Consider the following 65,880-nt stretch of genomic DNA (forward strand, 5'->3'; position numbering starts at 1 on the left):
TGCAGTAACTCTGATGTCATCTGGACATGGGGAAAAGGATACGCCAGGATCTGTCTTTATGGAACGTGGAGGACATGCTTATGCCTGACCCCCATTCTATGAAGTATCAAGGCCAACACCTTTAAATAGTTACAACATCAAATGTGTCTTACTTCGGGAACAAGATGGTGGGATGCTTGCTGTTTCCTTTTGCTCTTGCACCTTCATTCCAACCTAAAAAAAACCATTAGAATATGTGTCTGGCTTGGGTAAGAACGCTGATGAAATTCACTGCTATTAAGGATGAAGTGCTTTAACTCCAAAGCCAGACGCACTCTCGACAATACACTACACCACTTATTACAGACACTCTCTCTAGATCCTTTCGCCAAAGACTACTGTGACCTGACAGGCTGGCTTGAGACTGTTGCCTGATCATAAAAGTGTACATATGCCTTAGAGTACAAACTACAGGAGATGATCCCTTACCGTGAAACAAGATATGAACTTCAATCAGTCAGTGCTGAAGTCTGCACATCAAGGAAGGCCGAAATGCAAACCTAGCAAACACAAAACCATAATACAGTTGCCCCGGGCTTGTTCTTGCATGGACAGAGAATCATAATGGTCATCCACTATGAGAGATCAAATACTTTGTAGATTTTTGGAAGGGCCCCTCAAATGCTGGAAACAGATCAGAAACATGAGCTGTTGGTCTGGATTGTCAAGAGCAGTAAAGGGCCGAGGAAATCTGTGCATACAATGTCAAATACACCAACCAGCACATAATAAATAATCACTGATGCTGGTCACGTTCCTCTTGAAGCCATGGTCATATATTAGTGCAGATCTTTGTAAAGCTGATGGTCAGGAGGATTTGGTGGTTGTAGATTTTTGTCATTTCTTAAGATAGCACACTTACTTATCAGAACTGGGAAGCTGAAAGGTATGTTTGGTCATTGTGGAATGGTACACATGATTTGGAAGCTGAAAAGTATATTTAGTCATTTTGGAATGGCATAGATATTTGGCTTCAGATAAAGCCAGGCAGTTCACATCAACAGAATTTAGTGTTTGCCAAAGAATCTGACTTTAACCATTTGACCTTCAGGACTCCTCCAGGCAAGTGGGAAAGCAGAGACAGTTGTTGAGCTGTCAAACATAGCCCTTGCGATGATCAATTCTTTGGCAGTTATGGTTACAGGTTCTAGCCCATAGGACTAGGTCAGACATGGATTGAATACACATGACACTCCCAACCCTGTCAAGTAAAGACAACAAAGCTGAACAATCCTATGGCAACTACTTCAGCTGCCAGAGGGCCGGACCTCTCTCACAACTCCAAACTGGTTATGTAATGGATGTGAATTTGGACAAAGTGAAAGGAAGGCCTACAACAGCAATGGTGAGGAGTCAGGCTAAACAGTCCAGATCTTACATATAGGATCTGCAGAGGGGAGACTTTCAGAGGAACAGGTTGTGGGCTTTAGTCTAACATCTCAACATCAGCTCCATTATTTATGACTGAAACTCAAGCAGAACAAGCACTAAGCCTAATGCATAGAGTTGAACCAATCCAAGATGGAAACTCATCACAGACCCCAGCAGGTTCTTCTAAAATGCGATCATAGGCTCAAAAGGATTCTGCTAGTCTGCAAGGAGAATAATTTAATGCTCATTGAGGTTAAGAGGGAGAGAGTACAGGTTATCTACCAATTAGACAGGGTTCAGTGGTTGCTGGAATTACAGAAATCTTTTTCAAAGAACATTGTGAGTGTAAAAGACAAGAGCCCTTTTGAAGATTTGCCAGTCTTGGGAACTGAACATTCCAATTTGGGGTTCATAGGGGTAAAATCCCAGAAAAGCTTTAAAAAAAACAACAACCTGATGTTATAGATCTACCTTAAATTATGGGTAAACTATTGCCACAGTGTGGCAAATTGGTTGTAAAAAGTCCGGATTGACCATGAAAATAAAGGAAAAGTGGAAAAGGTTCAGGGCCTTTTAGTTGTGATGAACCTAATAAAAGTTTGCTGTCATGAATACAATAAAAATTTGCAGTTAAGTGCTGTTGTGTCAGTTTGGTCTGACATGGGCAATGTGATGGCCCATCAAGCGGCTTCAGAAAAGTGTAGGGAGGCTCTCTGTCAGCGTTAGCTGCAGAGTCTGTGTGTTTGGTTCCGGCCAGAGGATTCCAGAATAAAGTCACTTCAGGCTTTGCATCTTTAGCTGAAGGCTTGTAGTCAGACAAATGAGTAGTACTAAGAAAAGCCTTTGTGTTCTCAGTTTGTATCTGGGTCCAGGAGGGTCTTCGCTTAGCTCTTAGTGCTGGGAGCATCATTGTCGAAAGATTAATAGTTCTGGGCGGCTGGGCCACGAGCAGTTGAGGAGTTTGGGATTATTGAATTTTGAATGTAGTCTCAGTGCGCTCTATCTTGTTCCCCTTTCACATGGTTGTTACTGCTGCTAGCAGTTGATATGAAGTTACTAAATAATCTTAAATCAAGCAATAAATCAATGCCACAACAATACGTGTTACAGGAGCATATCAAAAATCAATAACACATTTTGTTAACTGTTTGTTTGTTTACACTGGCATGGTGATATACCCTGTGACTAAGTGCACTGTAGATCCATTGTAGTGCTATGTATATCCCTGAATTTCAGGCCACTATCAGGATAACAGTATCAAACCATATATCAGTATGCACTGAGTGCTATGCCTCTTGCTTTGCGGAGGATGGAGGAGGTTGACCTGGGTCGGGGGTGGGGGGCTCAGACTCACACAGAGGTGAACTAGCCTCAGGTCTGGTTTGTATTAACATTGACAATATGGTGTGTTTTGGGCCATATCCAGATTGAGAGATTTGGGAATACAGGTATGCTTTTTAAATGTCCCAGCTGTGTTCACAGTATAGGGATTCATAGCAATGAAAAAAATGGACACTCAAGCTAAGCAGACTCTTGTATGATCAAATGTAAAGGTTTTTATTAAGTAGTTCAGAGATTAAAGATCTGATCAAGTTATTTATACAGAGAAAATGGCAAGAAATGTGAGATATGGGGTACAGGCATCAACAAAGGATACTGAATGTTGTTGGACTAGAAAGGAGAGGCATGGAGGCAGGGGTCAGGAGGTCATACTTATATGTTCCTGATTAGATCTTATTGGATTACACCACTCATTATATTTGACTGGGAAACACGACACAAGACTGCAAGCATTCTTGGGGGTATTCTAAGTACGTGGTTTAGTGACTAACCCAGATAAGTTAACTCAGAGTAAGTAGTAAACCTCCTAATATAAGAGCCCTGTGGTTTTGTTTCAATAGGAGAATGAAGCCATAGGGCTCTACTATTAGGAGGTTTACTACTTTCTCTGAGTTAACTTATCCGGGTTAGTCACTAAACTACGTACTTGGAATGCCCCCCTGGACACTCAGTAACTGTTAAATGTTCTGAAATGTAAAGCTTATGACAGAGTCAAATGCATATTCAAGTTACATCAAAGATCAAAGGAACAGGTCTTTGGAGGGTTTATTAGGGTTAAGGTGCACATTCAAATTAGGCTCAGCTTCAAAAGAGCTGTTTGAAATATTTTATGAAAATACGTAAAACGACATAATGACATGGTTTTAGTGACTGATTTAAGTGATGCCCACATCACTGTGTCCCTTTGTTTTGACTGTATTTTTGTTCTTGTGTTTGTGTTGTCACGCAGTGACTTTTGTTGCACTAGCCCTTGTTCTTTTTATTATTTTTGTTTATTTGTGATGAAAGCAACCTACTGTTCATTGACTTGTGTTTGTTAATAAAGAAACCCAAACCGTGTTAATGTGTTGCTTTCATAAGCTATTTTGAAGAGCGCCCTTTTATAAATTCATATGCTCGGCACAGTTTCCTTCGTTACCGTTCGGCACGGGGACAGACAATCCTCATCTGTCGCCACTGCACACTCCAATTCAGTAGGTGGCGGTAATGCACGTAACAATGGTTACGGCCACCATACAACACGTAGAACAAGAAGAAGCGGAAGAATGCGTACTGTATGTTATCCCATGGAGAAATTGTCAGGGCAATATTTTCTCTCACCTCTGACTGAGTCAGCTTGTTGAATAAGTGGCCAAATTACAACTCTGATGCGCATGGAGTGGAAGTTTTATATGTGTTCATTGAATTTATTAAATGTTATCCCAGGCCGCGTTTAATGGACAGATGTTCAAAGTCACAACTGGCACGATCCACTGTCAGCGCTTATTTACATTTGTTAAACGCCGATAAATAACCGTATTCCTACGACACCTTGCGGCATGGCACATCCCAGCCAGATTTCAGATGAATTGGAGAAGTACATCCTGAAAAATGTGAGTTTCTTTCGCGTCCGAGCTGTTTTCAGGTCTCTTTAGTATATAAATATGCTTAGATTATTAAAGTATATTGTATCCACAGCTGTTCGTTACAATAATTATGATATTTTAAAATAAGCTATGTGTATTTTTGTCCTTCTGCCAATAGGCACCACCTACTGTATACTACATACCTGACTTCATAACTGAGACGGAAGAGGAATATCTTTTACAACAGGTAGAAATCATAGACAACATAAATGAATTGCCAGGATATAAACGATAAACTGAGGCCAAAACTGCCGAAATATTTTTATTTTTTTATAAATGGAATGCTACAGCAATTTAAATTTTGCTCTGGTGTGGTAGAGCAGTTGAGTGGTTCCATTCTGAATAACATCTTTGTTATTGTCCATTTTAATTAAACGGTTCAGTCACTGGAACCTTATAGTTGCTATTACTTACCATGCAAATCACTGGTCATGGTATTATTCTGGCCCTTTCCACCAACCTGTCCATGTTCTAGGTGTACAATGCCCCAAAACCAAAGTGGACACAGTTGTCTAGGAGGAGACTACAAAACTGGGGTCTGTGTTTTTGATGTTTGTACAAATTTGTGCATGACATTATTTTAATGATTTATTTTATGGTCTGAAGGATACTTCTAAAAAACTTGTGAAAAGTTGCAAATCTGTGTTTTGCCATAGACAGATAGGTGAACAGAATGCTTTGTCGCTATACAGGTGGATTGCCCCATCAGAAGGGAATGTTTGCAGAGAAGCTTCCTGATTGGTTGCTCAAATACACAGAGAAAATATCAGCCCTCGGTGCATTTGCTGGGAAGACAGCAAATCATGTGTTGGTGAATGAGTACAAACCAGGGGAAGGTATTATGGTAAATATGTTTTATGGTAAAATGCATGAACGAAATCTTAATGTACAGAGAGAACAAGGAGTGCTATAAGGATTAAGAACCAATTTTGCTTTCACTTTCTCTTTCTCTCTCACACCCCACATCTCTTTTCACTTTCATTATTTTCCACCCTCCATCTTACTGTCCTTTTCCAACCCCCACCTCTCTCCATCTCTCTCTCTCTCTCTCCCTCTCCATCTCTCAGCCTCATGAGGATGGGCCAATGTATCACCCCACAGTGACCACCATTAGCTTGGGCTCACACACATTACTGGACTTCTACAGACCTATCAGTCAAACAGAGGTACAGTGTGAAAACCCATCCCGACTTCACTGAAAGCAAACCTCACTATTCTCATGTTATTATTCATGCAGATAAATCTTTTTTTTTTTAAACAAAACTCTTCCTAAAGGTAATAGCATAATTAATAAAAGTTTATAATGGAAGCAAATAATACCACACTTCTTAGTGAATACATCTGATAAACACATCTCATGTTCAAATCCTACATTCTCTGGAGCTCCATAAGATAAACATTACTCACTCCGTTATTAGTGTCTTGGAAATGAGTGACCATGCTTGCCAGGTAAAAAGAAATGACCACTTTAAAATGTTTAAATTTGGCAGTTAGCTTAGCATTCCTGTCTTGCTTTGGAGTTTTAGTGTACAAACTTCAGTGTGGCCTATTTGGTAACTGCATGAAACAAGAGTTTAGGAATAAGATGAGGCTGTCCAAATTGTGGTGTAGAAGTAATTGTTTCCATCCTTTCTTCCTACTCCTCTCTCTCTCTCTCTTTTTCTGTCTCTATCCCTCACAGTTGGAAGTCCCTCAGACAGAGGAGAGTCGCTATGTGCTGTCATTGTTGCTACAGCAACGAAGTCTGCTGATCTTACAGGGTGATATGTATGAGCGTTACCTCCATGGCATCCGCGAGGTCATCACAGATACCCTGACGGACAGTGTAGCTAACCTCTCCTGTGCAGGCGGTCACGCGGGGGATGTTTTACCCCGGGGCACAAGAGTGTCCCTCACCATTCGACACGTCCCCAAAGTTATCCGAGCACCTCTGATGCTTGGCAGGAAGTGACACTCACACAGACTCATGTCCCATCAATAAAAGAGAAAGAATCCTAGGATATTCTCACTCTTCATTGTCTGTGTCATTACTCTTTTTCTCTGCATCTTGTTTTTCTGGTATCCACACTCCCACTCACATTGTCCAGATCTATTAGTCATAACACTTAAAGAGGTGATTAGAACTGAAGAGTCTGTATAAATGTTTGGTTTTTTTTCCTGAGGAAGTGTGCTGCTTTATGGTAATTGGTATAGTTTACTGTATTTATGCTAATAAACATGTATAGTTAATCTAAAAATTCAATGGGGGATGTATCTCAGTGATCATACTGGATTTGGTTCTCCTCTTAGACTAAAGACAGAGCTGTTTTTCATGGCTGCTCTCTCTTTCTTTACACTTAAATTTCTAAGATCTGATCTAACTGGTTTTACCAGTCAGGTTCTAACTTCTACAAACTTCAATCATATTGTTTTTAAATGTGGTTTCACACACAGTCTGCAGTGAATCACATTTCTGATGATAACCTTTACTCCTGCTAACTCCTGCCATCGAAGAATCACCTGTGCATATTCAGATTGCCATGGAAACCAGTGTAAGGAAGGTACCCCACAACAATTTGATGAAACTGCTGTTCAAATTCTGAGTGGTATCGTGCAAATATGATTTGGCCCGCCTCACGCCTGGCCGACTGACGCTAGAACCAAGCAGATGTTTTTGTCTCCAAGTTGTCTCACCAATGATTTTTTTTGTCTTAGACATGTCTTTTTTGCCTTGTGTATTTTATGATGTGCCGTCTTCCACAGTTTGCAGAACATTCTCTGTTTTCTGTTCACCGCAGATTAAAACGAGCGTGCGAAAAAAGGATTAATGATTTAAAGTCGTTTAACATGTATTACAAGAGTTTGCGGGTAATTTGCCGTAGCTTCCTAGTGCCTGACTTGGGGAGCATGCTCCATAGGATGGTCCCTCCCAGCGTTGCAAGCGAGGTTACGCAGTTCCACCTTGCTTGTTTATGACGGCATTCTTTTTCCTTGTAGGCTGAGTCGCGTACTATCCCTGTCTAATTGCCAACGTTTGTAAGTATTTTTGATTTTTCAATACAGTTCTTTCAACTCATGGTCAAACGTTAACTATAATGCAACTTTTACGAATGCTACCGATAATTAAATTGTAATTTTTACAGTGGTAAATTAGCAGAACCCCGCAAGCTAGCCGAACAGGCCAATTAGCTTAGCATTCCTGTCTTGTCTCGTCTAAAGGCTTTAGTTTACAAACTTGAGTGGCTGCACTTCGTTTGAAACCTCACATCAAAATAAAAAGTAGACAGCTGTCGAAATTCTTCGAAACCTCCACTTCGTCAAGTTCGTTGACAAAAGCCCGCATGTTACCCCATAACTCGCGTTGGACTAGAGTGAAAGTAAGATGGTAACGTTAGCAGATGCAGCTGTTATTCGTCTCAGAGTATGTCGCTGTTTTTGGAACTTTGGGCAAAAAAACCTAGCAGAACTAGCGGCTGTAGCAGTTGTCCTGAGTGCTACTTAAAGTTTGAATAAAAGGCTATGCAAATATCTCTCTCTCGTTTGTCTGGTTCGCATTATGTTTAGGGATGAAGGAAATGTCTGGAGTGGGTGTGGCAGTTTTTACTAGCCAACGCCTATGAACTTGTTAGGCTTGAGTAGTTCTAGGAATCCGCATACTTGGAATATCTTGTTTTATACAGAAACTTTGTAACGACGAGGACAGACGGAGGTATTTCTCGAGACAGCAGTAAGAACTGACAGATAACGCTTGCGGTCAATTTGCAAATATTCTCTACGCGTAGAGGCAATGCAAAACCAGTTCAGTGTAGGATGCAGTACATAACTTCGTTTTTCTATTTCTCTTGCAGTAATTTGATCAGCTCAGTCCAACCAAAATGTTTCTGGCCAAGAAACTCATCGGAGGCATTATTGATGTGGTCAGGTGAGTGAGTGTTTAAGAGTCGGTCGGTCTGTTTTTTGGTATGGGAATGGTTGTCAGCGTTATTTCTGACAGCATTGTGTGTGTTCCTCCTCTTCTAATTTTTTTTACAATTATAAAAGTGTAATATCTTTAAGGTTCCGAGACGGTCCCTAATCTGTAACTGGATTACATCATCATGAATGTTTCAGCAATTTATGTGCTAACATAGGTGTTTGGTCACCAAAGGACTTTGGGATGAATTAATCCATGATTTGTTTTGTGTGCGAGTCAATGTCTGTGTTTACACACCTGAATTCTAATGGGTCTGGAAAGGGAGTGCAGGTTGTACGCCGTGTGTATTTATGCATGCATAAATGTGGATGTGTGGCAGTATTGGTGGAGAAAATATCCTAGGTTGTAGTACTCAGTTCTGCCCTCAGGAAGAACCCACACATATGATTCTAATTTGCTCATGGTCTTCGTACTTTACAATGTCATTGATTTTTTTTTGACTTACCACCTCCTGTTTCCACAGTAACATCGACCCAGGCCAGTTTGTACCCTCTGATCCTGTGAGTGACAGCTACCTCATTATGTTATGCACTAGTGCACCAGTCTTAATTGCACTAAATTTATTTAACCTTACAGTTTAAAAGCTTTCTTAACAGACAGCGTGTCTCAACTCACCCAAAGCTCAGCACAAACACTTAAAAAACATTACAACTGTGCTTCACAAAAGTCTACCCACAGTAGGAGGTTTCTGTTTGCTCGAGTTAGCACAAGTATCAAAGTATAGGTTGAGTTCTTCATAGATTGTTTTGATATGAAAGTGTTACTGTATTTGATATGAAAGTATAATTGTGGTATTGTGGTGTATTGTTCCCCATAGCCTCCTCCACGCAGGCCACTTGCCTATGCCGAAGCACACGAGAGTGATGAAGAGCGGCAATTCCGTAAAGTCTTTCAGCAGCTTGCCGGAGACGTGAGTCCAGCTTTACGCTCATGTTTCTCAGATAGGTCTCAGTGATATCTCAAATGTTTCTCCTGGAGATTTCAGTTTGAAATTCCAACGCTGTTCAGATCAACATTTTCTGTGAACTTCAAATGCCAGTTAAAGATCTGAATCTGCGATTCTTGTCCTTGAGTCTGTTGATCAACTCGTATTACCGGAATTAAAAAAAGAAAAAAAAAAGAACCTCAGCACAAATATTGCTACAGTAGCCTCCCTGCTGGCATACATACAGAGCCGTAACACACACCAGTTTTCTGGCAGCACCGCTGCTCATTGCCAAGACCCGGCTAAGATGTTCCAGTATGCTGCATCACATTCTGTTTTACAGCGGTCTATAAGTTGTCTAAACATTGGAATATCTCAGCTATGTCAAATATGACCAGACATGCGGTTCAGTGTTATACTCTCTCTTGATCTGTCATTTGCATGGAAAAGCTACATGTCCTGTCATGTTTACTAGTTGTGCTAGCATGGTCTTGCAGAGTCTACAAATGATTTTGGTTTTTATGCTACTGACTGAAGTCGGCACACAGCCCTGGTGCTGTAGAAACTCTGTTGTTTAATGTGTTATAATCGGAGCACTGATGTATTTCTGTGTACCAGGATATGGAGGTGAGCGCGAATGAACTCATGAACATCCTCAACAGAATCCTTGGCAAACGTAAGCCTCTGAGCCTCCGAATGTGTGCTCACTTTGTGTTTGTGTGTGTGTGTGTGTGTGTGTGTGTACATGGTCATCTATGTTTACTTGCCTGGAGACGTGTTTGTGTGGGTATGGGAGTGGATCTGGGTCAATGTGTGTCTGCTTACATATTTTGATATATATATATATATATGATATGCATGTGTGTTTGTGGTTTTGTGTTAACTTGCTGTAGTTCCTTTATATCATGTAATAAATACTTAATTTGTTGTAGATTCTGATCTGAAGACAGACGGCTTCACCATTGAGTCCTGCAGAAGCATGGTTGCTGTTATGGATGTATCCTTTTCTCACAGCCTCCTGCACTGGACACATTTAAGAGGAAGAGACTGTACAACACAAGATACCACAAGAGATGCATTGCCTTATGCTTACCCTCCTGTTAAACATAAACGTCATTCAAAATCAACATGATTTTGTCTGCTGAAAGACTTCTTTCTCTCTCAGGCATGGGAGACACCGTGCTAATCTCAGTTTGGGGCTTTGCCTACGTTGACTGTTTAATCTGTAGCTAGATGAAGTACCGCCCTGCCTTCTGATACGATTTGTTAATGGTAAACAGCACTGTTTGATCACATCTCCCCACAGCACCCCCAGAGATAATGAAGTGTAGCATTATAAGAGTCAGACATTAAGAATTGTGCCTAAAGTATGTATCATACTGGGATCTGTATCTATGCGTGTACTTTCCTCATAACTCTGTAACTGCTAACAATTGCTGGAAGGAAGGACTAGGAAATGAGATGTGGAAATGTGTTTATCTTGAATTGTTGTAAACAACAGTAATACACCCCTCCACTTCCCCCACCACCACTGTTTTTTCTTTGCTTTTTCTATCAGTCTTTCCCCTCGTTCCCTGGAAATGAACTAACTCAGTCTGTGAAAGTGGTTGAACTTAATTCTTTTCCTCTCAGAGCGACAGCACAGGCAAACTGGGCTTCCACGAGTTTAAACATCTGTGGAACAACATCAAGAAATGGCAGGTGAGTCCAGACGCCACTCTTGGCCCTTTTTTCCTCCGGGACTTAAAGCAGTGTCTGTCAGCTTAAGACAGGACATCTCGACTGGACCCCACCTGTTTCAACTTATCTACTCTTCCCTAGGCCCTCTGCATTTTGGGTCTTGGCATTAGCCAAAATGTGCAAATGTGCAAACTTCAAGTCCCTTTTAAATCATCATAACCATGCAAAACTTAATCAAGATCTTAAGATGGATCCTCCCTGTATTGTTTATCTGTTTATGTGAGTGCGTTTGTTCCATGTTGCAGGGTGTGAAGAAATCTGCTCTCTGTGTCAAATTCTCTGCTTAAATCTCTCTGTCTCTGTCTCTCTCTGCTGTAGGGTGTGTATAAAACTTACGACACAGACCATTCGGGTGTGATCGGAGCAGATGAATTGCCCAACGCTTTTAGAGCTGCAGGTACCCACCCATGTCACTTAATCTTCTGACCTCAGCCAAAACTCTGACATGAAGTCGGTCATCACACATCTGTTTGTTCTCCCTTTATCCGTTGATAGTATGTGCTCGTCATGCGGGAGCACACAAACAAAATCCATTTCTCGGTGAACTTGGTAATCATGTTACATATATTTATAAGTCACTTCATCCTTTTTAAAAGACTGCTTTGCCCTCATTGGATGTCATGTGTATCTGTATTTGCATTGGCTGCCGTGGCCTAGCTTTGTACTCATTTGTTCTGTTATCCTGTGTTCTGTTAAACTGTATGTCAATGTTTGGAAGTGGGGCCGTGTACCTTTGCTCCCTGTGTTCTGACTGGGTCTAATGTTTTATCATCCAGGTTTCCCACTGAATGACCAGCTCTTCCAGATGATCATCCGCAGATATAGCGATGAGGACGGAAACATGGACTTCGATAACTACATCGGCTGTCTTGTGAGATTGGACGCAATGTGTCGTGAGTACATAGTCTTTTTTTGTGAAGTTCCACACCACGTGGTTTCCACACTAAGCAGGAAACAGAATACCAGGGATTCACTAGCCCCATTCCCAGATGGTAAAATGTTCTCCGTACATCCCCTTTCTTCCTGAAAATTGCTTCCAATATAGATTTGGGTGACTGAAGGCAACTGTCAAGACGTCTCGTTTCCATCTGGTCTTGGTAAAGATCTGCACAAGACAGGAATGGAGTGGTTGTTTAGAATGTAACACTAATTCACTTGCTTTCATGCCTTTCAGTCAAGCTCTGCTTTGGTTCTCATCTTGAAGGACTGGATAGGTGGTTGTTCCACAAATAGATATAGAGGAGTTTGTTTTTTCACTTGTCAGAGTTCTGAGAGAGGGTTTGGAATGGAATGGAATAACTTGTGTGTGTGTGTGTGTGTGTGTGTGTGAGTGTGAGAGTGAGTAACTCATGAGTCATTTAGTCAAAACAAAAGAAATTTCACTTGGTCTTGTGATGTAAAATAAAAGCGCTCATCTAGTCAAACCCACTATTCCAGGTGCCTTCAAAACCCTGGACAAGGACAGCAATGGCACCATCAGAGTCAACATCCAGGAGGTATGACTTTGACAGATTTATGTTACAGATTTAGAGGTTACATGCACCATTTACATTTAGCTTTCATAAACAGTTCTCTGTAACTACATCATTCTGTTAAGTAACGTTGGGTAACATAACCTCCTCTCTCTGCAGTGGCTCCAGCTAACAATGTACTCGTGAGCAACAGAACGTCCGCACTGATGCCAAGACCATCAAGCCAATGCATTTTTGCAACCCAATCAAAACTCTTGCACGTCTCTGGCAGAAACATTGTTTTTTATAATGTTAGCTTCTTCATGTTACATTTTTAGTGCCATAAGGACTTGCTTTTGTTACCTTTTGGTGTTTTTTTTTGCTTTCTTTCTTTTTTTTTTTTAATGACACAGCAACTTTTAAGGTAGCGAAATACCTACCATGAGTAACAGCTAGACTCTCTCACTCGAGCCCCCCCAGATAATCACAGCAGGGTACACAGCACAAAGTAATAATTACTAAAACAAATGTCATCGCTACGTCAAGCCATCGGTGCCCAGCAGTGGGCAGCAACTACGTCGAGGTTGCTATGAAAAAAAAAAATACAGTTACTGTCTGTGGAATGCTCACTGTTATATTTTTACTGAATAAATGAAAGAGTCATAACCTGTAATTTGTCTGTCATTTATACTCAACGTATGTCTATATATGGACTTAAAATTGAAGATTTGTAAGTCTTGTAATATTCAGCTGTTCCCTGGTTAACCATTTTATACATGTTACAGATTTACAGACTACTAAATAATATATATGATGTAGATTGAAGCTTTTAAAATATTTGTAAAATTAATCTTAAGCTCATAACTACCGGTTGCTTTAAGAAGTCTCTCTCAGACCGAAGCAGCAAGAACTAGCTAAACTCGTGGCTGCTGTTACACTCATGAGGTTAGGTATGCAACAGCGCCATAGCTCATCTGTTGTGGTCAGTGTCGGTACTGCACCCAGTCTGTGCCATGGAGAGCTTAGAGGGTGGGAGACATACGGAGCCTGCGCAGCGCATGCTGCTGCGTACGAAATATCTGGGTTTATATCCGCAACGCAGATGGTCACAGTTGTTCTACTTCAAGGTAAATTTAAAAGGTGACTGTTGTTTATGGGGGTTAAATGACTTTGGGCTCATTAAGGTGTGGCTGGAGTTATGGAACTAGCAAGCAGAGTATGTGCTCTTATGGCAGTATATAGTGACTCTTTCCTAAATAGCTAGTTAGTTAGCCAGACAAGACAACTTATTGTTGAAATTAAAACAACGTAGCCATGGTGCAAAATAATCAGCGGAATTGTTGAACTCTTTCATGCTCCGTCACAACGTATGGTTCAGCGTGAAACATTTTAACACATAGTGTTGACAGTATATGTGCATGCCTCGATTTGTTCATGTTGTGTTTTATTGTAGCCAGCTAACGTTAGCTAGTTTTGTGTAGCTAGTCCAAACCAACTATAATGGCGCTCTGTCGCGCGAGGCTGCATGCTTACAACTGCCCTCGCGTGAGGTGAGGTGCAACGTAGTTACACAAAGACACAGTAGAACTTGGACGTCGGGAGAAAACGAACGAATGAATGAGTTTTGCTGTTAATGCTAAAACTCACCAGCTACACAGTGCATCTTCGGATTTGAATGATGTCCCGTTCCCTGGCTTTTGAAGCTTTAATCATGGTGTTAAATTGAGATATACTGTATAAGAAACAGTATGAAGAGGTTCCCGAGAGCATTGTACAGCTAAACTTGAGCGATTCAACTTACTGAACAAAGATATTTCAAAAGAGCATAATTTTAAAGGCAGATAAACATACTTGTCGTATGAAAAGGAGTTCTAGGTCAGATGTTGTCCGTTCGTCCTTTTTTTCTTTGTGTGTGTGAGAGAGAGAGAGAGCAAACCACAGTATACTAACTGTAACCACTTTAATATTCAGCCTAACAAAATGTGACTTGACAGTCTTAATTCTCTCTGATGAATTTTGCATGTAACGTGTATCCATGAAGGCAACCACGCTATTTGACAGAGGGAGGGAGGGCGACATCCCATGAAGAGGATGTCGGCTTCTTTCCACTACAGTAAGGATAGCGTCTCGCGCTTCAAGAAGAGGAAAGCGCGCTTCACCTTCAGCGAGGTGCACATCCTGCTGGATGAAGTCCGCAAGAACCGGCACATAGTGGTGGGTGAGTATTTTATTTTAGCAGTGTTTACCCGAATGGTCTAAACTCAGAACCTAACCCAGTGAGTCCCATGGAACAATCTCTGGGATTGACAGGTGTCGTTACAGTTTAGTAACTAATACATTTATTTCAAATTAAGAACGCACTTGGTATGTTAATGCATGGGGTGATGAAAAATGTCTAATCCTGTCCGGGTCTGGAATCTGTTGATGTGGATTTAAATAGGAAGCTCACTATATTTCTTCGTATTTTGCTGTGTTGTAACACATAACTTCTCATAATAGATTTCTCAGGGTGATTCAATAGAGCAGTGGTTACTAACTTTTTGAAGTTTTCTTTCCATGAAGTTTAATGAAGTTATTTGAATATGTTATTGCATGACTCCAGCTGGCTGACCAAACAAAAATAGCTTTGCATTTTGCCTTAAGGACTAATAGTAAAGGGAGTAATATGAATTGGATTACACTCATAAGAAATAGTTCTGATTCTTTACACATTTGACATTTGAAAAAATGAAATTCAAGACATCTACTACTCCTAATGACAGTCACTGTACTCGGTGTGGTTTAGGTCGTTTGAGGAAAATGTGTCTTGTTTTGTTTGTTTGTGGAAAAGCACCTGAAAAGAATTCAGATGTATGATGGAAAAGCCTGGTGAGTTACTGAGAACTTTTGAGGTTAGATTTGCAATGGTCCCTGTGACTTATATTGCCATAGTAATGGTTTCATTTGTTATCTTTGTGACTTCACTCTTCTCCCCCAGAATCATCTTCTGTGAAGGCAACACTCAGCTGTTCACTTTCATTGTCTACTAATACTCCGCATTTCTAAACCAAACCATACAGATCTTACTCATTGTGGGTTTTTTTTAATGCTGACTTAAACATACAGCACTTCTTCAGTTTTCTGCTCTCTTTACAGCATTTGTAATATTCCGTTAAGGCAAAAATAAGTATTAATTTTCATCTTGTTATGAATTATGACTTTGTGCCTGACTAACATTATTGGAGAATTAACCCTGCGTGCCCAAAGAGCAGAGAAGAAAAGTAAAATGTTTTTTTCCGTCTTTCTGGTTGTTTTGGGATCATTGTTTGTGTGTGTGTCTTTTTACCCTCAGGGAAGTTTAACCACGGGGTTCCGGGTGAGCTGAAGAAACGAACATGGGCTGAAATCACTGCTCGTGTCAATGAGATCGGCGAGTGTGAGAGAGAGGTCATTGAGGTCATCAAGAAATGGTCTGACCTCAAATGCGACACCAAGCGAAAGGTCGCCGCCCTGCGATCCAAAGGTTTACTGCAACGGCACGCGCGCCTGACCACTGAGCTCTCGCCCACAGAGAACATCGTCCATCAGATCCTGGAACCGGATCCCAAGCAGGGCCCAGAGCACTGGTCTGCCAGTGTGGGTGTGGTCGTGGAGGATGAGGAGGACGACAACGATGAAGAGGACTTGGGAATCATGGGATTGGGATCCATTCACAGCTCACCGGGGGGAGGGGTTGATGTGCCAGGAATCATGCCACCACCTCCTGCTGGCACCCTGGGTGTACCAGGCTCAATACCAGCCCAGGGAACAGCAAATGTGCTGGAGAACATGGTACCCAGTGTCGGCTCCAGTAAGTGGATACGCTCTTCGACTGCCTTTTTCACTGGCCCTCTTGTGTCTTGCAGCAAGCAGGTCAAACGTTGAATTAGAAGAAGAAGTGCTGACAGCTGCATCTCCAGGAGGGTTTGAAGGACATTGACATAATGTTTAAGAGTCATATCTCCCAATCTTTACAATACAGCAATGTTACAGCCATGAAAAAATGCCAATGGGGTTGTCATAGTGTCAGCCCACTAATATCTCACTTGTTTTATTGCAGGAGATTCGTCCCAGTCATCATATGACACACAGTATGAAGTACCCACTAATGACGGTAAACACACATTTGTATACAGACACACTCTCAGCATTTTTCTCAAGGGGCTGTTGAGCTGTTTGATGACAGTTTGACGGAGTGTTACGAATGTTGTTAGTTTAACCACTTTTAAGTGACTTAACTGATTTTGCCTCAGTTAAACGCTTATTTTTATGTTTTGAGATTGTAATGTCCTCAGCTGCCCACTTAATGACTGAATGACCGACACTAGAGGCACATGGTGCTTTTTTTTTTCTTTTTTTTTTTTTTTAAAAACATGATATCGTGACAGTTTAGCAATGTGAAAGATTGTAGAAACACTGTAGGGTCCGTGTGCAGGTTTTCTTTAGCAAATGAGTTGAGAACATTATTTGTCTATACTGGTGTCAGTTGTATACATGTCAGACTGTTCTGTGTGTTTTATATGCATGGTCAGCTGTGTACTTGAATGTTCATTGACAGAGGCTCATGCCAGAGACGGTTTACACACTGGAATACTAGAGTGACATCATGTACATGTTTTTAAATGAACCGCTTGATAACGCCTTTATTGCCAAAGAGTAATACATGATGAATAAATATCATAAGGTTGCATATTTACACAAATCGAAAAGTCCTTGCATTCGTACTTTATGGCTCAGTTGACGTTTATTGCTGTTTTGGAGCAAATTTGACTAATTTGTTCATGGTTATTATTCTTGTATTCATTCTAAAGGTGATAAACTTACAGTACACAGAACTTGCCAACATTTGCATATGTAGTATTTAATAGTCATACAAAGCTGTACAGAACTGTTTTTTTTTTTTTTTTTGTAAATGCGGCTTTCATACAAATCTGTTCTTGTGTTCATGTTTAGTTATTCTAACCTCTAATCCCATCTTATCCCAGACCCTGATTCCCACCTAATGGACTCTGACGAGGATCACTATGACAACGTACTCCCATCATCCTCTCTGGCGACCCCTACTAACTCTGTTGCTCACGATGACGGACCAGTAATTAGTGCTGTTAAGGGGTGTGTGTCTTTGCCGCCTGGCCACGCCCGCGTTCCTGTAACCCCGCCCCACGACCGACCTACGGAGCTGAGCGGTTCTCGTGAGCACCTTTTGCGGAGTGCGACTCTGAGTGTGCAGGAGCAGCACACGACCAACGCTCTGCTGGAGACGGTGTCCCGTTCTCTGGAACTGCTGGCCGAGTCTGTGCAGCAGCTGGCCGAGACACAGCAGGAGTTTGTGCGGGAGTCCTTACAGCTGCAGAGGGACACGCTGCAGGTCCTCAGGGAGTTTGCCACGGGGGCGCTCACCATCATGCACGACAAAGTGAACGGGCGACCCACATTATAGCGGGCCGAACCATGCCACCCCCCCCCCCCCCGTGTCGATATTACTGTCGGAAAACGGTTACTCTGAGCAACACAGTGGTAGCTGAAGTGTGCTGCTTTAGCAACCAGACAACCATTTTTTTTCTTTCAATTTATGTAAGTTTTTTTTTCCCAATAACCTGCACAAAGACAGGACGTTATTGGACTGTGGAGGAGTTGCACAGTTCTTTATGAAACCTTGAAGAATTGCCATTCAGTCAATGTGTTGTAATGTGTTGAACAGTATCAGTGATTTGGTTGCTGTTGATATGGGCTTTTTTTCCCCCCATGACCAACAGGTGAGCTGTACACCCAGCCAAATTTTATAATGTGTTACAAATCAAAGAGGACATTTGATCATAGGAGTCAAGAGAAACTTGTTTTATATGAACCATATGAACAAATAGTGTTAATGAGTATGTGTGTGTGTGTGTGTGTGTGTGTGTGAGAGAGAGAGAGAAAGAGAGGGTGCTCCCCAGCTCTGTTATTTTATTTTCTTCCTAATACTCCAGCAGATCATAGTCTAATGTAATATCCATTTGGCTCACTGTTATAAGCTTCCTCATTGGGGCTGTGTTAAAAAGAAAGAAAGCCATGCAGATGAAAAGCAAAAGATATCATTCTGAAAAGAAACAAGAACCCAGGCTGTGTCCAGACTCTATTATCAGCAAGCAGACACTTGCGCGCGCGCACACAGAAAAGACGCAGAGCAGTGGTTTACAATGTTCACTAATCACGTTTTAGTTAGCTGCAGGCTTCAGCAAATGCTTTATATGTTAGAGCCAGCACAGGATGAAGTCATGCTTCTGTTATGAGCTGTTTAAGAACACCATATCAAACTGTACCTCATGCTCAGTGGGACTAGACATACAGAACAGCTCACATTGGCACAACTGATTTTTGACTTGTTTTTGATCATGAAAAAGGGAGAGGATTGATGGATTAAAAAATGTGGGATAAATATGTTTTCCCTCATGTGGCACATTTTTGTTAACTGGGAAGTTACACCAGAGAAGACAGGGGCCCATTATGACTACTGCCTCTTTGTTTTGAAATCACTGATAAAAAAAAAAAGTTAGATGTGTAGTTACAGAAAACAAGGCTTTTTCATGAAAAAGAGGCCCCCCTAAAATTTCAAGCATTTGGTTTGAAAAACCGTCTTGGACGCTAGCTAACAGAGAGGTATGTGTTGAGGTGACACCACAACACAAAAAGGGTAAACTTCCCCTGGATTGGAAGTCATAGGAAAACATGTAAATAAAGTGTCTTATTCATAAATGTTGCCGTCTTCAAGTGGTTCTTTTGTTGAAGTTACTCTAAACTGAAACAGCTTACTGTTTAATGCACATCATTTGACTTGGGAGAGTCTGTGATGTTGTAAAGGAATCTTAAAAAAAAGTTGCAGTAGACCCCAGAGAATATTCCGGTTAATTAAAGTCTTACTGCAGTCATTAATAAAACAACAAGGTGCTGCCTGGTAGAGTCATGTGTTTGTAATGAATTGACCTGAGCTGTTTTTGTACATCCATTTCCCGAGCGTTTACTGTGAGTTGATCTTATGGATTGATTTTGTCATAGATTTATTGTTGCCTCACACCTTCACGTTTGGTATTTAAGAGTGGCCCTCGGTTTGTACCTGAAAAATGCAGGGTACAGGTGTTATTACACACTCTCAAGTTGTTGATAATCACCTTCATTACACTCAAATGGTATTGTTTTCCTGCTTCTAAATGAATGAAAAGTTTATGATAATGTATTGGGTCTTGTTCCTAAGCATTGAGGTTTGAGTTGAGCACTGATACAGTTGTTGAGGATCCTAAGAAAGAAATGAGAGAGAATACTGTAAAAATAATTCACATAGATGCACTTTGCTGCCAGATGTGATTGATGTTTTGTGTCTGTAAGATAAAGATGAAGTCAAATCTCCCCACTTGAAGATCTCTCCTCAGCATCCTCAAAGGTTTAAGTGCACTCACTAAAGCTTGAGAAGTTGTTCTTACTTTATTTGCCACTAGGGGGCATAATTGTATCTGTGTGGTCTAAGTAAATCAGCTACCACAATAACATCTGTCACATCATGCCAGTGACAGTCATAATGTAGCAAGATGAAGCTGCGGTTTCAGGAAAAAGTGTTGACGTTTAGATGACAATGGTTCTCTCCTCAAAGCAGTTCGGTTGAAATAAAGAAATCTGTATTTTTGCCATTTGTGAGCTCAGTCAGAATGGGGTGGTTAAAATCGGTCAGCACATCTGTTTCCTTCACGCTTTCATTCCAACATACAAAAGTGTTGTGTGTCTTTGGCTCTGTGCTTCAGACTAATACTCTATATGTCTGTGTCAGTGAAGTATCTGGTTATCTTATTACCATGCTGCATCTCCACAGAGAAAAAATATATGATTAATACTCTGTATGTCTGTGTCAGTGATGTATCTGGTTATCTCATTACCACGATGCTTCTCCACAGAGAAGAAAAAAGCTGTCCATAACCCAGAGTGATATCATTTCTGGGTGTTGTCTATCTCTGGCTGCATGTTTTTTTTTTTAAATCAGCATTTTGTGATAGATACAGAAATCGATATATCCACAAAATGTCAGTGTGAAAATTTTCTTCAGTGGCCTGTATTATGATTTTTGTGTCTTGGGATTAGGGATACTGCTCTGAATTTTTAAGTACTGTTTAGATTAACTGTGGTACAAAATTCCTTAAACATAATTATTGTGAACTAGAAGTTTCATTCAGTTATAAATTGAACCTTTTGTTGTGACAGGTGTTAGATCAGATAAATGATTCAGAAATGTTGTAGCATACCTTTTGGTGTGGCTTTGATGATACTGGAAGTGAATGGAAAGACTAAATTTGAAATAAACTTTGTCCAAAATCTTTCATCACTTCAGAGGAATCTGAAGTGAAATCTTAAACCAAAGGAATCTTGAACCAAAAACGGTCAGAGTCAGTTCTCAACACCACTGGTATATGGAGTTCCCCGACATCCAGCCAGAAACACCAGCACAGCAATAAATCTTACAGTGCCCTGTGGATTTTTTTTCAAAGATGTTTGCTTTTCAGCAACAAAAACAACTATAAAATCACCATTCTTCCAAGAAGCTGACAAGAACCGTGTGCACTGGTGGCAGAATATCAGAGATGCATGTGGAGAATTATTTTTGTCTTGTACTTTGGGTGTTTTTTATGATCTCTGACAAAGGTCTTTTGTTTGGTTGGTTTTCTGTAGCTGAACAGAAGCTCCTGCATTCACAGGATCACTTCTGTAATATGGTCATTTACATTTTACAACAGTTGTGCAATTTGCATTTGAACCTTGAATCAGTTGCAACTTAGTGTTCTTTGGAATAAAAATTATTTTGAGGACAAATTGATGAAAAAAACCCCAAATAAACAAACAAAAAAACATCTTTCATAAAAACTTTAATCTAACCCAGCCTCCACACGCTTCACAACCCACAATCTCATCCACAGCCATCTCTGACAGAAGATCCTAATTTACAATGTCACTTGTTGGTACTTGGGTGCACCTCACAAACCAGCTTTCCTCCTCCCATGAGTATATATTTGGGTTTCTTTGTCCATTGGCCTGATGTGTTGTCGTCTGTTCTGAGGAACCTGCCGCCCCCTGCCTCACCCTCAGCTGCCATCTGGAACAAAAAAGCGAGGGATTTAGGATGGACGAGAGAAAAAGAAGCAGATAAATTTATCGATCTGTCCTTTCCAAGTACAAGTTGGATGTCCTCCCTCCCCTCTGTCGCTCTGTTGACCTTTCGACCTCCTTTTTTCTTCATCTCTCTCTCTCTCTGTTCCTGCTGTTTCCCTGACTCTCTCTTTCATCTTCCATCTGTCACTCTGGCCTCAATCAGGGGCCAACATTACCTCCACCAAGAGGCCCATATCAGCTCCACTGTGAGGCCCACTTTAGCTCCACTGTGAAACTCAGCTCAGCTCCATCAGGGGGCCCATGTGACTAATGTTGCTTGATTGGAGTTTTGAGTCCAAATTGTAAGCTTAATCTGGATGCTGGATTGTTTTGTAACTTTTTAAACTGACAAATGCATTTTTAATTGAATAAAAAACCCCAAAAACATATACTGTAAATATGGACCAGGGCACTTTGGGACTAACAAATATTTCCCCAGTACATCAACATTTTCTACAATCTTTTCCAGAGCTTGATTAAATAAAGTTGAAGAGCAATTTATTACACTCGAGGAGGGTTTCTGTGCCATAACCAACTGTAGTCTAGTGCTCACTCTCAGACTGTCTTTGGTCAGCTGCCTCTTGACTCCTTTCTTTCATGCCGTTACCCTCTTTCACCTGGAATCTCATTCGCAGCAGCTGCAAAACTGGACTATGTTGGACACAGCTACACACACACACACACACACACACACACACACACACACACAAAGTCTCTTGTGTCTGAGTGGGTTGATTAGAGACACAGGGCTGGTATTATTTCCCCTGAGGAAGCAGGTTGTATGTGTGCTGTAGTGGGAGGTGTATGTGTGTGTCAAAGAGCTGGTCTCTCTGTCCTATGGGATCTGGACTGATTTGGGCTTAAGGTCAGGCAGATGCTATGTGTGTGTGTGTGTGTGTGTGTGTGTGTGTGTGTGTATGTGTGCGTGAGTGAGTGAGGGAGTGTATGCAATTGCGCGTGTCCCAAGGGTGCTGATCTGGTCTGTGTTCCTTCGATATAGGCAGATGCCATGACTTCTGTGTGTATGGATGTGTGTGTGTGTGTGCGTGTGTGTGTGGTGCAAGCAGATGCCATGACTTCTGGGTGTGCGTTCGTGTGTGTGTGTGTGGAGATTTTGGGTCATAAGTGGAGTCATGTCTGAAATAGAAATGAGTTAGCATGGAGATTTGCTTGCACATGTGCGTGCTGGAGGTTTGTATATGTGTATATACAATGTGTAGCTGACAGAGTATATACCCTACATGAGTTTTCTCATGTGTGAGAACTGAATTGAAAAAGAAGTTAGAGCAAACTGAAGACAGGAGTATTTGTAATGGTGTCAGTGAGTTGGGGATTAAGCATCAGTGTAAGGATGTTTGTATTGTTTTGTAGGGACATTTAGAATAATGAATGTACATGAGCAGTTTGGGATAAATAGATGAAAATGTAAGATCATCTGTGTGTGTGTGTGTGTGTGTGTGTGTGTGTGTGTCCTTCAGTTCCCATGCTCCTCGACACACTTGTGTCACACCCCTAGGGACCAACCATTCCATCCTCTCCTCCTGACACAGGGGTAGACACCAGAGTCACAGCCCATCTGCTGCTTACAAACAATGAGACACACACACACACACACACATACACACAAATGCATCCCATTTTTGAAACTGATAAACTCAATTCATACATTTATATACAACCCACTCTTATACTCACAGCTGAAAATGCAGCTTTGCTGCGTCTATGTCTGATAACTTCCCTTTGTCTGAATATAAACTGCTAGACATTCCCTCATCTTTTATCTTCTTTACTGCTGAGCTACCATACAAACAGGTTTCCAAAGCCGTTTTACCCACATAAACATTCTCAAGACTCCTCACCACAATAACCAGTAAAAAAACTGGAAAAGTAATAGTAAGAAACAGTAATCTAATCCCGTGGAAGGTTGTTTTTTTCCTTTTTTTTTTTAGCTTGAAACAGCTGCCAGGTGTCATAGGAAACCCGCTAGGGTGTGACAGACTTAGAACTTTTTTGGATTAATGACAGATTTTTGTATATCAGACAGCTCGGTAGACAGACAGACAGACAGACAGACAGATAGACAGATAGACAGATAGATAGAAATAAAAAAATATGTTTAAATTGAAGTAACATTCTACGTTACATAGTCTCATTGTAGAAGGTATAAGAATGCATGTACAATACAGACAGGCTAAAACTGGGGAATGGGGAACGCGACATGAGAATGGGGTTTTTCAAGTCAAAAAGGGTAGTGGAGTTTACAGGGGTGATATAGCCTCAAAGGAAACTTAAACATCTTATTTTAAGAATAATAAATCTTTAACTGGACCACTCAGTAAAAGGAACCATAGGAGATGCCTGCAGAAAAATGACACTCACTGAGGTGTGTACTAAACTTCCCAAGTGAGTACGAATGTTTTGTTTTGTTTTGTCTGTGTTATTTGTGGGGTAGCACACTCCAGTCTCTGTTCTCTCATACATTATTAAGGTTTATTTATTCTTTTATGAGGATCGCTGACAAAAGTGTGTCACGGTGTTACGGCAGATTGAAGAACTGTTCAGCGGCACACTTCACTCATTATAATAACAATACACCCAAGACTATACCAGGGCAGTAACCCCCCCCCCCCCACCCCACACACACACACAAACACACAAACCCCCCGACCTCGTCTCTAAAGAGAGCATAACGTAAGCCATCTTTGATTCGTTGAGAGTGAAAGTAACTTGTTTGGCTGTACGCACAAAATTTCAGAGGATTATTTGAATTGTGTTTTACATAGACATTTTATTAAAATAATATAACCTATATATAAGTTTTATAAGAAATTTCAGTCACTAAAATGTTCAGGACACAGCTGTAATCTCTTAATTTTGAGGTAAAAATCACCCACGGTAAATTACCAATCTCTTTTTATCATAAGGCACTCGAGTGACTACAGTACTCTTCGCAGATCTAAAATACGCAATATCAGATTACTCAATAAATATATTTCATATCAGATCATTTCCATAAAAAAATATATTTAATAGATAAATGACAGCTTTTAGTGTGATGAATGTGGCATTGATTTCAGCTCTTCGGCCGCTGTAGCAGATGCTGGGGCATCCATGGCCGCGCCTTGGAGCGCAGTTAGTCCTGGCGGTTTGAGACGGACAATAGCTGACCATGTGCCGACTATTACCATACAGCTGTTCCTACGAGTCTACACAAAACCAGTTACCATGATATCCCCCATGTCCTCCCTCCTAACCGCGAGCCCTGTCTGCCCCTCTCGCCCCTGAGCGACAATAGACAGTCTCAAACACAGCCCAACCCCCCAATTCTTAGTTCCTAAACACACACACAGAGGGAGAGAGAGAGAGAGAGAGAGAGAGACGTCAGACATAAAAGACGTTATAGCTATAAAACCTATACGCGTTGCAGAGGCCGCACGCGCCAGGGTAATTACCGGACCTGAAGTGAATGGAAAGGGGGGAAGGCAAGGGACCCCTCCTTCCTCCTTTTCTCATCCGATATTTTATCGATCCTTTGGCTAGCCCTGCTGTAGAAAGGATTAGAGCCAAGACAATACAACAGAACACGCAGAAGTTTTAAGTGTATGAATAGCGGGGTATAACTGATGAACACAAGAAAACAGACTCATTCTTGTGCTCATCAGTTCTGTCCCGCTATTCATGCTGTACCCTAACTGAAACGAAAAGGGGAATTTAAAAAAGAGAAAAGATACACGACAAGAAGCATATCTGGTAACCTTGATAGATGATGCTGACATGAAGATATCTTATGGTCAAATTTCATGAAAAAATAAAACAATTGTAAGACAACCCCATTTTGTTACATTCAGTAAAGAACTGAACACTAAATGTACCAGTTAATCGTTGAAAATGATTTTGATGTTTAAGTTTTTAACTTTTCATGTACATGTCAGTATCTCAAACTTTTCCTGTCGTGGATGTTTCTAATCCCCTTCCGCCTCTTTTTTTGTACAACGGTCTCATTACAACTGTGTAAACCAAGCTTTCCCCACAGTTTCTTTGCCTGGCTCAAAAAGAATTACACAAGTAGATTACAGGGAGCCAGTGGGAACCGAAAAGGCCTTACAATGTGTATTCTACTGACAGATAAAGATAAACGCCTGTTAAACTCCAGCAGAAGTAACGTTTATCACTTAAAACGTGAGATGTCAGAGACTGTGCCCACTTGGATCATTTCGCTTACTAATTATAACCTTAAACTGCAATAATATAATTTCACAAACGAAATTCCTTTATCCGCAGAAACGAAAAACAGAATGTATACTAATTTTGAGCTCTGTCCATATGCATTGTCCATATGGCCAAACCATGCCTTTAATTAAAATAGCCTAATGTGTTGACGGCACCAGACTCAGCGCAATCCCCAAAACGATAACCTTATGAATAATGCTGTCGCACTCTACAGTCAAATTTAATCAGGCCAATATTTCCCCCAGCTGTCCCCTCTCACCCTCTCTCCCTGCCTCGCGGGCTGTGACGTTTCATTGGAGGGGGCCGGTAGTATAAAAACACTGTCCCATTCATTACATTCGCGAGACACTTAGCAACACGTTAGATAGAGGTAGGTCAACGACGCAAGGGGTGTTTGGACTCGGCCAGCAACCCTGGTGGAATTACATGGATGTGCGGAACTGCTTCTTTTAAACGACTGCAATTTTGGGATTACACTCTTGTTTGCTGGAATTCTTCTCTTTGCGTTGGAAGAAACGAATGACTACATACAACAGATACTGTTAAATCGTAGACCAGAGCACCTGCAAGGATGGCCCATCTACCTCTACACTGCCTGCTAATTTTGATGTTATTTCAGTTGGTAAGTTTGAAACTTTTTGTTTGAGTCTGTAAAGAATTATTGTTATTGCAGTAAACCGACAATGAAATTTCTTCTTCACTTGAGTTTTGACAGTGTATTTTTGTTCAAACAGGTGGCCTCATCTGGAGTGTTTGAGTTGAAAGTGCATTCTTTCAGTACCACTCGCCGTTTCTGTAGGAGGTCCAGAGACTGCAACATATTTTTTCGGATTTGCCTTAAACATTCGGAGGATGTTATCTCGGCTGAACCGCCTTGCACTTTTGGCACGGGACATACCAACGTTTTCCGCGCTGACCAGAGCTCCATCTCAAACAGTGCGCCTATTAGAGTGCCTTTCCATTTTAAGTGGCCGGTAACTACCACTTACTTTCGTTTGATGTGTTATTTTAGTTTTCTAAAAACTGAATTACTTTGGTGAAAAAAAACAAAAAACATTTAATGTAATGTGTTTTTTTCACCCACTCTGTCAAATTTTAGGGAACCTTTTCTCTCATTATTGAAGCATGGAACGCTGAATCGCCCAAAGAGCACACCGATTACACAGGTAAATAATTAAAAGGTTGGGCTACATTTTACTACGTAACATACAAGACTACAATTGAATTATCGCTGTCGCTTTCAATCTGTGATCATGATTATCGGAATCTTCCTTCACAGAAAACCAAAACAATCTCATTAGTCGCTTAGCGACAAGGAGACGTCTTGCCATCGGTGAAGACTGGTCTCAGGATGTTCATTTTGGGGAGCAGAGCGAGTTGCGGTACTCTTATCACGTATTCTGTGATGAATATTACTACGGCGAAGCCTGTTCTGATTACTGCAGGCCGCGGGACGATACTCTGGGTCACTACACATGCGACGAGAACGGAAACCGGGACTGTCTCGAGGGTTGGCAGGGAGACTACTGTTCGGACCGTTAGTATCTCGCCCGCGTGTGTGTGCGTGCGCATCTGTGCGTATGTGTGCATGCATGCGTGCGTGCGTGTGTGCGTGTGTGCGCGCGTGTGTATGTATGTCAGATGTTCAGGCGTCTAGATGCTCCCCAGAGACATGTCTGGCCTGGTGTGTGTGTGTGTGTGTTTGTGTGTGTTAGAGAGAGAGAGAGAGAGAGAGAGAGAGAGAGAGAGAGAGAGAGAGAGAGAGAGAGGGAGAGTTAAATTTCATAGACAAAAAGTTCCACACAGATCATTACAGGTTAATTATCATATTATGTTATTACGTGTTAATTTATGCTAATACACTGGAGAAAAAATTGCTTGTGTTTTCATAAGAAAATATCATAAACTGCTCAGAAATAATTTAATTGTTATTTTGTTTGAGGGCATTTGGGTTTTTACTTACTAGTGAAGGTCTTACTTTCTACAAGAAATTAATTGTCCTACAATTACACTGGAAGCACATAGACTGTGTTTACATAGTTGTTAGTTGTGTGTGTCTGTGTGCGTATGTGTATGTGTGTATGTATGTGTGTGAGAGAGAGAGAGAGAAAGAGGAGGAAATGATTTTATGTGTGGTGGAAGCTCATTCGTTTCGTGTGTGTGTGTGTGTGTGTGTGTTTGTGTGTGATGGAAGCTGAGAGGCACTGCTTGTGCCTGTCCAGTTCTTTTGTTCTTAAGAACAATAGGAATACAGAGCTTGACTCATCAGACACATGTCAGAGAGCTACTCTGTGTGTATGTATATATCTGTGTGTGTGTGTGTGTGTGTGTGTGTGAGAGAGAGAGAAGAGAGAGAGCGTGTGTGTGTCCAATCACCCAGGCACAAAAGACCACATTACCTTCCTCTTTCAGCTCACCAGCTGCTGGCCTTAGCACTTAACACACCCATTCATTCACCCAAAGAGCTGTGTATTCGTGTGTGTGTGTGTGTGTGTGTGTGTTAGAAAGAGAGGGAGGGACGCGGGCCAGTCGGCTCTATTGTAATCTCTCCTCCTTTTCTCTCTCCTCCTCAGCCATCTGCTCCTCTGACTGCAGCGAGAGGCACGGCTACTGCGAGTCCCCTGGGGAGTGTAAGTGTCGGCTCGGGTGGCAGGGGCCGTCCTGCAGCGAGTGTGTGCGTTACCCCGGCTGCCTGCACGGCACCTGCGCTCAGCCCTGGCAATGTGTGTGTAAGGAAGGCTGGGGTGGACTCTTCTGTAACCAGGACCTGAACTACTGCACCAACCACCGACCCTGTGCCAACGGTGCCACCTGTACAAACACAGGACAGGGCAGCTACACGTGCACCTGTAAACCTGGCTACGGAGGAACCAACTGTGAACTGGAGATTAATGAGTGTGACTGTAACCCCTGCAAGAATGGAGGCAGCTGCAATGTGAGTCTTAAAGGACACCCTCTAACCTACAAATGGACCTAGAACTTCAGATACATCAATGAGATGTTGGACAGCCAGGCTTTTTGGCATGAATGTGTCACTAAAGGAAATTAAAAAAAAAAATTCTGGAAACTATAATGCCAATTAGTTACCTCTATCTATTTTCAGGACAGATCTGTTCTCTGATCATATTTTGTACCTAAGTCAAACTTCAGTCACCCATCTTTTGCCTTTGTTATTACAATTAATTTCTCCCATGCAAATTATGCTGTCATAAAATTAACATACAATGACTGTTATCAGCTGATATGATATAGAGACTAAGTGTGAAGACTAAAAGGCCCCTGTGTCTCTCTCCTGTTGGCAGGATCTGGAGAACGATTACTCCTGCACGTGTCCGCAGGGCTTTTACGGGAAAAACTGTGAAATCATCGCGATGACCTGCGCGGATGACCCATGCTTTAACGGAGGCACCTGCGTCGAGCGGATCACAGGGGGCTACTCCTGTCGCTGCCCGCCTGCTTACACTGGTTCCAACTGTGAGAAGAGGCTGGATCGCTGCAGTCACAAGCCTTGTGCTAATGGTGAGACAAGCTCAGCAAGGGGCTGACATCTTTATGACTGTTTGACAGACAGTGATGGCGAGTGCTGAAAGAAATGCTCTAAGCAACTTTTTAAAACAAGGATTTGAAGTTCATTCTCAAAACGTAACTCAGACATATGCAAATGCATTTAGTGTTAAAATCTCTCCAACAGCGACATCTAGTGGACAAAATATGTAATGGTATCTTGAGGTATTTAAAGTATGTTGTTTGTTTGTTTGTTCTTTCTGTAGGTGGCGAATGTGTAGATCTGGGTCAGAGTTTTCTATGCCGCTGTCGTCCAGGTTTCGCCGGGCCTCAGTGCCACACCAACATCGACGACTGCGCTGCTTCTCCCTGTCAGAACGCAGGTACGTGTGTGGACGGCGTGAACGACTACATGTGCACGTGCACACTCGGCTACACTGGCAAGAACTGCAGCGTGCGTTCTGACGCCTGCCTCACACACCCGTGTTTGAACGGGGGCACATGCTACACACACTTCAGCGGACCTGTTTGTCAGTGCCCGCCGAGCTTCATGGGACCAAGCTGTGAGTTTCCAGTGCAGCCCGGTTTTGAGAGGGCCTCCTCACGTGGGTCTAGGCCGTCCGGGTCGGCAGTGGCAGGCTCTTGTGTTCTGGCTCTGGTAACGCTGGTTCTGATGGTGTGTGTGGTTCTGGTGGTCCGCCGTCGGAGGCAGAGGATCAGGAGACAGCAGCTGTGTGGATCTGTGTTCAACGACCTGGAGACGGTGAATAACTTGAGCTCACACTTCCCCTATGAGAGAGACGCATTCTTAGGCCGGTCCACTTCCACACATGGGAAACCCAGCAACACAGATGGCAGGCTCAGCCTTTCATTGGCCACTGAGGAGAGAGGAGGATATGGGATGACAGGAAGTCGTGCATTACCTGTGGGCCCAGACTTCCTGTGGGGCAGTGGAGGTCCAGGAGTGGGACTGAGATGAGCACAAACAAACAAAACACACGCGCACACACACGCACACACACACACACACACACACACACACACGCACACACACACACACACAATGTAGTGTGTGTGTGTCTGTGTGGAGTCCAGAAGTGGGACTGAGGTGAGCACAAACAAACAAAACACAGACACAACAGACACACACACACACACACACACACTCAGTCTCATGTGAACACTGGCATACAAGCACGCATACACTAGTAAGGAGGACAAGAATTTGAAACAAGCACTTCTCTTTCTCTCCTGTTATTTTTCAATGAGTGAATCAATAAATTAATGAAGGAAGAAACAAACGAATGAATGAATGAATGAATGAATGAAAGAATGAATGAATGAAGGGTTGAAACGTATCTGCGAAAGTTGTCCTTTGGCAGGACAACACGGATATATAGTCTGCTGATAAATCTGTTGTTAGGAGTGCAAAGTCATAAAACCAAAAAACAAACAAACAAAAGCAATAAGGAGACTCTGAGCCATTTGATCATGTGACAGACATCCTCTTCAGAACGTAAACTGCTTTGTTTGTGGAGAGGGAAACCTCGAATGAGGCTGCACATGACCACCACAAACGACCCGGCTCAATAGCAGGTTTAGATTACGCTCTTTAATCTGTTAACATAAGTGTTACTCATCTCTTTGTTTTGTTCCAGGGTCCCTCAGTACAGTGAAACACAAAGAGTTTTTCTTTCTCTCTTAAAGCTAATGATTCTTTTTTTAATCTTTATTTCTGAATGTCTAAACCATATCATTCTTGCCGGCCATCGATTGTAAATCTTGTTTCATTTTCAGTCTCCTAATCGGTGACGTTTGAACTTGATCAAAGATTTTTTTCATCTTGAAATGGGACACTGTTCCCTACACTACACGTTCTGTAAAGGCAATGTTTCTTATATTCAGAAACGGAGTTTGTTGTCACTGATGCTACAAAGTTAGAAATATTTTTATATTTTTCTGAAACAGAATGGATACATTTTTATCCCCAATTTGTATTGCTCACTTAGCAAGCTTTACCTTTTTCATGAGGTGGTGAGTAGATTTTCATTCTTTGTATTCCGTTTTCTGATTTGAAACATGATTTTTTTTCCATTTGTTTACATCCTTATGAATTTGAATACCTAAGTTTCCATTTTTGCGTTTTTGTACTTTTGCTTTCAATCATTATTTTGTAAAGAATTTATGTTAATTTATATATTATTTGTATGTGTTTGTGATATGAGAATAAAAAGGTCATCTGATGTCAGCACTTTGAGACCAGTCATTGGTTAAACTGTATGTCAATCAATCACAGTTTATGTACTATGCTTCGTTGCATGTAACACATATGTTTTAGACATTAGTTAACTGGAGGAGAGAGAGAGAGAGAGAGAGATGGCAGGGGTAGCTGTATCCTTCCACGACTGTGTTGTCAACTGCATTCAGCAGTCGGACCGGTTTTCGGCACGTAATGCTTGCCCTTCGTGCCTGTTCATTGGAATTTAACTGTCTGACCGGTTTAGTGAGCTACACCTTAAACATATCGTTAATAGTGATATGACAGCACAAGAACAGTAAATTGAGGCATTTCCAGGAAAATGGTCCTAAACGTGAGTAAAGTACATATTGAAAAGAGGGTAATATGAACACTCAGCCCGCTGAGGGAAATTTCTACATATACTATTATTTTAAAGACAAATTTTCCAGTTGTGGCAAACAAACTGACCTTTACCCCCGACCTACAATTTTTTCCTCTCAAACAGACATCTATCTATCTATCTATCTATCTATCTATCTATCTATCTATCTATCTATCTATCTATCTATCCTCACTTGATCCCTACCCCAAAAAACACGTTGTAACTAGGACCCTCTGCAGGTCTAAGTTTCTTGATGTCTGTCCAAATTGTGCTCTGCGTGGTCAGTGGCGCGCGGCGCTAGCGATCAGCCTTTACATAAGCGCGCTACTCTTCTGTCGCGCACTCTAAAGTCTGCGTCAGTTTCACACAAATACACCATGGCAGCAGAACAGCCCAGGAGACGATGTGAGGGTTACGGCCATTCTCCGAGGTTACCGAGGAGACAGGCTCGGGTGACTGTTAAGTATAATCGGAAGGAACTGCAGAAACGACTGGATGTAGAAACTTGGATCCAAGATAGCCTGGACCAGCTCTACGATGGCATGGTGAGTCCCCGGTCATCCTCCAAACCGAAAACAGGTGTAAAGAACTGACAGGCACTTTTGTTAGTTCTGTAATGGAAATATTTAAATAACTTTGAGAATCATACGGTTACGCAACTAAAATGTGGTCTAAGAATATGTATTCTTAGCCCACATTTCAGTTGTGTAGCCATATCGTAAACCTGACAGTCTTGACAGATATCACAGCAGGAGTGGTATTAATCAGGAGATTGGTTAACTTCAGGGAACTAGATGAACATTCGCAAACATACTCATTCCAGTAATAATAGCTAGATAACCTCTCTCTCTCTCTTTCTCCCTCTGATAAGAATAGTGCATAATTTTAGCGAAAGAAGCTTTGAGGGCTAGTTTATCATAAACCATGCAACATATGCCTTGTTCATCCCGAACAAGACCATCTAACTTCTCTGCGTCCTCACTTGGTGCTTATACGTGTTTCAACAGCACTTAGACACAGCAAACCCAGTTCTGTGCGAGATGCTACTATCTCCATCACTCATACAGATATGACATAAATCGCTCTAGACACCTGATTTTGTGTGGGCTATGGATGGATTGGGAATAGATTACTCCTCTCGCAGAACTAAAGAGTCTCGTATGTCCCCATCTTGTGTGTTTTTCCTCTTTAATGTAGTTTTCTTTTTACTATTTTGTCTCTCATTTTCAAATATATGGACAAAAAGGAAGTAATTTGTACGTTTTTCATTGGTTGTATTACCCAGTTGTAACTTTATCTTGAATGACTGGTTCGTATGATAACAGTGCTGTTTTGTTTGTTCATTTTTGTTTTTCACTTTTCTAAATCAAAGTGAGTCTTTAGAGAAGTGATATTTCCCAAAAGCGACTAAAAAAAGACACTTTGTTGTTTACATTTTAGTCCTCATTCAGCACCAGAGTTAGAGGGGAACATGTTAATCATTGTGGTTCTGTATTTCAGAACACATAATACTTCTTAGGAAATGATGTCGGTCATCCAAACACACACACACACACACACACACACGCACACACGCACACACACACAGATATGTATGGTGCAGATGTCTCCAGTGCAGTGGCCATAAAAGGAGTACATAGGGGACATGAAGGGCTATTCTGCTCTCTGTCTCTCCCAGCCACAAAGAACGTGAACCCAAAAACTGCCTTACATGGGCACTGCCTGCAAATTCCATGGATAAACAGGAAGAAAACAGTGTGTATGTGTGCTTGTCCTGGGGGACGACAATGCAGCTGTATGTGATTGAGTTCACTACTGGGGGAGCGCGGGGCTCGGTGTGACCGACCAGCCTCAGAGAAGGGATGAGGCGGTTTCCCGTAGGAGAACAGACATGGAGGTTCTTTCGACTATTTCCTGTTGATCTCAACATGATGATAAGTTGTGCAGAGTTTATGTGCAGTATTTATATTTGAATATTTTCCCAACCATTTTTTTCTTCCAGAGAACAACTATAACAACGCTCATCTACAGAAGCTCTCCAAGGTTTATCAGTGTGTTTCTACCTGTGGACATACCGTTAAAAAAACAAAAAAATCCTGATTTTATGAGTCCTCTTTTACAGCATGAGTTGTGTCATAAACATTTTGTTCTGTTCCTCATTCTTAGACTATTCTTCCTACTTCTTCAGAAGCAGAATCAGAATCACTTTTAATGACCCCATGACAGAGGTCGGTGGAATTTGCTTTCGGCACAGAATGATGGGTAGCTCAATTCAACAGTGTTGTAACATCAAACATATGCAGATATCACATCACATTAGACATACAGCCTCACATTAGACATTAGAAACAATGACTAGCACAGCAGACAATATTCACAGTTGCTACAAGACAAAATTCACCGACAATATTCACAAGAAATATTTACAAATTGACTCAGGAGAATTTACAGATGCTACAAGACAAAAATTCACAGACAATATTTATGAGATGAGCTCAGGAGATTTAAGTGCAGGTACCTCGGTCAGGGTTGGACAGAAGTATTCAGAGTCCTTATTGCAGTGGGGAAAAACTGTTTTTAAAATGGGTTGTTTTGGCTGGCAGGGACCTATAATGTCTCCCAGAGGGCATCCGCTGGAAGAGGTGGTGAGCAGGGTAGAAGGGTCAGAGATTATTTTTTTTGCTCTTTGGACTGTGCGTTTGTGATCAAGTGATTCAGCTGATGGGAGGGGGGTGCCAGTAATCTTGGAGGATTGATTGACTATGTGCAACAGTTTTTTGCATGTGTGACTGTTTGGGCTGCCGAACCAAACTGTAATGGATGAGATGAGTATGCTCTCAGTGATGGCTGGGTAGAACTGAAGGGGGAGGCTTTATTTACTTTGAATTTTTTGAGCTGTCTTAGGAAAAGTAGTCTCTGCTGGGCTTTTTTGGTAATGTGGTCAGTGTTAATGTTTCATTTGAGTGTTTTGCTGATGTGGGTGCCAAGGAATTCACTCTGTTGTTTTCTCTGCAGGAAGCTCTGTATTCAGGAGCATATGCAGGGGTCAGTGTTCATGTCCAGCAGTTTATTGAAGAGGTTTACCGGGTTTATTGTATTGAAGGCTGAGCTGAAGTCGATGAGTAGGATGCGGGCGTAGGTGCTGGGTGACTCTAGATGTTGCAGTGTGTGGTGGAGGGCCAAATTAACAGCGTCCTTAACAGACCTGGTGGCTCGGTAAGCAAACTGGTAAGTATCCATCAGAGGGGTGGTGCTGGATTTCAGATAGGAGAGGATGATGCACTCAAATGACTTCATGACCATAGATGTTAGGGCAAGTGGTCTGAAATCATTGAGGCAGGAGATCTTGGGTGATCGAGTATGTTGGATCCTCCGCTGGGGCATGACACCTGTTGCTTATAGTTGGGAAGTTCAGTAGACAGGTTACTGTGGGTAAAGTCGGCAAGCACAATGACTACCGCATCGGTGTTAGAGTTTTCGTCAGAGGAGATATAGGTGGCTAATTCGCTGATTGCTATGTTTGCATTAGTTGTCGGAGGGATGTAAACGCCGACCATAACAACCGAAGCAGACTCTCTGGGAAGGTGAGGTGGTCTGCATTCAACACTGATGTATTCTAGGTGAGGGGAGCAGGAATTATTTAGCACTGTAGTATTGGTACACCAGCGCTGATTAACTATAAAACAAATACCTACGCCGTTGGTTTTTTTGGATAGCTTTGCTAACCAGTCGGCGCGGTGGAGTGTGCAGGGGTTACCACTTGATCTGGCACAGTGTGGTCTAACCAAGTCTCAGTCAGGCAGATGGCTGAGCAGTCCTGGTAGTCCTTGTTGGTTTGGATTAGAAGGAGGAGTTCGTCTATTTTATTTCTGAAGGATCTGACATTAGACAGCAGCAGTGCCGGTAGTGGTGGCCGGCATACTGCCTTCTCCTACCCAGTTTATGCCTCCAGGAGGTCGGGTGTCCAGGTGTGTGGTTTGTGGCCGGTATTTCCTTAGGTAATGTAGAGAAAGTGTATGGATCCAGAACTGTGAACGAATTCTTTCTGAGGGATAGAAGCTTTCATCGGGTATACGTGAACAGACATGACGAATTTTTAACACATAACGAAGACAGAAGTGCGAGGCACAGAAGCAGAGCTTGTACCGTGGCAAGTCGCGCGGCCGCCATATTGGCCAAATTTCCCATAGAGGGATGTCCTACATACAACAACAAATACCCCTGCCTCATGGGTCGTGTGAATAGTGTGGAGTAAAGGTTTTACAGATGGAGGAATGTTGACCTGTGGGAAAAAAGAGTTTAAAGGGAGGCTGTGAAATGCCCTCCAGGCTTTGTAATTACCCCTACAGTTTAGTGGGTGGTGAATTAGTTAGATTGTTATCCTGTTGAGAGGTTTCTGTTCTCTTTCTCTTTCTCTCTCTCTCTCTCTCTCTTTCTCACATCACACACACACACACACACACACACTCTGTATATCATTCCAGCTACCTAGACAATAAAACTGTTTTTAAACAGCACTTCAGATTTGCCACCTGTTTTCCCCAAGTGACAGCCATATGGATTCTGTTGTGAGCTTTTCACTGGCAAACTTAGCCTTTTATAGATCCAATTCTTTCCGACAATGGGATCTTAAATGTGTATTGAGTCTGTAAAGATTCCCAGTGACCAGTTTGAGAGTTGATCTCCAGTACTAGGAAGACTGAAATCTGATCTTTCTCGTAACATTCAGGGCTCAATTCCAAAACAAGACAGAAACAAGGCTTAGTCTTAAATAATTAATCACCAATATAAAAGTGGCTTTCTAAGAATACATCTTAAATCTGGACTTTTTTGGTCTCCAGACCAAACACAGTAAGACAGCCTGTGTCAGTGCTCACTAGTTTAGGCGTGGACTTAGTGCCGACCCGAGAGCGATCATTAAAACTGGAAAGGATCCAGATTCATCCCAGATAAAGCAACAGAGCCTGGGAGAAGAACCTGATTATGCCTAATCCCTGTCCAAGAAACAGACCCACAGAACGCTGTTTAATCTAAGACTGGGCCTAAAATTTGTCTGAAAAAAATAGACCCAAAATAATGTCATTAAATTTGTGTCCATGGGATCCAAGGGGTTCTTCCTATCTTCCCCATCCTTACGAAATTTTTATAGACCGGTTTAGTCTGTGCTGAGACCAGCCTAAGTTGAGAAATCCTATGTCAGACATTGATTCCAACATCATTATTACAAAACACCATGGACCTGTTCTTTAGTGAGGTCTGATTTTTTAACTGATGTAAATGAATGAAACGCAGTGAGTGTAGATGGAACTGGTGAAACCTGGTGCATCCAAACTGTAACTGTCACATTAAACTACAGCTGAAGGAGGCATTGGACTTGTATTAAACCCATGCTTAATGAGAGTGTTGGACCTGTATTAAACCCATGCTAAACCAGAGTGTTGGACCCGTATATAACCCATGCCAAACCAGTGTTGAACCTGTATTAAGCCCATACAAACCCAGCTTTAATTTCATGTTTGTTCATAGGCCTTTATCAGTGAGCTGCTGGTGAAAGTTCAAGGTGGTGAAACCTGGTGCATCCAAACTGTGCTGAGATCTGTGTGTTAACTCTGCCCCTGCACTCTATTCAAATACTGTTCATTGAACATGAAGCTATTCAAGGAATTCAGATGTAGCATATGTATTTTAGGGACTTTATTACAAAAATAAACTCAGTCGTTACTGATTGTGTGTGCGCCTGTGTGTGCGTGTGCTTGTTTCTGTAGGAAGAACATATGCCTGATGAGGTGGACATTGATGAGCTGCTGGACCTCCCAAATGATGAACAAAGAACCAAAAAACTACAGGTCCCATTATGCTCCTCTCTCATTCTCACCTGTCTTTCCTGCTATCACAAGTAGCTTTAAATTAACACGTCCTTCAAAATATTTGTCATTTACTGTAACTTTCTTAATCTGCACTGTGTCACTCTGTCGAATGTCTCTCATTGTCCTTGAAGTACATCAAATTCATGTTGTGTTTGCTATCTAATATTTGACTTATCTCTGTAATTTTCAGGAGGTCCTGGGGGGATGCATAAATAACACACAGGTAATAGACCATCTCTATCTTCCTTTCTCTTCCACTTCTCCTCACTCTGTCTCTCTCTACTCTCTTTTTATGTCCTATTTACTTATCACCACCCTCTCTCTCTTCCCGCCACCCGTGAGCCTCTCTTTTCTGTACTTCTCTTTGTTTGTCTTTCTCTACTCCCTCTTTCCCTTTGAACCATCTTTCTTTTCCCCTGCCTCTCTGTCTCTTTTTTGAGGGTAGGAGCAGTGTCTGACTCCTCCTTTCACGGAGTGCTCACAGTGGTCATTTGTCCCTTTCTCCCCCCCTCTCTTCTCTCTCTCTGTCTTTCTTTTGTCGTCCTCTCTCTGTCAAAGCCACATTATTCTCTATCAGTCATGCAAGAGAGAGAAAGAAGGAGGGAAAGAGAGAGCGAGAGAAAGAGGGAGAGAAAGAGAAAGAGGGAGAGGGAGAGAGAGTTTCAGAGAGAGCGTAAGTGTATGTTGCTGGGTCAGCTCCTCTGGCCACTGAACTGCTGAGTCATCACGCAGAGTCAACAGAGAGGAACAGGACAATTAACACACACACACACACACACACACACACACACACACACACACACACACACACACACACTTTAGATAGTGTTCCAATCAATGGCGGTCCTCCAGAAGGACAGATTAGAAGCACATTTATTAGAGAGACAAAAGCCTTAGAATTACGTTATTACACAGAGCGTAATCACTGTCCTTCTGCTTTGTACATAAAGTATTACTCCGTCAGCACTAGGGAGACCTGAAATAGAGAGAACATCAGGTTCTTAAAAGTTTAAGAAGTTAGTTTACATCTCTCCCTGAACCGGTCAACTACAGCAACATTCAAACAACAATACTACGCTCAGCAGAAAAACAAGCTGTGTATTTTTTGTGCATTGTGTGTTTAGGGGTGTCATGACTTGGTATCATGGAAAAACCTACATGAAATCACATATAAAGAAATGCTTGACTGTTTTGAGGGCTATTTAAAGTTAGAGTACACCTGTTAATTTGATGAAGTTTCAATTCAGTTAAACCAGTAACTGTCACATTAAATTACAGCTGAAGAAGACATTGGACTTGTATTAAACCCATGCTTAATGAGAGTGTTGGACCTGTATTAAACCCATGCTAAACCAGAGTGTTGGACCCGTATATAACCCATGCCAAACCAGTGTTGAACCTGTATTAAGCCCATACAAACCCAGCTTTAATTTCATGTTTGTTCATAGGCCTTTATCAGTGAGCTGCTGGTGAAAGTTCAAGGTGTTCACAAACAGGAGGAGCTTCAGAACAAGGGTGTCGAGCATCCTGGTCATCATGGTTACCCCCATCACCACAGTAACCTCAAACCCCACGATGACCACTTCCATCAGCGGTCCCACCAGACTCTCTGACCATATACTCTGGTGCCCAGTGGAGTGAAGGCTTATGCTCCACTCTGTCCCCAGCACAGACAGACTGTCACCTAACACACACACACACACACACACACTCTCCCACAGCAGATCACTGTCTACCTTTACACTAATAACTAATATATATGTGTATACACACACACACACACACACACACACACACACACATCTATCTATATATATGCATATACATACATATATATGTGTGTGTGTGTGTGTGTTACCAGGTCATTTTGTACACTCTAGTCTAGAAGAATAAGACACTAGTGAGCACTGTATTAGTAAGGTGACTGTATAGCAGAATGACGGCACCCGTTACATCTCCACGGAGACCAGCGGAATCCCAGGAGAGGGAACGAGGTGAGGAGGCTCCTTCAGAACACTGGAAACAGGCCGATGAATCCGCCTCTGTTACTGTTTGATTCAGAACGACTGAAGCAGCTTCACATCAGTTTAACTCCGGTGTTTCTCCAGAGCTGCTCTTACTGGTCACCTCACATCCTCAGTTCACAGTTTTAACACTAACCCACAAATGCCTCTAAACCGGCCAAGCAAAAACTCAACAAGCGTGTGTGTGTGTGTGTGTGTGTGCGCGCGCGTGTGTGTGTATGTCACTCGATTTTTCTGTTTATGTTGTAGCCTCTTTCCGCAAAGGTTAATAATAAAGAGAATACACCTGTTTCTGAATCTCATATCAAATCGATCTACAACCAAAAATTGTGTGTTAATGAATGGAAAACATTGGGTTCATTTTGTGTAGGAAATGAATGGTGCACATGATCTGAATAGCAATTGAGTTGGTGTGGGTGAGTGTTTCAAGAAGTGTAAAAACTCGAGTGTGCGTGTTAGTCGTCACGGCACAGGAAATGTTGAATGAAAGGCGTGTGGGAATTTCTCTTACATTCCAAAGTATGTGTTTTACGTCACTGTGGCATGACGACAAAAAAAGGAACAAATGCGGCTTTTGTTGATGTGTGAATTGATAGCCTTTATATCACACCTGCTTAAATGTAGTAAATTGATTATTATGATGGCATGAATGATAGATGTTGCCATGGTAACAGGTACGGGTAGCCCGTATGGAACAGGAATGTGTATTCTGCGTCAGAATTAGGTCACAGAGTTGAACTGTCACATTTTTCTGTTGCAAAATACGTGTTTTCTACACAGGTCAAAAAGGTCTGCCTGCGGTGTGTGTGTGTGTGTGTGTGTGTGTGTGTGTTGCTTAACCTGTGCATGAATATGTGGAGAATATCAGAATATGCTGATATAGAATATCAGCTTTGTAACAACGCAGTTCTCTGTTCTGCACTGATGTTTGACCTCCACTAGAGGGCACAATAAAACAGAGCTTGGGGGGAGTTAGCCTATCTGTAAATAGGGACACAAGGACCATTGTCCCACACAGGGTACTGTATGTTCTCTAGAACCAGAGACAAGCGTGCACGCACAAACACACTCACGCACTGATAAGACCACGTTAAATCAGATAGTAGCCAATAAGGCTACAGAGCTATACATACTTTAGGAAACCTTCATTCCATTCCTTTTGGTATTTAAGTATTATATTTTTTGTATTATACACAATTGGAACACATCAGTTTAACCAAACAAAATAAATAATTAAACAAATAAACAAATGAATATATAAGTGAAACCACACAAGTAAGGGACATTCCTGTTTTATCAAAAGCTTATTATCATACATTGCTAGACAATCAGTCTGTTCATAAAGCTCAAGTTAGACATCAAGACTGGCATTTGATGAGTCAAAGGGAAAAGTTGAATGGTTACGTGAAGGGAGTTGTATCAGCATAAGAGGCCACAGAGGAATGTGAAAAAAAGAGTCATATTGAGTGTGTTAAACTGCACTGTGTCTGTCTGTCTCAGAAATATTTTATGAATTCCATTAACATGCAAACATTGTTTGATAATTCCCTGGATGCGTGTAATAACTGAAAAGCCCATAACAGAATAAAAATGGAATGTGGCAGAGAATACCTCACTGATGATGAACTTCCTAGTTCACCCTAGTGCAATTAGTGTAATTGGAACTTCCTGTAGACATCCGTGTCTGAGTATGTATGTGTGTGCGTGTGTATTTTTGTGAGTGTGTGTGCACGCATTTTAGGGAGGGAGTCTAAGTTTCCTCAGGAAAATGCACAATCATCATCTGCTAGCAAAGTGAGCAGCAGGAACCAGGGTGCCAGCAGAAGAGCTCTGAAGCTTGCAGGAGAAACACATACACGCTCACACACACGCACATACAGACACACACACACACACACAAAGCCAATCTCCTATTGATACAGACTGGAATGGCACTTCTCTGACTCGACTACTTAGTCTGAATAAAGGTAAGACTGAACTGTACTGTATGGACAGTCTGTCTATCTATATGTATGTATATATATGTGTATGTGTGCGTGAGTGTGTATGAGTGTGGGTGTGTTTTGTGAGAGCTTTGAATCCTTCTTATGATGTTAATAATGATTGGCTGCAGGTAATAGCTGCAGATGTTGTGTTTCTGTGTGGAGTCAGTGAATCTTTTTTCATCATAGATCAAGTCTTGTCCATTTTTGTTCTTGACTGACCCCAGTTGGATGGGTAGAGTAGATTGAGTAGATGTTAAGTCTGATGATGGGTAAGGCGGATTGAGCCGATGTTTAGTCCGATGATGGGTAAAGTGGATTGAGTAGATGTTTAGTCTGATGATGGGTAAAATGGATTGAGCAGATGTTTAGTCTGATGATGGGTAAAGTGGATTGAGTAGATGTTTAGTTTGCTTTAGACAGCAGAGAGCACAGGTGGGTCTACAACCCATGTTGAAGTCACTCATGTTCAATTTGAAAAGAATTTTGCTTAAGAGAACAGTAGAAATGAACTGTGTTTCGGCGGGGGTGGGGGGTGGGGGGGCCCTGAATCAATCATAGTTTCAACTGAAAACTTAGTGGGTGCAAAATTAATGTGCAAAATTTCAGTACATTTTCAGTGTTTTTTTCTTCTGTGTTTTACACAATTTGGAGGAACTGCTTTTAAAACCTTAAAACTGATGGAAAATGAGATGCAGAAAATCCTCCAGGTATTCGGAAGCACCGAGACACCCACTGAAAAATATGATTCAAAGATTCAAGATTCAAAGATTCATGATTCAAACCAAGGATTTCCATTGGTCTCGGTATGACACAGTGCATCAGAGGATGCAAATGCCCAATTCTCTATAAAATATGTTCATTGTTGATTAAAATGTTGTGTATACCAAATGCTATAAAGATCCTGTCTGAACAACAGGACAAAGACATTGTATGTGCTCTGTTGAATCTTAGAGATAGACAGTTATTCTCCAATGTTTCTGTGAGCTATTCATTCGATGATTGAGATGCTTTACCCGTGTCATTACTGAATGACAGTAAATGACAGAGTGTGGTCTACACTAAACCGCTCTCAGGGTGTATCTGGATTTTGAATGATTGGCATTTTCGTATCATGCTGCCTGGTTATCTGATACCCAAAGTCACTTCCTATTCTTTTTACAGTTAATGATCTAGAATAGACCATTGTGTAGATTAAAAGAAAACCAGAGCATGAAAGTGTCAGTGTTTAACGCTGGAACAGCTCCTGTGAGAAGCTGAATTAGTGTATAAATAAGCTCATTCAAACCAAAGTGGAGAGTACTGTGAAAGTCTCTGTAAATGGATCGGGCTGACCTGTCCAAAGACAATAGACTCAGACAATCCACTGCTTTATTTCTGGATCTGTTATTCTCTACTTAAATTTTGAAGTATGTCAGCATCATTTTCAATTCATATTAACAATTAACAATGAAAAAATTTGACATTAAAATGTTCTCCCCAATTCACCATATATTTTTGATACCTGCTGTATGTATTTAGCATTATAACTGTAGGTGCAGTTGAACATTTGTGTGAGAGTCTTGTGTTGTCCCTGAACAAAAACAGATGTATCTGCTTTTTAACCAGTGAGGAAGGTCAGAGGACTGCTGTTTTGATGTGTTCAAAGGCAACAGATAAAGTCAAACTACTGTTACTGTTGAGCCATCTGTCAGTCAAACATGGCCCTTATGCTTGGTCATATAGTCCATTCTCTGACACATATTCCACTCACTTAAAAGACCAACAGAGGCATAGCCCTGTTTGTGGAAAGTATGGAGCATGAAACTGTGTCTGGTTAAAAACTGTTATGTGTTCCCTAGTGTTCCACAGGAATGCTCTTATAACCACTCTGCTCCGTCTCTTTAGTTTTACTACAGCAAGTTCACCTCCATTTCAAAGCAAACTGCCAAGTTCTCTATAATCAGAAACTGTAGAGTAATTATAAATAAATATATATAGCATATAGAGCATGAATGCAATACATTGTTTCAACAGATTAATCCTTAATTACATTTTTTCAAAGAGGAGACTAATTAAGTAACTGCTGGAATTTGGTTAATGTAATTCACAGTTTAAACATAAGAAAGACACTATAGACCTCAGTCACACCCACTCAGGCATGCACACATCCATACACTCTCAAACACTCACATACTGGTCCGATGTAAAAAAGGTATATGCTTTCTGATTTAGCACACTGTGAGCTGGAGGACTTAACCCTCTGATGAAACCCTGAAATAATAATGCAAATGAAAGATGTACAGTTTGCATTTTTGTCGATAATCTTACATATGTTTCATGCTCTTTATGGACACATTTTATGGACGTGTTGAGCCTAGTTCTCATTAAGTCAGTAAATCTCCACACCAGCCGACAGAGTTCAGTAAACCCAACGACCTGATGGTGCTTTACCTCCCTATACCCGCTGTCCTGAACAATACCGTCTGCCTGCTGCGCGGGCGAGGGGGCGGGGTGGGGGGTTGCCCTGAGGGATGCCCTGTGCCATCCTGCCTGTGCGTGTCTTGCCATGTGAATAAACACACAGACACAGGACTCAGGAACACACACACTCAGTGCACTCAACGTGTGTCAGGGAGAGACGTCCTTCCTGCAGCAGCATGGGTAGTGTGTGTGTGTGTGTGTGTGTGTGTGTGTGTGTGTGTGTGTGCATGCGTGCATGTGTGTGTGTGTGTGTGTGTGTGCGCGTGTCCAGAGGAGTCTTAATAAATGTGAATGTAGGGTACATTTTACATTGGTTTCTCCAGGAAGTGATTTGTTATTTTTTATCAGGGGGTATGGCCCTATGGCCAACAAGGGAGATGACCCAATGGGTACTGACACTACTCTAGAGAGTATATAGGGGGATGGCAGGTTAACAAGGGGGATGCATTTTGGTCATTTTTCTAACAAGGGGGATGACATTCCCCCTCATCCCCCTTCAAATCTCCTGCTGGGTTTCTCACAGCTTGTACTCTGGCATGTGTTTGTATGATTAATGTTTATAGTGTACTGCCTTATTCTGCTACATAAAGCTAAAAATGGTCTCTATATTACCAAACTCATATTATTGCAGTTCCATGCACACATTTCCCCTCCAGACTACAATATTTATAAGAGACGCTTCCCCCAGGATTCCACCACTGACCTGACAAAAAAAACATGTTTGTAAAGGATGTTACTTCAGACTGCACCAGCTAAACAAATTCTACTGTTTCAAATTAAACAAGTTATGAAAGAGCTGATACTGTACATTCTCAAGGTCCAGCATTGTCTTTCTCATGCTCCCTCTCCTTTCTTTTTCTTTGTCTCTCTGTCTCTCTCTCTCTTCTCTGTTTGTCTCTCTCTGTATCTGTCTGTGTGTCTGTCTGTCTGTCTCTCTATCTCTCTCTCTCTCTCTCTGTTTCATAAGTATTCAGATCATGTAGACTGAAGTACAGCTGCTTTTGTAAGAATCTATGAAAAACCTACTTTAAAGACGAATTCATCCCTTTTTGTCATATGGACTACTTATAAACATTAAGCAGCTGTCAATGCCTCTTGCGATTTTTCAAACAAATATTTGATTTTTAATAGATCTCTGTGCTATGTTTAATCAAATATACTCTTTTTCTATAGCAACATACAATATACTCAAAACTGCATTGATTAACTGTTACACTGACTATCGTGGCTGAGTCAATGGGCAATTTCCAAATGAACTGTTTATAATGTGAAATGGACTGAAAACCCTATTGAAAAAGAGGCGCCTTTAACTACTGGTCTTTAAAACAGGATGTATTGCTATTTTCAGTCAGGCAGTCCACCCAAATAATACACTAATAAGCTAACTACCAAAATGTACAGCAACAAAATCACTGGCCAACAGCGATCTGCAGAAGCAACCAATCATCAAACCGCTATGCTTCCAGACCTTCCTCACAAAATGGAAGCACCTATAGTTGTTTTCTTTTCTTTTTTGTTTTATATTGTTTTGTTTTGTTTTGTTTTGTTTTTTGTGCTCTCTTCGACGACATGTCATGCATTATTCTGAGAGGTCAGGGGAAAGGCTGACCCCCTGAGAAAGGCACAGGAAGGGTGAGAGGCAGAGGAAGCTATTTTAGCACATTTGGAGCTGGGCCTTCATTTTTATCCTCACTGCATGCTGCTAATGTACTTAATGTGCAAACACACCGGAATTTCAAACAATGAGACTTTGCAGAACACACATCTTTCAGATGGTCAGCCGGTTAGGGCTGGTTAAGATCTGACACTGTATAATCCCAGGGCTTAGACTGTATCTGTGCTATAGAAATTGCTGGAAGTATGGCAGCACCTAAATGCAAAGCCACCTGTGAGAGCAGTCTGACTCTTTCTCCGTCAGGACAGTTATACAATGTGTAGTTCCTGTGTCTGACTTTAAACTTAAATAAGGTCACTGCAACAATTTAAGAATGAAATAAAAAAAACCCTGAATTTAAAAAATTGAACAGAATAAAGAATTTAAGAAACAATGAAACAATTCAGCTGGCAGCAGATTTAACTGAATACATATAGGTCTAGTTTATTTTGGATGGTACCATGTTTGGAGGGTAACAGAGTATCCTCCATAAAATATAAACTTGTCTTTTTGAATGATTATCTGCTTCTATTCCCATCTTTGAATACTTTGAGAAAATTAGTAAATAATTCCTGACAGAGGAATGAATAATACCATACTCCAAAGCAGAGTATGAATGTTAGAAATAACCACCTATTGCTTTGTGTTGCAGTTATTGAAGTCCCTCAGTGCAAGTATGCCCATCCTAAAGAATCTGCCTGGCAGATCCAAGAGTTTCCGTAGCAACGGTGAGCTCATAATGCCGCCAAGCAACTTGAACCCATTCGAGGAGGTGGAGCCAGACAAGGGTCTTAATAACGAAATGGGGGAAGACAGTGAGAAGGGCAGGACCCAGCACATGTCATCACGTGAGGAAGAAGCGCAAGAGAACGAGATGAATGCAGTGCACCACAGGGGGTCAAAGGGCAACAGCCCACTAAGGGGAACCCTGGAACGCATCTATACTTCTTCACCCCTAAAGACACTGGGAAAACTGGGGAAGGGCCTGCGGATGACTGGCCGAAACGTGTGGGTCGGCACGCCCTCATTACGAAGCTCCACCCTGCCGGTCATGCCCACTGCAAGTAAGGAGAAGAAGAAGAATTATCGGCGGGCATCGGAAGAAATCATGACATTACTACGGTAAGAGTGTGTGAGGGAGTGTGTGAGGGAGTGCATGTGTGTGTGTGTGTGTCTGAGTGACCTTACTGTGGTAAGAGTGTGTGTGTGTGTGTGTGTGTGTGTGTGTGTCTAAGTGACCCTACTGTGGTATGGGTGTGTGAGTGTGCATGCGTGTGTGTGTATGTGTGTGTGTGTGTGTGTGTGAGGGAGTGTGTGTGTGTGTGTGTGTGTGTGTCTAAGTGACCCTACTGTGGTATGGGTGTGTGAGTGTGTATGCGTGTGTGTGTATGTGTGTGTGTGTGTACCTTTGGGTGTGGTTTCATGTGTCCATGACTGAGATGGGCTAAAATTCCATTTAAGGTGGTTGTCTAAACATGTGTCCACTCCCTCACCGGTCAATATTTCTTATGTAATGTGGAAGTCGGCATTCCTGTTGATGTTTGCTGGTCTTTTGTTTATACTGGGTGGCCTTGAGCACTACTTAAATACGCAGTGAAAGGCTATTTATACCAGACACATTGTTCCTGAGTACCTACGTGTCACATACCTGCCAGCCTCCTGTATCACAGCCTATCTCTGCTCAGTTTGTTCAGCTGTAGCTCTGAGGAAGTCATTAATCTACAATTACACAAATAAAACTGACACCAGGTCAGTGAGGCCTGCTCTGATAGGTTAAGTGGTGTAATACAATTCCCAGGTAGTTCTTAGAACATTTATAGATTCTGATACTCCAATTAAATATGAGGTCACCTGGCACTCTTTGCTGTTGATTTTAATCTCTCTCTTTCTGTCTCTAATCTATCTCTTTTCTGGCTTCCTTTGTCACCATAACTCCAGTCACACTCTGTACTTTTCAGACTGAAGACTTTGTTTTCCAAACAGATTCATTCTCCTGAACTCTTTCATAAAAACACATGAGTTTGAATCAAACCGTCCTTCATTACATGCTGATGCATTTCAATAAAACATTTGGCCTTCTCCTTTTTTTGTATTTCTTGACAAATGAGATTTGAAAGCACCTTTTGACTCAGGAACACCAAGTCTGTTACCTCCTGACTTGGTTACCTCCTGACTCCTGACTGCCTTTATTCTGACAGACTGAAACAATGTATCAGTACTATTTTCAAGATCATCTGGTGACTTTTTCGTAAGGCGGTTTCTAGATTTAAGTTATTGCTCAATCTGTTCTTTTCTGGAGCATTTCAAGAGTCAAGATTTTAAATCAGATGATCTTCTCTTCTGCTGTGTCATCTCCTGCAGGCTGACGGGCCGTCGTAAGGAGAGTACACGGCGAGAAAGTCTGCCCGCGGGCGATCTGAAGGCTGACACTGAGGAAGACGCCCGTCGCCGCCCGTCCTTCCTACGCATAGTCAGCCTGAGCAAACTGAGGGGAGACTCAATCACTGATCGCAACTCCCAGGAGTCTGAGCAGGAGAGAGTGGAGGAAGTGCCAAAGGTCAAACGCAGGGAACCTCTGTCGGGTAAGGAAATGCGTGGGCCTGTGTATTTCTGCCGTGAATGTCATTGAAGTTAGTATCATTTAAAACAATTTTGAACAGTTCTCTCTCTCTCTCTCTCTCTTGCTCTCCATCTTTTCCTCAGTTTTGGAGATCCTGCAGTTGGTGAACCAGAGAGACTTGTTGTTGGCTGACACGCACATCCAAGAACTGGAACGAGAATGCGAGCTTGACCCTTCTCTATTCGCTGCGACTCCGCCCTCTGCAGCCCCGCCCACCACTGTGATCTTATCACCCAGGCTGGGTCCTGAGGAGGTTGGGAGCCCGAGCGTTTGGGATGCGGGCAAGAGGAAGTTAAAGGATGTCGAGTTGCTGTACGAGGCCCTGCAGAGAGAGATGTGGGATGTGGTGAGAGAGTCTCTCAGACAGCCCTGCGCCGGACCCCAGCTGGGCCTCGTCGTACTGGTGATCCAGCAGGAGGAACAAGCAGATGCAGTTTGGGCCCAGCGTCAGGAGGCCCGGTCTAAGCTTGGCGAGGGGGACCCGTCGGATCCCCAAAACGAAAACCGCCCCAACCGGCGGCCCAGGAAGCTGCGTCAGTGTTGGATGGAGGCAGTGGGTGAGGCGGCTGATTGGTCGCTTCCCCAGCAGGGCGGCTTGGCTGCAGGTCAGCTGAGTTTATTCCTAGAGCGGCTGCGGGGGAGGATGGTGGAGGATTTGGACGCGGCACGGAGGAACGCAGTTGGCGTTTACCCTGAAGAATTTGTCGCCTTTCAAGTGTATCTGCAGAGCTACCACCGAGCTGTGGCCAAACGCCTGCGAAACCTGACCAGTGGCCCCCTGCAGATCACTGACACATACTCACTACTGGACTGGATCTACAACATTTACAACAGGTATGTGTGTCAGACACTCACACATAGTATTCAGTGTGGATCCCCTTTTCTTCCTATACCACCTGTTCACAAAACTCTGACTTACGACACAAACAATGCTGTTGGCTCAGATCAACTTTCTGCTGACTTGACTTAAAACAGAAAAATACAAAATGTGTTGTGAGAACTGCTTACATTTAATACACACTCATGAGAATATCAATGCTTAAAGTATATTCGAACTGAGGAACAAATCTAGGAGCAGCTTCGGTGTTGAAAGAAACTTTTGTGACTCAGCGGGGAAAAACTCAGAGTCCATTGTTCATTTAATTGCTCTGCATGATGCTGGTGTGCCCTGTCAATCACTGGGGACCCCTCTGAAGTCCTCAAGACCTTTATTTAGTGGCAAAAATCTCTTCCAAAGTCAGCAGTTATGTGAAGCCCTATAGACTGTTATGTTGACTTGTATGTTACTTTTTTTTCAGAGATGTTCTTGGTATAGTGGGTAATATGGGGTCCATAGACTGTTCCACACTGGAGCCTTTACTGCCGTCTGAGGTGGTGGACAGACTAGAAGAGGACTGTTTGAACACTGTCTGGGTAAGACCGCATCCCTGAGCATCTGGGAAAAAAACCCAACATGAATGTGTGAAGGAGCATAGTTTGACTGAGTGGATGTTTGTTTGTTTGTTTGTAGGATAAGGTGACTACAGAGCTGTCCCAGGTTCTGGAGGATGAGGAAAGAAGATGGGCTGAGACCCTACACATTGAGGAATATCAGTCCAGTCTGGCTCGGTCTATCATACAGGTATCACACACGCACTCACACACAAACACTCATGCACGCACACAGACACACACGCACACACACAGACATAGACACATACACAAAATTGCACACACATACACAAAGCTCATTATAGGATTATGTCCTCTAAAACTGATCAATATGTAATGTGTGTGTGTGTGTGTGTGTGTGTGTGTGTGTGTGTGTGGGCAGAGGCTGAAGGTAGACTTGGACAGATCCACAGCTGTCAGTCAACTTCTGGGAGCACGAGTGGCACGCTGTATGCTCAACGGCCTGGCCGACTTCCTCCACAGGTGAGGAAGATAATGACATTCATAATCTGATTAGTATGATGATGATGATGATGATGATGATGATGATGATTTGGTATTGACCCAGTTTCCAGAGGAAGGTGGAGTTATTCCACGAGACGCAGGCGGAATTTGGGGATCGGGGGGATGGTTACGTGTCAAAGACCATTGCTCTTGTCAACTGTGTCCCTCCCTTCAGGTACTTGGCTCATATGACTTTAATACAGATTAGATCTGTGGTTCTCAGTGTGTTTCATCTGTGTGAGGTTTGTCTGAGAAATACATTTTAGACATAAGCAAGGGCTTTTCTTAAGCAAACAAACTGACCTCTATTGCATTTGAATGGACTTTTTCACTTATCCCCTGAAAATGGTTTTAATGATTCTCAAGAGAAGAGTGGGTGACATAGTTTTATGCTTTTTAAACCCTAATAATGACTGTGTGTGAAATTCAGAAACAGTGAATGGTAACAATAAAAACTATAATATAATAACAATTAGCTGTAGAGGTGCCAGTGTAACTGATGTGGTTTTTCTGTGTGGTGTGTGTGTGTGTGTGTGTGTGTGTGTGTCTGTGTGTGTCTGTGTGTGTGTGTGTGTTTTAGGAGTTTTGTGGAGCGGTGCAGACAGTGTGACCCATTGGGCAGTGAAGACTCCTCCCACAGGGCTCACTCCTCTCTGGATCGCATCATCAACCAATCAGTGCGAGTCCTTACTGAGAGACTGTTCGAACACATCAGAGTGAGCCCAGCATCCACACACAGACACACAGCATCCACACACATCCACACACAGACACACACACGAACACACACATACGCACACACACATACACACTCAGACACAGATGTCTACAGGAAGTTCCAGTTACACCAATTGCACTAGGGTGAACTAGGAAGTTCATCATCAGTGAGGTATTCTCACATACACGTACAGACACACACATATACACACACTTAATGCACACACACAGACACACACACACACACAAAAACACACACACGCGCGCGCAAACACATACATTGAACTATCATGTGTCCTGTGTCATTGCAGCCTTTCTTTGATAAGCTGGTGAAGAGAAAGTGGTTAAATAACACAGAAGCCTATGAGAACATTGAGGCCTCCATCAAACAGCACTTTAAGAAGTTCCGTAGGATGGACTGCCCTCCCTACCAGGTATACTCCTCTTCTTCATCATAATGGGCCTTACTTCTGTTCATTTAATGACGGTATTCTACCAGTTATATTGAAATGGATGGATGGATGGATGGATGGATGGATGGATGGATGGATGGATGGATGCGTGAATGGATGGATGCCTCGATGGTGGGATGGTGTAGTCATAGATGAATAAATGGATGAATAATAGATGTATGGATCAGTGGAAGGATGATTTAATCATAGATGAGTAAATGGATGGATGGATGGATGGATGGATGGATGGATGGATTGATGGTTGAATGGAAGGATAATTTAATCATAGATGAATAAATGGATAGACAAAATATGGATTTATATGTAGATGGATGCATAGATGGCTGGATGAAAGGACAGACTGATCTAAATCGATATTGTCTGATGAACCGATGATCCAATCGGGTAATTCACCGTTGGGGTTATTCACAGACACTGGTGAATGAAGTCCACCGGCGGGTCCTTATTGAGTATGTGCGTGCTATCATGAAGGGACGGGTTATCTGCACGTCACTGAAGATGAGAAAGAGGGTGGCCTTTCGCCTGCAGGATGAAGCCAAGCAGCTCAAAGCACTCTTCAAAGACCTGGTCAGTCCAGCTTTCACCTTACCAAACTAACAAAATGTTATGAGTAAACCTTTAAGGCTCAGGACATCCTGTCAGTCTACAGTCTAGTCATAGACTTCTTGTAATGCTTCATAGGTTTCCAGTATTAGCAGAAGCCATCAAAGATCCAGTCCAGTTAGTTGATGTAATGCCTTATAGCAGTTTATAATTGGTCGTAAGAGACATGAACCTTGTCTTTCAAATGTCATCTTTTGTTTGCTAGGAGTTTTCCAAAAGTTTTCCAAAAAGTTCAGGAAGTTTGTTGCAGTCCTAGATTTTTTTGTGCTTGAACTAATCACACTACAAAATGACATTATATTCTGTAACTTAAACATTCATGCACATGTCACAGTCCAGTTAGTCAGTTCCACACAACACTGTAATCAGGTTATTGACTCCTGACTCTTAATGAACTGGAACCAAACAACCAAGAGTGAACAATTAAAAATCAGACTAGATCTACTTCATACTAGAAGCCTGCCTAGCTCTCATATAAAGCCTTAAAAATGAAAAGTTCTGCTGTGGTAGTTAAACTACCCTGATGAAAGCAGATCTTTAAATTGTGGAGGAATCACAAGTTAATGTGGAATTGTGTCCAAAACACCAAACTCTTGAGTGAAAAGTTCAAATGTTACTGTACTGCCCACAAACTTAAGGGTTGTTTTGAGTCACGTGTGTAAAAACAAAAGTTCTTCTAAAAAGCAGTATTAACCTCTGAGATTAATCATTAATATAAAGCCCAGGTCAGCTCTATTCAGTGTTCAGTGTTCTTCACAGAACTGGTCAAACCATATTTTCAGATCTAACAGTTTGTCTAATGGCTTAGTTCATGAAAGCTTTGCTAATCTTAGCAACATAATACAAGTCATCATAAACATTTTAACTCTGACCATGTTGAACTGCTCTGGCATATAAATGTAACCACAGTCCAAATAATGTTCAATAGCTGAAGTACTTTTGCTACATGTACATAGCATTGTAAGACCAGACTCTTACTTGTGGTCCTGACTCTGTCTTTTAGCCTTTGATGCACGTAACTAGGGAACGGTTTACAGACAGAACAACGGAAGTGATGGGATGATCAGATTTACTGTATATTTGAATTTTGAATCACTTCTCAGCATTGCGTGATTCATTCTGATCATCGTCAGTCCGTTGTGAAACACATAAACTTCTCCACCTACAGAGGCAGAGTCATATCCCACTGATGTCCGTCAGGGAACTCTGGAAAATGCATGGGAGAGTTTGATTGGCAAGCGGAAATGAAGCCACAACGCTTTCTGGGTGACAGCGTGTCGCGTCTGCCCTGCGCCCTACTTTAACACACTCATCCTTTATTCTGACTCAAAACAGGAAGGCTGATCCTTAGCCATGTCCTGTCTTCAGGCTTTGAAGGGCTGCTTTGGCACAGCGGTTTCCTTGAAAATAAAGTAGATGAGTTTTTAATTCCATAGGCCCCCCAAAAAGCGAAGAGGAGCAGCGCGGGGTATTTATAGTTTGGAACAGGGGTTAATGTCCTCTGATCCAGTACATTTCACACCGCCGGAGGTAAATATAGGACTTTTTTTTCCAGGGCAGCTGGAAAGTCTTTGAAAAAGGAGTGTGAAGTCAACACAGACAACAGCTCACACGCGAGAGAGAACAATGATCTTGTGAATGAGTCTTGTTCTGTTTTCTTTCCTGTCTATCTCTCGAATTCCTCATCTCTCTCTCTCTCTCTCCCTCTCTCTTTTCTCTCAGGAGTCAAGTTCCTCATGGTTAGATAGTGCCATTATTCATTTGGCTGACATCATTTTGCTGGAGGACACTCCCTCTATCCAAATGGAGGTTGGGGTCTTGGTGAAAGAATTTCCAGATATACGGTAAGAAAACCAGAATAGAATAGAATAGAATAGAATGGGCAAGACTATATGGAATGAGAGTTAATTGGATATACTGGTGGGAATAGAAATAAAATGAATTTCCTCAAAATACGATTGGACAATGTCAGATGTGGACAGGATGGGTTACAGTTGTATAGTATATTCATAACACTAACAGAAAGTATAAAAACATAAATATTTCCACAAATTATGAGCTATAAACAAGCAAGATGGTTTAGCTACATGTAAAATCCTGAGTGATAAACGATGTGTCAGACCAGTCTCTCGGATATGAATGGAACTTTCCTCTGGCATGTACGCTCTGGAAACTTACACGTCACTTCTCTGCTTCTGTAGGTTGCCATGAGCAACTCAACTTTAAATAGTTACACGACAGTCTTTTTGCACATCGTCATCGTGCCAACTTTCCAGTGTGTAAAATAAAGCAGACATTGGCATACATAACAATGATACAGAACGCGGTAAATGGGCGGATATGGCCTTTCATTGACTCTTCTATTCTGGGCACTCTGGGTGTTTGATTGACAGGGCTAAGATGCGGTCTTGGCACAGAGATGTGTGAATGATGAAGAGAAGGAGCAGGGCTATATGTGTTTATTTAGTTTTAAGTAGACGTTTGTGTGTCTGTGTGTGTGCACGTATGTGTGTGTGCATGTGAGTGTGTGTGTGCGTGTGTGCGTGTGTGTGTGTGTGTGTGTGTGCACACGTGTGTGTGTGTTTGCACATGTGTGTATGCACGTGTGTGTGTGTGTGTGTGTGGTGTTAAAATAAGATAGGACTATGCCATCATGCAGGATGTATGTTTGTGTTTAGATAAAGACAAAAGTGTATGTGTGTGTTTTATGTTAAGATAAAGTGTAGCATTGCGTGTAATTTTAAGTTGTGTATGTCTGTAGAAAAAGAAGAGTGAGTGTGTGTGTGTGTGTGTGTGTGTGTGGCTCTATGTGTGTATCTGTATGTGTGTGTGTGTGAGTGTGCACGTGTTTTTGTTTGCGTGTTTAGATGCTTGGTCACAGACTGGCAAGACTCCTAGCTGCTGACGCACAACTTAGCACAGTAGACGGGAAGTAACTGTGGAGTGTTTCCTGTTCCTGCTGGGCAGCAGGAGACTGACTGGTGCCATATTCTCATCAAAGGCAGTGCCAACACACACACACACACACACACTCACACACACACACACACTCACACACACACACACACACACACACACACATATATGCTGCCGTTTGAGACCTGGTTGTGTTGGTTAAGCAACTTTTTTTTTTTTTAAGTTTATATCCTACCTTTAAGAATTAAATCCTAATCCTCCTGACTTCTCATCCATCTACAGTCACGAACGCATTATGTAAAAGACAAAGCATTTCACACCCACAAGACACTTTCTCAGGAAACAGTGACTACCAGTCAGTGACCCCACTGTCTCATGTTCCTCTCCTCTGTCTCTCTACCTCCCCGATCCTTCTTTTGTTCAGGAGGAGGCATGTCTCTGCTGTGTTGAATGTGAGAGGAATGGTCCAGCAGACGGAGCGTCAGGAGATTCTGGCTGTTGTGAGGGATGTGGAGACCAGCAACAGCCCTGTGCATGTGCCCAGAGACAGAGCCCTCTTCGCTGAGATCGCCGTGGCAACCGACATGCCCTGCCTGGGGTTGGTTCTGATACGCCTCGCCCTGACCGTGTCCTCCTGGGTCTACAGCGCTCGGCCGAGACGCAGGCGAGGCCAAAGGAAGAGGTCCAAACAGACAAAAACAGAACCAGAGGCCGGAGCACAACACGGACAGCAGTAAAGACTAGAACCCAATATTATACAACACAATATTATATTAGTTACAGTAAAATAGGATAACATAAAACTTTGTGGGAACCGAAACTCAAATGTAAGAAAGGAAGAATTTTTTAAAGACAGCAGTCACAACACAACCACACCGCAGCTATAGTAGATCCACAACCATGTCACAACATATAGTAGATCCACAATGCTTCACAACTTATAGTAGATCAAAAAGCACACTACAGCTATAGTAGATCCACAACCATGTCACAACATATAGTAGATCCACAATGCTTCACAACTTATAGTAGATCAAAAAGCACACTACTGATATAGTAGATTCACAACCATGTCACAACTTATAGTAGATCCACAATGCTTCACAACTTATAGTAGATCAAAAAGCACACTACAGCTATAGTAGATTCACAACCATGTCACAACTTATAGTAGATCCACAATGATTCACAACTTATAGTAGATCAAAAAGCACACTACAGCTATAGTAGATCCACAACCATGTCACAACTTATAGTAGATCCACAATGATTCACAACTTATAGTAGATCAAAAAGCACACTACTGCTATAGTAGATTCACAACCATGTCACAACTTATAGTAGATCCACAATGATTCACAACTTATAGTAGATCAAAAAGCACACTACTGCTATAGTAGATTCACAACCATGTCACAACTTATAGTAGATCAAAAACCACACCACAGCTATTGTAGATTCACAATCATACCACAACTATAGTAAATCCACAAAAACATCACAATTATAGTAGATACACAGCTACATACAACTGCATTAGATTAACATCAGAAAAAAGATAATTATTGTAGTTTAACCCATAGAGGAGCAAAGATCAGAAAAACAGAGACCACTATCAAACCAGCAGTAGGGCGAAGATGTCAATGCAACCAGCTGAGAAGCAACAGAAAACCAGTGTGAGAATATTAGCATTAGAGATGCTTAGAGATTATTAATAGACGATTTGTTATTTTTTAACAGGAGGAATGGCCCAGTGGCCAACAGGGGAATATAGGGGGATGGCAGGTTAACAAGGGGGATGCATTTTGGTCATTTTGCTAACAAGGGGGATGACATCCCCCCTCATCACCCTACAAATCTACTACTGGAAATGATGCTTGATCACTCAGATGAGCTTTCTAACTACAAACATCATGGTAGTTAACAAGTGTCTTACTGTAAAGTGAATAATCACAAAATGACTTTGACCACAGTGAGTGTGGATCATTAGAAACATTTGAGAAATATGAAATCTTGTGTGATGAAGACTTGACTTGAGGTACTATACCGCCTGCATATACAGTAGTTATTGCCATCATATATACTTTAATATTGAACTTTCAAATGTATTTCACTTATTCCTTGAAGCATATGGTGTTTGTTAGATACAGTGAGGTGTATGACATCACGCGTGTCCTCACAGCTCTGATGTGTAAGCATGTGAAGCAAAGGCATTTGAATCATCGCAGGTTCTGCTGGCTGTACAGCCCCTGTGGTTCTATTCGTACATATTCATCTCTTTTTCATTCATTCTTATTTAATGTATTTTTATGCTCTGAGATCTGTAGAGAAATGCAGCAACATGTAAAATGTGAAATGACAATTTTTGCTTTCACAGTCCGGTGTTCCAAACAGGAAGAAAAATAAATGAACTAGTCAAACATTTTGATGACACCTTCTGCTCTTTCATGATTGTTTAAATTAAAATTTTCACCTGTTCATGTTAAATTTGTGTATCTGAAAATGTTTTGGGTATGTTATGTATTGTATTATAGTTTAAATATAATAAACAATGATGTGGTGGAACTCAGTAATGAAGTACTTTGCTTAAAGTTGTATAACTTCTGTCTGTGGACAGGAGTAAAACACAGGCTGTAAGTGTAAATTACAGATAAAACCAATTTCATAATAGTAATACTGCATGTACAAAAACTTACTTTTATTGTGTATTACCATCTCCTGTCAAATAACTAATTCATGTTTACCCAAGCTGATCAGTATTACAGAACCATTGAGATAACACCACTGGGGCCAGTATGTGAATAGGCCTTTTTGAAAATCAACTCCTAATATAAAACTGGATTCTTTATTTCAACATGTTTAATTCTCCAGGCCCCGTTTTAAAGCGTAAAGCTGGTGGGGTTTTTTTTCAGTCATGGTGTTGAATCATGTAACTGTCTGAGGGTGAAACACTGTATGCCCCTGAGCTGATTTTGAGTGGCAGCTAGAGGATGTTTACAGGTAAACAAAGCTTTCCTGTTGTGGTCGGAGGTGCAAAATGGATCCTTTTATTGGAGCCAAGTTTATTCAAAGCCACAGGAGGCAACTTCCTCTCCAAACATACTTCTGTTTCATGTGGGGTTAAGCTTATGGCCTGGGACACACACACACACACACACATTTTTTGGATGCCTAAATAACTGCCCAACTGCAGTCTTCTCTTCATAGCTTTCAGGTAAAAAAAATGACATAGATCACTCCAGAACTTACCTATGAATTACTAAGTAAAATATCAGGAAATATCTAACCAGGTCAGGACTCTCTTAAATCTAAATTGTTTTGATGTCATGTGGAGATTTTCAGTATAAATATAAAAAAATAAAAATATAGTAAAAGTAAATATGACATATATTTTGACTGTGGTACTCACAGTTATGGTATTTCAGTTATTTGTAGAAAGATTTTAATGTGTTGGGGAAACATGTCAAGCACCCTGTGCAAAAACCAAATGTTGACACCACCACAGTACAATTGCAGATATAAATAAAATGACATAACTCTGTGCAACTCTATCTGGGACAGAGCTACATAATAACAGGACCAAAAGAATTCAGATGGACACAGTAATATCAACCCGAGAGATTAAGAAATCTCATAAAAACAATATTTGGCTTAGACCAGCGATAGACAGACCAGCAGTTTAAAACTCCATGTGACTGAGACAGGCAAGTTGGACTCAGCAATAATGTTTAAAACTGAGTAATGTTCAAAAATGAGTATTAACTATTACAGTTCACTTTTTTTAATCACAGAAGAAAGTTAAGTTCATATCTAATGTATTTTAAGAGATCCAACCCAGAAACATTTAGGTAAAAAAAAACCAAACAAAAAAAACAATTCAGATGAATTATCTCTGGACTCTCAACGTGTTGTATGCTTTCCCGCCGTGTTCTCCCTTCTTTCCTGTTGACGTGGCTTTTGCCTTTAAAAGAACACAGAGTTTGTTGATAGGTCTAGTACGTAGCACCACACCAATGAACTCAGGTTTGGTTTCCTGCCCTTTGTTCACTGGATTAGTGACATGTCATAAAATAACCATTCAATACCACACTGTGTGACACAAACACTGAGGAAATCGTAATATAGAGTTATAATCATATCTTGGGACATTAATAAAAGAGGAAATTATTTGACTGAGTGTTCTGAATACTTCGAACAAGGTATCACAAATCTGAAAAATGGGGAAATCAGTGATGTTTTTAATCAAAGAAGATACATTTTTATGAATACTCAGAAATGTTAGATACACGTGCAGAGTAATGCTTTATTGTGAGACGTCATCCAGAATCAAAACACGAAAACTGGCCAAGGTTCAATATACAAGAATGATGCTTTTAGAGGTGCGAGTATATGAGAAACAGGCTAAGCTTGGTACAGAGAGGAAGACTGGCGAATTTGAGAAACAGATCATTAGAAACTCAATAACACTAGGAACTTTGCAACTAACACAGTGAAACAGAACAATATATGGACAAGAGACTGACTGAGGACAATTAAGATTTGATAGTAAGTGGTAGTCTTTCTTTGAGGTAGTGGAACCAGTAGCTAGGAGGGCACTCAAGACGAGTGCTGATAGGCTAAGCCACACGGAGGTGGTGATGGGGGGCGTGGCACCCTTGATTTCGTCAATGATTTTAACTGCTGTCGAAATAAAAAATATATAAGTATCATGAACTGTATCTCATTTCCAACGATTTATTAACAAATTTTTAGGAATCAATGCCATCATGCCCAAAAATTTTACTGCTGAAAAAACAAAACCCCTACACTAGTTCAAATAACATGATCATGTGATCATTCAAAGAGTTTAATCGCTGCAGTTTTCATAACCATGTCTACAACAATGGTGTAGCTATACAGCTGCAATATAGAGACAGTCATGTTCCCCTGTCTTGTATTTAAAGGATGTAATCAAGGCACCTACTGAGAAAGTGAAAAGACAACAATTGACTGTTGCTTTAGCCTGATACCCACACAGTTTGCCTCTACTGAACACAGAGTTATATCCTGGGATATTCTTTGCGAGAATTACAAAGCATACGGGCTATTGTACCACAGGAGTATTTTGACTGTCATTGTCATGTCCTGTGGTATTACTGCATCTTTGCATTTCTCTTAATGCTGCACCATAGCAGGTTCAAAATAATCCCAGTGTTATTCAGATATTAATCAAAAATTATTAATCAGATAAAAATCAGAGATTAATAGCAGACAAACGGTGGATCAGCCTGACTGATAAGGGGATAAACAGACTGATAAACAGAGGATAAATCTTATTTAATTGAACCAAGTTTGGTAAGCATCAATTTTTGACTGTGATTGAATGTTACTGAATGGTTTAGATTTACTAGTCTGTTGTGGCAGTTTTACTTTACATGGTCATATTTCATTCACATTTATGACTTTGTGAAAGAATGGACAAAGATAGAATTTTGATAAGAGTCAATGGCGTGAAGCCCCTGCAGTTAAATTTAACATTTTAAATTAACAGAAGGGCTAGAACAGAAGTACACAGCAGAAACACCTGTTCAGTTCAATGCGGAATGAAGCAGACAGTAATTTGAAGCTTTCTTAGTCTCTGTAACAAAATAGTTTTTGTATTTCGTCCAATCTGTAACTTGTACCGTACACTAGTTATAGATAAATGAGAACCAAACAAAAACGGTAGAATTACCTCAAGGTCGATATTCTGTGGAGTCTAATTTAGACCTTTGTTAGCTATTGCTGGATTCCTAACCACTGACCCAATTGAACTTCAGAAACCCTTTACCTCTTAAAAACTACATCTGACTCCACCCAACTCCATAGTCCCCTGTGTCTGTACCATTGGCTCCTGGTCCCGGAGCAGAGAATTATGGGTAAGCGCTTGATCAGGCCGTCCAATTACTTAAACCTTTCGAAACACCGGAATGTCAGAACATGGGAATGCCGGAACATGGGAAAGCCACAATGAAATTCCCAGAAGTTGGTCTATTCTTCCTAACATTAAGGATCAGTGCAGAGGGAAACACATTGACGTTAATCACCTGAGCACCTTGTTTGTTTTGGGAGCCCTTCTACCTTTGACTGTTGTTCTTTAACTCTCTCCCGTTCTCCTTTTCTTATGTTCCATTCTTTTGTTTATTTGTTTGTTTTGGAGAGCGGTGGATCTCGGCTCCAGCATATACACCCACCCACAAGCACATACACGCACACACACACACACACACACACACACACACACTCAAACACACACACACACACACACACACACACACACATACAAAACAAGCTTACTGTGCAACTGAAAAGGCTTACAACGGATAATTTAGATATAATTTCACAGATCTCAACAGAAAAATAGTCACACAATTGAAGCAAATTAGAGCAAAATACTAATACTACTATTTTTTCTATTGTTTTTTTTAGTGGTTATGAAAAGTGAAGTGTGTGAGAAATTGTTTGCCTAGCCAATGGTTTTGATGCATTAGATATGTTAAGCTTTTATCACATGAAGTGTTTTACAGTGTCCCATGAGCAGAAGTAGTTATTTACTGCTGGAAAACCAATTATTAACACAAAGCCCGTTTAAACATATCAGAGCATGCAAAATTTAGTCAAATTTTCAAGTCCAAGTTAAAGTACGAGTCTCATAAACTCAAGTCCAAGTTGAGTCTCAAGTCATAGATAAGTGACCATTAAAGTCATGAAAAGTCCTTCAATTCTCAACTCCAGTCATACTAAAGTCCCAGTCCAGCACTACTGGACTGTCTTGATTGTCTTGGCTAATACATCAGTGTCACACACACAAACACACCAACACCAAGCTGCATACATATTCTTTCTTAGAGACATACTCTTTCGGGCACACACATGCACACACACAAATGCACACAGGCACACACGCACACACCCACACACACACGCACACACGCACGCACGCACACACACACACACACACACACACACACACACACACGCACACACACACACACAGTCTGAGAGCCTGTCTGAGTACTGCTGTGAACCTGTAAATCTGAGCAGTTGTAGCTGCCATAAGAGAGCCTGTCAGACTGACATACAGTTCTTTAGCACCACTTATGCTGAACAATGGTGGTCTTTTCTCCTGAGCGGATAGGATTTCCTGATTTATTCCAGCAGGACTTATTCATCAGCTGACCTCCCATAGGCAACCAGACCGTCAGTGTGTCAAACAGGAATTAAAACCATTAGTCTCTGTGGCAAGTGTGTGGCCCAGCCCGTCCCCGGCAGTGCCCTGGAAACACTACAGCACTTACAGTCCATTTGTCCTGAGGACTCGGTCTGTGTGAGCTCCCACACACTACTTACATAACTGTTAAATGTCTGACACAGGGCTACGGGTTGTGTGTGTGCACTTATGTGTGCGAGAGAGAGAGTGTGTGTGCGTTTTGGTAGATAAAATTGAAAATCTTTTTATTTATTTTCATTACTGATGATTATTTTAAATATTTGTAATTAGTTAGTTTTCTTTGTTTGCTTTGAGGACATTGATGAATAAAGAAAACAATGAGTTCACATAAGAGTTTTTCTATGATTTATCTACGTTTTTATAAACAATACATTTTAGACCTGAGTGTTCAGTCATCACCTTAATTTCCTTCCCTAAACAATTAAAATTCTTGAGGGTTATATAATATTACTCATACCGTATGTGAAAACTGTAAACGCTACCAATTCCAAAATCTAAAATGTAATGTTTTCATTACTTGTTTAAAATCTAAAAATCTATGTAGCAAAATCAATAGTGTTACATAAACTCAAAAGTTAACTCTGAGAAGGCTGGAGGACAGCATTAGGTATGAGCAAAATGTCTTTATCTGAAGAAAATAGTGTGTGTTTGTCTCACTCTTGTCCTTATTGTTTGCTTCATTGCCGTGGACACTTTTTTTCACAGGTAGAGTCATGTTTCACAGGCACCATGTCTCTTTAAGCCAATAGTAAAACTAGTACTCAGGAGGACACACCCAGCCTTTTATTAATTTTGCATTCTAATTAATCAGAATTAGTATCTGACGGATTGAACAGGGTTTCCAGAATTACTCTGAACATCAGAGCATTGGAAATCCCAGATTTAAACTCTGACTTAAGTAAAACTTAAATATACTTGAGAAATGAGGAATTAAATATACATTGAAAAAAAAATGAGGAAATCCAATTGTGGAACACAATTATCAGTGTATATGAACTGTTGTGTAGTTTTTTTGGGCTTTGTAAGTAATCCTGTTAACACCAGTATACTGACAAGTGAATAATCTCAGTTTTATAAACATTTTATTAAGTTATTTTATAAAAACATTTTATTTAAGCTTTATTCAGCATCATCACAGTGATTACATAAATAAAACCTTACCTAATCTGTGTTTCCTGTGTTATGTGTTGTATTTTTAAGGTGTGTGGTGTGAATGAAAGGTCTTGTCTAATTAAAGGAATAGCTGTAAATACATCCACTGGGCGGGGCTTGGGCCACAGTGAAGTCACAGGCACAGTAAACAGACAGGAGGGCTGGACAGATGCTCTTTCCTCTCTGTAAACTGTTTTGACATTTAAATAATAGAGAGAAAAACAGAGACGGGATAGTTTACGTTTCTTACATGCGTACATTCTGTTCTTTATTTATCATAACACCCCACCCCCAGCGCCAACCTGCCTGCCACACACACACACACACACACACACACACACACACACACACACACACAAATACACAGATTCTAAGGGCTGGCCAGTAAAAACATCACAGTACACATTGTGACGCTGGGAGCAAGAGAATCCCCTCTGTTAAACATCTGTCTGAAACATCTCACTCTTACTCAACAGATCACACCACCTCAGATAACATATACAGAAATGACCTGCTCTGCCTTCACAGGCTGCCCTTCGGTAACGCTGACATTACACAGGGCTAACTCCTTCACTCCTTTACAATAACTGATTCTACAGACACGAGAAATATCTATAGATATGTGAAGATATGTTGAAGTGGGTGTCTACTTTTACATGTGACCTTTCCATAAAACTTAATTGACATTCTGAATATTTTTCAATCAAATGGGATGTCACACCACAGGACAAATTATGTGAAGTGTAAGAGAGATAGTTGATATCTCTGATTGGGCTGCGTGACTGAGCAGTCTAAGGAGCTCCTCAGGGCTCCTCAGGGCTTCGAGTTCGAATCACTCTGCCGTCACAGTTTTGAGGGTCAGCCGTGGCCTAATGGTTGGAGGGTCGCGGGTTCAGTCCCTGGGACTGGCAGGAAAAATGTGGGCGGGGGGAGTGGGTGAACAGCACTCTCCCCTCCCACAGCATCCATGGCTGAAGTGGCCCTTGGGCCGGTGCTCCTGCTCCTGGTGTGTGCTCACTACCAGTGTGTATAGGATGGGGTTAAATTCACCACTCACTGCTCACAGTGTGTATGTGCGATCACAGAGATTCCAAATTCTAAAAATTCTAATTGATAAAAAGGTGAAATACAGTGAGGTTCCTCACAATTATTTTCCTTAAAATCACCAATTCTGAAAAAAAAATGGTTTTGATTAAAATATACATATATCATTTTAAATGCTGTTTTGTATATAGCTAGAGAAAGATGGAATCACAGCTTTGATAAATAATAATGTAACTTCTCAGCTGTATTCAACATGAATACTTCAGTGAATAAGATCGTCATGTTTCAGTAACACACTTCTGCTGCATGACACAGCTTCCAATAACTGTCTGAAATCACACACACACACACACACACACACACACACACTCACACACACACACACACACACAGGCACACACACATACTTCAGTTACACTGGTTGATAGTGGGTTGATAGTAATTCTGCAATAAGTGCATGCACACACAGTTACAGTGCAGTCCAGTTGCATCATATGGAGGTGTATTTATGTTCTCTGTTCTCTGCCACTATGTTAAGGTCCATTATGTCAAATGGCCAATAGTTTGTTTGTGCGGAGTATTTTAAATGTGCTTTTTAGAAATGATGTGTTATCCGTGATGTCGCTGATATTTTCATTGTGAAATCCATATCTGGACCGTAATGAGGAGAGTATGTAAAGATGTGTTGAAAGACTATATTCAAACAATATGCAGCAGTATTCAAAACAATAAAAAAATATTTATACTGACAGTGTATATTACACAGTCCACTGTGCAAGAGAAATTAACACCATAATGCAGTTTATCAAAGCACCTTAGAACTCCCAGAATCCCCTTCAGCTTTTACTCACTGTATATGGAAATCTCTCTCTCTCTCTCTGTGTGTGTGTGTGTGTGTGTGTGTCTGTGGCTGTCACTCAAACAGACAGAGAAAAATGTGGATGTACACGAGAGAGAATGATCCCAGCACTGGAAGCAATACCACACAGCTTGTGTTGTTTGTTTTTTAGAAGTGGTGGAAGTCACAAGTATAAACATTGTTTCAACAGCTCAACACTCTACATGTGTCCAAAACAACTTCAGGAAGACAGGTCCTATAAATAGGTAAACATAGCTAAACTCAGAAAGAGAGAAAGAGAGGGGGAGAGAAAGAGAGGGAGAAAGAGAGAGAGAGGGGGAGAGAGAGAGAGGTAGAG

The 65,880-nt window shown here is 41.5% G+C and overlaps 6 protein-coding genes across 6 annotated transcripts; all 6 read left to right on the forward strand.

The window, feature by feature from the left end:
* The first annotated feature begins 4,058 nt into the window (after positions 1-4,058).
* Positions 4,059-6,337, forward strand: alkbh6 (alkB homolog 6). Its single transcript, XM_030782611.1, has 6 exons — positions 4,059-4,343; positions 4,495-4,563; positions 4,852-4,912; positions 5,069-5,220; positions 5,444-5,542; positions 6,058-6,337. Exons 1-6 carry the CDS (start codon positions 4,290-4,292, stop codon positions 6,325-6,327), a joined length of 705 nt encoding a protein of 234 aa, XP_030638471.1. The 5' UTR covers positions 4,059-4,289; the 3' UTR covers positions 6,328-6,337.
* A 972-nt stretch (positions 6,338-7,309) lies between these two features.
* On the forward strand, positions 7,310-13,117 carry capns1a (calpain, small subunit 1 a). The gene is made up of 11 exons (XM_030781401.1): positions 7,310-7,391; positions 8,204-8,277; positions 8,792-8,828; positions 9,146-9,238; positions 9,872-9,929; positions 10,186-10,250; positions 10,886-10,954; positions 11,312-11,390; positions 11,770-11,886; positions 12,431-12,489; positions 12,625-13,117. The coding sequence occupies exons 2-11, from the start codon at positions 8,231-8,233 to the stop codon at positions 12,649-12,651; spliced, it is 651 nt and encodes a 216-aa protein (XP_030637261.1). The 5' UTR covers positions 7,310-7,391; positions 8,204-8,230; the 3' UTR covers positions 12,652-13,117.
* A 1,418-nt stretch (positions 13,118-14,535) lies between these two features.
* On the forward strand, positions 14,536-17,902 carry LOC115819189 (nuclear apoptosis-inducing factor 1). The gene is made up of 4 exons (XM_030782746.1): positions 14,536-14,662; positions 15,776-16,273; positions 16,523-16,576; positions 17,448-17,902. The coding sequence occupies exons 1-4, from the start codon at positions 14,536-14,538 to the stop codon at positions 17,900-17,902; spliced, it is 1,134 nt and encodes a 377-aa protein (XP_030638606.1).
* Positions 17,903-26,431: 8,529 nt separating this feature from the next.
* Positions 26,432-30,343, forward strand: dlb (deltaB). Its single transcript, XM_030783027.1, has 7 exons — positions 26,432-26,482; positions 26,595-26,834; positions 26,960-27,026; positions 27,140-27,397; positions 28,434-28,795; positions 29,163-29,379; positions 29,631-30,343. Exons 1-7 carry the CDS (start codon positions 26,432-26,434, stop codon positions 30,341-30,343), a joined length of 1,908 nt encoding a protein of 635 aa, XP_030638887.1.
* A 1,955-nt stretch (positions 30,344-32,298) lies between these two features.
* Positions 32,299-39,630, forward strand: ppp1r14aa (protein phosphatase 1, regulatory (inhibitor) subunit 14Aa). Its single transcript, XM_030782200.1, has 4 exons — positions 32,299-32,530; positions 37,751-37,831; positions 38,043-38,075; positions 39,301-39,630. Exons 1-4 carry the CDS (start codon positions 32,363-32,365, stop codon positions 39,463-39,465), a joined length of 447 nt encoding a protein of 148 aa, XP_030638060.1. The 5' UTR covers positions 32,299-32,362; the 3' UTR covers positions 39,466-39,630.
* A 7,021-nt stretch (positions 39,631-46,651) lies between these two features.
* Positions 46,652-56,484, forward strand: exoc3l2a (exocyst complex component 3-like 2a). Its single transcript, XM_030783028.1, has 12 exons — positions 46,652-47,097; positions 48,337-48,557; positions 48,679-49,429; positions 49,894-50,008; positions 50,106-50,216; positions 50,409-50,509; positions 50,595-50,705; positions 51,111-51,246; positions 51,559-51,681; positions 52,132-52,287; positions 54,046-54,167; positions 55,664-56,484. The coding sequence occupies exons 1-12, from the start codon at positions 46,652-46,654 to the stop codon at positions 55,974-55,976; spliced, it is 2,706 nt and encodes a 901-aa protein (XP_030638888.1). The 3' UTR covers positions 55,977-56,484.
* Positions 56,485-65,880: the final 9,396 nt, after the last annotated feature.

Source organism: Chanos chanos, chromosome 8 (genome assembly GCF_902362185.1).
Source record: "Chanos chanos chromosome 8, fChaCha1.1, whole genome shotgun sequence".
Classification (NCBI taxonomy): domain Eukaryota; kingdom Metazoa; phylum Chordata; class Actinopteri; order Gonorynchiformes; family Chanidae; genus Chanos; species Chanos chanos.

What these genes read in the sequence shown, in the direction of transcription:
- LOC115819189 (XM_030782746.1), top strand. Translation starts at nt 14,536, where the DNA reads ATGTCGGCTTCTTTCCACTACAGTAAGGATAGCGTCTCGCGCTTCAAG. An exon ending in GGTACCCAGTGTCGGCTCCA is followed by an intron (nt 16,274 to 16,522) that starts GTAAGTGGATAC and finishes GTTTTATTGCAG; the next exon opens with GAGATTCGTCCCAGTCATCA. An exon ending in TGAAGTACCCACTAATGACG is followed by an intron (nt 16,577 to 17,447) that starts GTAAACACACAT and finishes ATCTTATCCCAG; the next exon opens with ACCCTGATTCCCACCTAATG.
- dlb (XM_030783027.1), top strand. Translation starts at nt 26,432, where the DNA reads ATGGCCCATCTACCTCTACACTGCCTGCTAATTTTGATGTTATTTCAG. An exon ending in CTTTCCATTTTAAGTGGCCG is followed by an intron (nt 26,835 to 26,959) that starts GTAACTACCACT and finishes GTCAAATTTTAG; the next exon opens with GGAACCTTTTCTCTCATTAT. An exon ending in TCACAAGCCTTGTGCTAATG is followed by an intron (nt 29,380 to 29,630) that starts GTGAGACAAGCT and finishes TTCTTTCTGTAG; the next exon opens with GTGGCGAATGTGTAGATCTG.
- capns1a (XM_030781401.1), top strand. Translation starts at nt 8,231, where the DNA reads ATGTTTCTGGCCAAGAAACTCATCGGAGGCATTATTGATGTGGTCAG. An exon ending in GGCATTATTGATGTGGTCAG is followed by an intron (nt 8,278 to 8,791) that starts GTGAGTGAGTGT and finishes CTGTTTCCACAG; the next exon opens with TAACATCGACCCAGGCCAGT. An exon ending in CAACGCTTTTAGAGCTGCAG is followed by an intron (nt 11,391 to 11,769) that starts GTACCCACCCAT and finishes TTTATCATCCAG; the next exon opens with GTTTCCCACTGAATGACCAG.
- alkbh6 (XM_030782611.1), top strand. Translation starts at nt 4,290, where the DNA reads ATGGCACATCCCAGCCAGATTTCAGATGAATTGGAGAAGTACATCCTG. An exon ending in AGAAGTACATCCTGAAAAAT is followed by an intron (nt 4,344 to 4,494) that starts GTGAGTTTCTTT and finishes TTCTGCCAATAG; the next exon opens with GCACCACCTACTGTATACTA. An exon ending in AACCAGGGGAAGGTATTATG is followed by an intron (nt 5,221 to 5,443) that starts GTAAATATGTTT and finishes TCCATCTCTCAG; the next exon opens with CCTCATGAGGATGGGCCAAT.
- exoc3l2a (XM_030783028.1), top strand. Translation starts at nt 46,652, where the DNA reads ATGCCCATCCTAAAGAATCTGCCTGGCAGATCCAAGAGTTTCCGTAGC. An exon ending in AACTGTGTCCCTCCCTTCAG is followed by an intron (nt 50,706 to 51,110) that starts GTACTTGGCTCA and finishes TGTGTGTTTTAG; the next exon opens with GAGTTTTGTGGAGCGGTGCA. An exon ending in GACTGTTCGAACACATCAGA is followed by an intron (nt 51,247 to 51,558) that starts GTGAGCCCAGCA and finishes GTGTCATTGCAG; the next exon opens with CCTTTCTTTGATAAGCTGGT.
- ppp1r14aa (XM_030782200.1), top strand. Translation starts at nt 32,363, where the DNA reads ATGGCAGCAGAACAGCCCAGGAGACGATGTGAGGGTTACGGCCATTCT. An exon ending in AAAGAACCAAAAAACTACAG is followed by an intron (nt 37,832 to 38,042) that starts GTCCCATTATGC and finishes TGTAATTTTCAG; the next exon opens with GAGGTCCTGGGGGGATGCAT. An exon ending in GATGCATAAATAACACACAG is followed by an intron (nt 38,076 to 39,300) that starts GTAATAGACCAT and finishes GTTTGTTCATAG; the next exon opens with GCCTTTATCAGTGAGCTGCT.